Genomic DNA, 72089 nt, shown 5'->3' with positions numbered 1-72089 from the left:
GAATCAAAAACGCTTCAACTCTGTGAGATAAGCACTTTTTGAACGAATGGCTATAACTTTTAAACTTGTGGCTGGATGACACTGAATTTGACATATATTGTGGAGAATCATGTCCTAAACAAAATATTTCAACAGCAGAAACCAGTTTGATGAAATTCATTAGTTATTTCCACTCCGAATCAAAAACGCTTCAACTCGGTTTGATAAGCAGTTTTTGAACGAATGGCTATATCTTTTGAACTTATGGCCGGATTACACTGAATTTGACATATATTGTGCAGAATCATGTCCTAAACAACATATTTGAAGAGCAGAAACCGGTTTGATGAAAATCATTAGTTATTTCCACTCCGAATCAAAAACGCTTCAACTTGGTGGGATAAGTACTTTTTGATCAAATGGCTATGACTTTCAAATTTGTAGCTGGATTCTACTGAATTTGACATATATTGTGAAGAATCATGTCCTAAACAGCATATTTAAACAGCAGAAATCTGCATGATAAAATTAATCAGTTATTTCCACTCCGAATCAAAAACGCTTCAACCCACTGAGATAAGCACTTTATGAACGCATTGCTATATCTTTTCAACTTGAGGCTGGATTAAACTGAATTTGACATATATTGTGCAGAATCATGTCCTAAACAACATATTTGAAGAGCAGAAACCAGCTTGATGAAATTCATTAGTTGTTTCCGCTCCGAATCAAAAACGCTTCAACTCGGTGAGAGAAGCAATGTTTGAACGAATGGCTATAACTTTTAAACTTGTTGCTGGATTACACTGAATTTGACATATATTGTGCAGAATCATGTCCTAAACAACATATTTCAACAGCAGAAACCTGCTTGATTAAATTCATTAGTTATTACCACTTGAATCAAAAACGCTTCAATTCGGTGATTTAAGCACATTTTGAACGAATAGCTATATCTTTTGAACTTGTGGCTGGATTACACTGAATTTGATATATATTGTGCAGAATCATGTCCTACACAACATATTTGAAGAGCAGCAACCAGCTTGATGAAATTCATTAGTTATTTCCACTCCGAATCAAAAACGCTTCAACTCTGTGAGATAAGCACTTTTTGAACGAATGGCTATAACTTTCAAAGTTGTTGCTGGATTACACTGAATTTGATATATATTGTGCAGAATATTGTCCAGAACAACATATTTCAACAGTTGAAACCTGCTTGATGAAATTCATTAGTTATTACCACTCGAATCAAAAACGCTTCAACTCGGTGAGTTAAGCACATTTTGAGCGAATGGCTATGTCTTTTGAACTTGTGGCTGGATTACACTGAATTTGATATATATTGTGCAGAATCATGTCCTAAACAACATATTTCAACAGCAGAAACTTGCTTGATGACATTCATTAGTTATTTTCACTCCGATTCAAAAACGCTTCAACTCGGTGAGCGCAGCAATGGTTGAACGAATGGCTATAACTTTTAAACTTGTGGCTGGATGACACTGAATTTGACATATATTGTGGAGAATCATGTCCTGAACAACATATTTCAACAGCAGAAACCTGCTTGATGAAATTCATTAGTTATTTCCACTCCGAATCAAAGACGCTTCAACTTGGTGGGATAAGCACTTTTTGAACGAATGGCTATAACTTTTAAATTTGTACCTGGATTCTACTGAATTTCACATATATTGTGCAGAATCATGTCCTAAACAACATATTTCAACAGCAGAAACCTGCTTGATGAAATTAATCAGTTATTTCCACTCCAAATCAAAAACGCTTCAACTCGGTGAGTTAAGCACATTTTGAACGAATGGCTATATCTTTTGAACTTGTGGCTGGATTACACTGAATTTGATATATATTGTGCAGAATCATGTCCTAAACAACATATTTCAACAGCAGAAACCTGCTTGATGAAATTCATTAGTTATTACCACTCGAATCAAAAACGCTTCAACTCGGTGAGTTCAGCACATTTTGAACGAATGGCTATATCTTTTGAACTTGTGGCTGGATTACACTGAATTTGATATATATTGTGCAGAATCATGTCCCAAACAACATATTTCAACAGCAGAAACCTGCTTGATGAAATTCATTAGTTATTTCCACTCCGAATCAAAAACGCTTCAACTCTGTGAGATAAGCACTTTTTGAACGAATGGCTATAACTTTTAAACTTGTGGCTGGATGACACTGAATTTGACATATATTGTGGAGAATCATGTCCTGAACAACATATTTCAACAGCAGAAACCAGTTTGATGAAATTCATTAGTTATTTCCACTCCGAATCAAAAACGCTTCAACTCGGTTTGATAAGCAGTTTTTGAACGAATGGCTATATCTTTTGAACTTATGGCCGGATTACACTGAATTTGACATATATTGTGCAGAATCATGTTCTAAACAACATATTTGAAGAGCAGAACCCGGTTTGATGAAAATCATTAGTTATTTCCACTCCGAATCAAAAACGCTTCAACTTGGTGGGATAAGTACTTTTTGATCAAATGGCTATGACTTTCAAATTTGTAGCTGGATTCTACTGAATTTGACATATATTGTGAAGAATCATGTCCTAAACAGCATATTTAAACAGCAGAAATCTGCATGATAAAATTAATCAGTTATTTCCACTCCGAATCAAAAACGCTTCAACCCACTGAGATAAGCACTTTATGAACGCATTGCTATATCTTTTCAACTTGAGGCTGGATTAAACTGAATTTGACATATATTGTGCAGAATCATGTCCTAAACAACATATTTGAAGAGCAGAAACCAGCTTGATGAAATTCATTAGTTGTTTCCGCTCCGAATCAAAAACGCTTCAACTCGGTGAGAGAAGCAATGTTTGAACGAATGGCTATAACTTTTAAACTTGTTGCTGGATTACACTGAATTTGACATATATTGTGCAGAATCATGTCCTAAACAACATATTTCAACAGCAGAAACCTGCTTGATTAAATTCATTAGTTATTACCACTTGAATCAAAAACGCTTCAATTCGGTGATTTAAGCACATTTTGAACGAATAGCTATATCTTTTGAACTTGTGGCTGGATTACACTGAATTTGATATATATTGTGCAGAATCATGTCCTACACAACATATTTGAAGAGCAGCAACCAGCTTGATGAAATTCATTAGTTATTTCCACTCCGAATCAAAAACGCTTCAACTCTGTGAGATAAGCACTTTTTGAACGAATGGCTATAACTTTCAAAGTTGTTGCTGGATTACACTGAATTTGATATATATTGTGCAGAATATTGTCCAGAACAACATATTTCAACAGTTGAAACCTGCTTGATGAAATTCATTAGTTATTACCACTCGAATCAAAAACGCTTCAACTCGGTGAGTTAAGCACATTTTGAGCGAATGGCTATGTCTTTTGAACTTGTGGCTGGATTACACTGAATTTGATATATATTGTGCAGAATCATGTCCTAAACAACATATTTCAACAGCAGAAACCTGCTTGATGACATTCATTAGTTATTTCCACTCCGATTCAAAAACGCTTCAACTCGGTGAGCGCAGCAATGGTTGAACGAATGGCTATAACTTTTAAACTTGTTGCTGGATGACACTGAATTTGACATATATTGTGGAGAATCATGTCCTAAACAACATATTTCAACAGCAGAAACCTGCTTGATGAAATTCATTAGTTATTTCCACTCCGAATCAAAAACGCTTCAACTCGGTTTGATAAGCAGTTTTTGAACGAATGGCTATATCTTTTGAACTTATGGCCGGATTACACTGAATTTGACATATATTGTGCAGAATCATGTCCTAAACAACATATTTGAAGAGCAGAAACCGGTTTGATGAAAATCATTAGTTATTTCCACTCCGAATCAAAAACGCTTCAACTTGGTGGGATAAGTACTTTTTGATCAAATGGCTATGACTTTCAAATTTGTAGCTGGATTCTACTGAATTTGACATATATTGTGAAGAATCATGTCCTAAACAGCATATTTAAACAGCACAAATCTGCATGATAAAATTAATCAGTTATTTCCACTCCGAATCAAAAACGCTTCAACCCACTGAGATAAGCACTTTATGAACGCATTGCTATATCTTTTCAACTTGAGGCTGGATTAAACTGAATTTGACATATATTGTGCGGAATCATGTCCTAAACAACATATTTGAAGAGCAGAAACCAGCTTGATGAAATTCATTAGTTGTTTCCGCTCCGAATCAAAAACGCTTCAACTCGGTGAGAGAAGCAATGTTTGAACGAATGGCTATAACTTTTAAACTTGTTGCTGGATTACACTGAATTTGACATATATTGTGCAGAATCATGTCCTAAACAACATATTTCAACAGCAGAAACCTGCTTGATTAAATTCATTAGTTATTACCACTTGAATCAAAAACGCTTCAATTCGGTGATTTAAGCACATTTTGAACGAATAGCTATATCTTTTGAACTTGTGGCTGGATTACACTGAATTTGATATATATTGTGCAGAATCATGTCCTACACAACATATTTGAAGAGCAGCAACCAGCTTGATGAAATTCATTAGTTATTTCCACTCCGAATCAAAAACGCTTCAACTCTGTGAGATAAGCACTTTTTGAACGAATGGCTATAACTTTCAAAGTTGTTGCTGGATTACACTGAATTTGATATATATTGTGCAGAATATTGTCCAGAACAACATATTTCAACAGTTGAAACCTGCTTGATGAAATTCATTAGTTATTACCACTCGAATCAAAAACGCTTCAACTCGGTGAGTTAAGCACATTTTGAGCGAATGGCTATGTCTTTTGAACTTGTGGCTGGATTACACTGAATTTGATATATATTGTGCAGAATCATGTCCTAAACAACATATTTCAACAGCAGAAACCTGCTTGATGACATTCATTAGTTATTTCCACTCCGATTCAAAAACGCTTCAACTCGGTGAGCGCAGCAATGGTTGAACGAATGGCTATAACTTTTAAACTTGTTGCTGGATGACACTGAATTTGACATATATTGTGGAGAATCATGTCCTAAACAACATATTTCAACAGCAGAAACCTGCTTGATGAAATTCATTAGTTATTTCCACTCCGAATCAAAGACGCTTCAACTTGGTGGGATAAGCACTTTTTGAACGAATGGCTATAACTTTTAAATTTGTACCTGGATTCTACTGAATTTCACATATATTGTGCAGAATCATGTCCTAAACAACATATTTCAACAGCAGAAACCTGCTTGATGAAATTAATCAGTTATTTCCACTCCAAATCAAAAACGCTTCAACTCGGTGAGTTAAGCACATTTTGAACGAATGGCTATATCTTTTGAACTTGTGGCTGGATTACACTGAATTTGATATATATTGTGCAGAATCATGTCCTAAACAACATATTTCAACAGCAGAAACCTGCTTGATGACATTCATTAGTTATTTCCACTCCGAATCAAAAACGCTTCAACTTGGTGAGAGAAGCAATGGTTGAACGAATGGCTATAACTTTTAAACTTTTGGCTGAATGACACTGAATTTGATATATATTGTGGAGAGTCATGTCCTAAACAACATATTTCAACAGCAGAAACCAGCTTGATGAAATTCATTAGTTATTTCCACTCCGAATCAAAAACGCTTCAACTCGGTTTAAATAAGCAGTTTTTGAACGAATGGCTATATCTTTTGAACTTATGGCTGGATTACACTGAATTTGACATATATTGTGCAGAATCATGTCCTAAACAACATATTTGAAGAGCAGAAACCAGTTTGATGAAAATCATTAGTTATTTCCACTCCGAATAAAAAACGCTTCAACTTGGTGGGATAAGTACTTTTTGATCAAATGGCTATGACTTTCAAATTTGAAGCTGGATTCTACTGAATTTGACATATATTGTGAAGAATCATGTCCTAAACAGCATATTTAAACAGCAGAAATCTGTATGATAAAATTAATCAGTTATTTCCACTCCGAATCAAAAACGCTTCAACCCACTGAGATAAGCACTTTATGAACGCATTGCTATATCTTTTCAACTTGAGGCTGGATTAAACTGAATTTGACATATATTTTGCAGAATCATGTCCTAAACAACATATTTGAAGAGCAGAAACCAGCTTGATGAAATTCATTAGTTGTTTCCACTCCGAATCAAAAACGCTTCAACTTGGTGAGAGAAGCAATGTTTGAACGAATGGCTATAACTTTTAAACTTGTTGCTGGATTACACTTAATTTGACATATATTATGCAGAAACATGTCCTAAACAACATATTTCAACAGCAGAAACCTGCTTGATGAAATCCATTAGTTATTTCCACTCGAATCATAAAAGCTTCAACTCGGTGAGTTAAGCACATTTTGAACGAATAGCTATATCTTTTGAACTTGTGGCTTGATTACACTGAATAGGATATATATTGTGCAGAATCATGTCCTAAACAACATATTTCAACAGCAGAAACCAGCTTGATGAAATTCATTAGTTATTTCCACTCCGAATCAAAAACGCTTCAACTCGGTGAGAGAAGCAATGGTTGAACGAATGGGTATAACTTTTAACCTGTGGCTGGATTACACTGAATTTGACATATCTTGTGGAGAATCATGTCCTAAACAACATATTTCAACAGCAGAAACCAGCTTGATGAAATTCATTATTTATTTCGCACTCCGAATCAAAAACGCTTCAACTCGGTGAGATAAGCAATGTTTGAACGAATGGCTATATCTTTTAAACTTATGGCTGGATTACACTGAATTTGATATATATTGTGCAGAATCATGTCCTAAACAACATATTTCAACAGCAGAAATCTGCTTGATGATATTCATTAGTTATTTCCACTCCGAATCAAAAACACTTTAACTCGGTGAGATAAGCACTTTATCAACGAATGGCTATATCTTTTGAACTTGAGGCTGGATTACACTGAATTTGACATATATTGTGCAGAATCATGTCCTAAACAACATATTTCTACATCAGAAACCAGCTTGATGAAATTCATTAGTTATTTCCACTCCGAATAAAAAACGCTTCAACTCGGTGCGATACGTACTTTTTGATCAAATGGCTATGACTTTCAAATTTGTAGCTGGATTCTACTGAATTTGACATATATTGTGCAGATTCATGTCCTTAACAGCATATTTAAACAGCAGAAATCTGCATGATAAAATTTATCAGTTATTTCCACTCCGAATCAAAAACGCTTCAACCCAGTGAGATAAGCACTTTATGAACGCATGGCTATATCTTTTCAACTTGAGGCTGGATTAAACTGAATTTGACATATATTGTGCAGAATCATGTCCTAAACAACATATTTGAAGAGCAGCAACCAGCTTGATGACATTCATTAGTTGTTTCCACTCCGAATCAAAAATGCTTCAACTCGGTGAGAGAAGCAATGTTTTAACGAATGGCTATAACTTTTAAACTTGTTGCTGGATTACACTGAATTTGACATATATTGTGCAGAATCATGTCCTAAACAACATATTTCAACAGCAGAAACCTGCTTGATGAAATCCATTAGTTATTTCCACTCGAATCAAAAACGCTTCAACTCGGTGAGTTAAGCACATTTTGAACGAATAGCTATATCTTTTGAACATGTTGCTGGATTACACTGAATTTGATATATATTGTGCAGAATCATGTCCTAAACAACATATTTCAACAGCAGAAACCAGCTTGATGAAATTCATTAGTTATTTCCACTCCGAATCAAAAACGCTTCAACTCGGTGAGAGAAGCAATGGTTGAACGAATGGCTATAACTTTTAACTTGTGGCTGGATTACACTGAATTTGACATATCTTGTGGAGAATCATGTCCTAAACAACATATTTCAACAGCAGAAACCAGCTTGATGAAATTCATTAGTTATTTCGCACTCCGAATCAAAAACGCTTCAACTCGGTGAGATAAGCAATGTTTGAACGAATGGCTATATCTTTTAAACTTATGGCTGGATTACACTGAATTTGATATATATTGTGCAGAATCATGTCCTAAACAACATATTTCAACAGCAGTAATCTGCTTGATCCCTCCGTGAGCTTCCACCTTACCGTGGTGGAGGGTTTGCGTGCCCCAGTGATCCTGGGAGCTGTGTTGTCGGGGGCTTCATGCCGCTGGAAGGGTCACCCAAGGCAAACAGGTCCCAGATGAGGGACCAGACAAAGTGTGGCTTAGTCCCACTGCCTTGTGGGTTAGTCTGGGAAGACAAAAGGCTAGGGGAGCAGACCCTGAGAGAAAAGCACGTGTTGGGGGCACACGCAGGCGGGTCACAACAAACCGTGAACCCGCCAGCCTCCAGCAGCATGTCAGTGTGCTGTGAGGTGGCAGCCCCACCAGCTGAATAGCCATCGCAGGGCCAACTACCCGGCATGGTGAAATAAACCAGTTACGAAACCAACCAAAGCAACCAGAATAAATCGGACGGATCTTCTCGGTAACAGACCCCTGCCTGCCCCCGGACTACGCCAACTGGATCTCCGTCACAAAACCCGCATTGCCTGCTGGAATGTCCAGACACTCCTGCGCCCCGGCTATGCCACATTGCTATCCCGTGAACTCTCAAGGTATAACATCACCCTTGCTGGCCTGTGTGAATCACGCTGGCGCGGAACTGGAGAGACCACTGCTGGCGACCATCTTTTCCTCTGGAGCGGCCCAAATGATGGCAGAGGCCTTTATGGAGTAGCCCTAGCCATCCCGCTATACCGGAGGAACACCGTCATCAGTTGGAAACCAGTTAGCGATCGACTGCTGTCTGCTCGCCTCCAACACCAACATGGGAAGCTGACAGTCATTGTCGCCTACAGCCCAACTGACGTCACCCCAGACCATGCCAAGGACACATTCTATGACCAACTGCAAGATGCCATCCAGGCCGCACCCCCCCATGACATTGTCATCGTCCTCACCGACGCCAATGCCACAATCTCGATTCAGGATCCGACCCTCCCGGCTGTAACTGGCCCAGTCTCCGTTGATACCACCACCAACGACAACGGCCAACGGTTACTTAACCTCTGCAGAGCCACCAACCTCTGCATCGCTGACTCTTGGTTTCCCCGAAAGAGAATCCACCACTGGACCTGGTACAGCCCGGACGGGAAGACAAAAAAAGCCATAGACCACATCCTCATCTCCCGCCGCTGGAAGACATCGGTTACCAACTGCCGTGTCTTCAGAGGTGCACAGCTTGGCAACACCGACCATCGCATGCTGATAGCCGACCTGCGGCTAAAGCTCAAGGCGGGGGCCTCAGCCAATGCCTCCCCCAAGCTGGACTCCTCCCGCCTCTTAGACCCTGCCATTATGGAGCGCTACAGCTGCTCCATCGCAAACCGTTTTAGCGTCCTCACCAGCGGGATGTCCCAGGACTGGCCTCACTTTAAAAGCGAGGTGACCATGGCTTCGAAGGGAGCCGCCGGGCGAACAAGACCAGCCCCCAAGAAGCCCTGGATTTCCCAAGCCACGTTGGACATCGTCAACAGCCGACGAGCTGCTCGACTACGTGGGGACATGGTCCTGTACCGGCGCCTCAACGGCCAACGGAACATTTCCATCCGTCAAGACAGGGAAACATAATGGAGAAACCAGGCGACAGCCATGGAGTCAGCCTCCAAAAACAACAACCTGCGGCAGCTTTTCAATCTGCTCCGCCAAGGGAAAGCAGGCCCCCGCAAGCGCTGCTTCCTGGTTAAGGATACGGCCGGAAACGTCCTATCCACTGAAGCTGACTGCCTCAGTCGCTGGAAGGAGCACTTCAGTGAGCTCCTAAACCATCCTCCCCTACCAGAAACCCCCGCCTCCACCACCCACCCCAACAATAACCCGGACTGTCTCATCTCCCCGGTCACCCCAGCCGAAGTGAAGGCAGCCCTGTCAAAGCTCAAAAACGGCAAAGCCCCTGGCCTATGTTCCATCACAGCTGAGATGCTGAAGGCCGGAGGTAACAACATCATCCTTTGGCTCACACAAATCATCAACCATGTGTGGGTCACTGAGTCGCTGCCTGATGACTGGAGGCGGGGCATTATACTTCCCTTCTGGAAGCACAAGGGCGACCAGCTGACCTGCAGCAACCACAGAGGAATCACCCTCCTCTCCATCCCCGGAAAACTATTCACCCGCGTCCTACAAACCCGTGCTCTACCTGCAACCCAAAGCAGACGCCGCCAACAGCAAGCCGGTTTCATGACCAATCGGTCTACCACAGATCACATCTCTGCCCTCCGGCTCATAATTGAAAAGGCCCGGGAGTTCAGGAAGGATCGGCACCTTTACATCGCCTTCATCGACCTGAAAGCAGCCTTCGACACGGTGGACCTCGGCTCTCTCTGGAACATCCTGACATCCCTCGGAGTCCCGGCCAAAATAACCACACTGTTTAGGCAGCTCTACCAAGGAGCCGAAAGCTGTGTGCGTGTGAATGGCCGGAACTCTGAGTGGTTCCCCATCAACAGCGGGGTGAGGCAGGGCTGCGTCGCTGCGCCAGAACTTTTTAATTGTGTCATCGACCATCTGATGACAAAAGTCTCTGAGCGGATCCCTGGGGTCCCCATAGGCAGCTACACCCTCAGGGATCTCGAGTACGCAGACGACACCACGCTGTTCAGCGAGACCGCTGACCAGCTTCGCGAAGCCCTCCATGTTTTTGATGAGGAGTCCAGGAAACTCGGCCTGAAGATAAGCTGGCCAAAAACCAAGCTTATGCATATAGGAGAGGGACCTGATCCACCACCACTCCTCTTCGACGGCACCCCTGTCCACTTTGTCGCCTCCTTCAAGTACCTCGGCTCAACCCTATCAAACACCGGAGATCTCAAAGTTGAGATTGACCGGCGCCGTGCCCTTGCGGCGTCAGTCATGCAGTCCCTGTGGAGACCATTGTGGCGACACCGGTACATATCCCGGGTGACAAAGCTCCAGGTCTACAATGCCTCAGTCATCTCTGTCCTCCTCTATGGCTCCAAAACCTGGCCGCTGAACAACATGCTGGCAGCCAGGCTTGATGGATTTGACTCCAGGGCCCTGAGGACATTAGAAGGCATCAGCTGGACCCAGCATGTCACAAACAAGACCCTAGGGGATCGAACCCAGCAGCCCCCAGCATCTCGCCTCGCAGCAATGCGGCGAGTTCGTTGGTATGGCCACATCATCCGCTTGCCTGCCGAACACCCCACAAGCTCCATCTTGGCCTTTAATCCCCAGCAAGCCGGATGGAGAAGACCCAGAGGTGCCCCCCCAAACCCGCTGGCTTGATGTTGTGGCCCAAGACCTCAGGGCCTGCGGTGTGAGCCTGGCACAGGCACGGCAACTTGCCAACGACAGACCCCAATGGAGAAACCTGGTAGCCACGGATTGCTCTATGCATTTCCTGCAAGAGGACTAACTAACTAACTAATCTGCTTGATGAAATTCATTAGTTATTTCCACTCCGAATCAAAAACGCTTCAACTCTGTGAGATAAGCACTTTATGAACGAATGGCTATATCTTTTGAAATTGAGGCTGGATTACACTGAATTTGACATATATTGTGAAGAATTATGTCCTAAACAACATTTTTCTACATCAGAAACCTGCTTGATGAAATTCATTAGTTATTTCCACTCCGAATCAAAAACGCTTCAACTCGGTGAGTTCAGCAGATTTTGAACGAATGGCTATATCTTTTGAACTTGTGGCTGAATTAAACTGAATTTGATACATATTGTGCAGAATCATGTCCTAAACAACACATTTCAACAGCTGAAACCAGCTTGATGAAATTCATTAGTTATTTCCACTCTGAATCAAAAACGCTTCAACTCGGTGAGATAAGCAATGTTTGAACGAATGGTTATAAATTTTAAACTTGTGGCTGTATTACACTGAATTTGACATATATTGTGTAGAATCATGTCCTAAACAACATATTTCAACAGCAGAAACCTGCTTGATGAAATTCATTAGTTATTTCCACTCCGAATCAAAAACGCTTCAACTATGTGAGATAAGCACTTTTTGAACGAATGGCTATAACTTTTAAACTTGTTGCTGGATTACACTGAATTTGACATATATAGTGCAGAATCATGACCTTAACAACATATTTGAAGAGCAGAAACCAGTTTGATGAAATTCATTAGTTATTTCCACTCCGAATCAAAAACGCTTCAACTCGGTGAGTTAAGGACTTTATGAACGCATTCTAATATCTTTTGAACTTGAGTCTGAATTACACTGAATTTGACATATATTGTGCAGAATCATGTCCTAAAGAACATATTTCAACAGCAGAAACCTGCTTGATGAAATTCATTAGTTATTTCCACTCCGAATCAAAAACGCTTCAACTCGGTGAGAGAAGGATTGTTTGAACGAATGGCTATAACTTTTAAACTTGTTGCTGGATTACACTGAATTTGACATATATTGTGCAGAATCATGTCCTAAAAAACATATTTCTACAGCAGAAACCTGCTTGATGAAATTCATTAGTTATTTCCACTCCGAATCAAAAACGCTTCAACTCGGTGAGTTCAGCAGATTTTGAACAAATGGCTATATCTTTTGAACTTGTGGCTGAATTAAACTGAATTTGATACATATTGTGCAGAATCATGTCCTAAACAACACATTTCAACAGCTGAAACTAGCTTGATGAAATTCATTAGTTATTTCCACTCTGAATCAAAAACGCTTCAACTCGGTGAGATAAGCAATGTTTGAACGAATGGTTATAAATTTTAAACTTGTGGCTGGATTACACTGAATTTGACATATATTGTGTAGAATCATGTCCTAAACAACATATTTCTACAGCAGAAACCTGCTTGATGAAATTCATTAGTTATTTCCACTCCGAATCAAAAACGCTTCAACTATGTGAGATAAGCACTTTTTGAACGAATGGCTATAACTTTTAAACATGTTGCTGGATTACACTGAATTTGACATATATAGTGCAGAATCATGACCTTAATAACATATTTGAAGAGCAGAAACCAGTTTGATGAAATTCATTAGTTATTTCCACTCCGAATCAAAAACGCTTCAACTCGGTGAGTTAAGGACTTTATGAACGCATTCTAATATCTTTTGAACTTGAGGCTGGATTACACTGAATTTGACATATATTGTGCAGAATCATGTCCTAAACAACATATTTCAACAGCAGAAACCTGCTTGATGAAATTCATTAGTTATTTCCACTCCGAATCAAAAACGCTTCAACTCGGTGAGAGAAGGATTGTTTGAACGAATGGCTATAACTTTTAAACTTGTTGCTGAATTACACTGAATTTGACATATATTGTGCAGAATCATGTCCTAAAAAACATATTTCTACAGCAGAAACCTGCTTGATGAAATTCATTAGTTATTTCCACTCGTATCAAAAACGCTTCAACTCGGTGAGTTAAGCACATTTTGAACGAATGGCCATATCTTTTAAACTTGTGGCTGGATTACACTGAATTTGATATATATTGTGCAGAATCATGTCCTAAACAAGATATTTCAACAGCAGAAACCTGCTGGATGAAATTCATTAGTTATTTCCACTCGATTCAAAAACCCTTCAACTCGGTGAGTTAAGCACATTTTGAACGAATGGCTATATCTTTTAAACTTGTGGCTGGATTCTCCTGAATTTGACATATATTGTGCAGAATCATGTCCTAAACAGCATATTTAAACAGAAGAAACTGGCTTGATAAAATTAATCAGTTATTTCCACTCGATTCAAAAACGCTTCAACTAGGTGAGATAAGCACTTTATGAACGCATGGCTATATCTTTTGAACTTGAGGCTGGATTACACTGAATTTGACATATATTGTGCAGAATCATGTCCTAAACAACATATTTCAACAGCAGAAACCTGCTTGATGAAATTCATTAGTTATTTACACTCCGAATCAAAAACGCTTCAACTCGGTGCGACAACCAATGTTTGAACGAATGGCCACAACTTTTAAACATGTTGCTGGATTACACTGAATTTGACATATATTGTGTAGAATCATGTCCTAAACAACATATTTCAAAAGCAGAAACCTGCTTGATGAAATTCATTAGTTATTTCGACTCGATTCAAAAACGCTTCAACTCGGTGAGTTAAGCACATTTATAACGAATGACTATATCTTTTGAACTTGTGGCTGGATTACACTGAATTTGATATATTATGTGGAGAATCATGTCCTAAACAACATATTTCAACAGCAGCAACCAGCTTGATGAAATTCATTAGTTATTTCCACTCGAATCAAAAACGCTTCAACTCGGTGAGAGAAGTAATGTTTGAACGAATGGCTATAACTTTTAAACTTGTGGCTGGATTACACTGAATTTCACATATGTTGTGGAGAATCATATCCTAAACAACATATTTCAACAGCAGAGGCCAGCTTAATGAAATTCAATAGTTATTTCCACTCCGAATCAAAAACACTTCAACTCGATGAGACAAGCACTTTATGAGCGAATGGCTATATCTTTTGAACTTGAGGCTGGATTACACTGAATTTGACATATATTGTGCAGAATCATGTCCTAAACAACATATTTCAATAGCAGAAACCTGCTTGATGAAATTCATTAGTTATTTCCACTCCGAATCAAAAACGCTTCAACTCGGTGAGAAAAGCAATGTTTGAACGAATGGCTATAACTTGCAAACTTGTTGCTGGATTACACTGAATTTGATATATATTGTGAAGAATCATGTCCTAAACAACATATTTCAACAGCAGAAACCAGCTTGATGAAATTCATTAGTTATTTCCACTCGAATAAAAAACGCTTCAACTCTGTGAGAGAAGTAATATTTGAACGAATGGCTATAACTTTTAAACTTGTGGCTGGATTACACTGAATTTGACATATATTGTGCAGAATCATGTCCTAAACAACATATTTCAACAGCAGAAACCTGCTTGATGAAATTCATTAGTTATTTCCACTCAATTCATAAACGCTTCAACTCGGTGAGTTAAGCACATTATGAACGAATGGCTATATCTTTTGAACTTGTGGCTGGATTACACTGAATTTGATATATATTGGGCAGAATCATGTCCTAAACAACATATTTCAACAGCAAAAACCTGCTTCATGAAATTCATTAGTTATTTCCACTCCGAATCAAAAACGCTTCAACTCGGTGAGATAAGCAGTTTTTGAACGAATGGCTATATCTTTTGAACTTATGGCCGGATTACACTGAATTTGACATATTTGTGCAGAATCATGTCCTAAGCAACATATTTCAACAGCAGAAACCTGCTTGATGAAATTCATTAGTTATATCCTTACCGAATAAAAAACGCTTCAACTCGGTGGGATAAGCACTTTTTGAACGGATGGCTAGAACTTTTAAATTTGTAGCTGGATTCTACTGAATTTGAAGTATATTGTGCAGAATCATGTCCTAAACAACATATTTCAACAGCAGAAACCTGCTTGATGAAATTAATCAGTTATTTCCACTCCGAATCAAAAACGCTTCAACTCGGTAAGTTAAGCACTTTATGAACTCATTGCTATATCATTTGAACTTGAGGCTGGATTACACTGAATTTGATATATATTGTGCAGTATCATGTTCTAAACAACATATTTCTACAGTAGAAACCTGCTTGATGAAATTCATTAGTTATTTCCACTCCGAATAAAAAACGCTTCAACTCGGTGGGATAAGCACTTTTTGAACAAATGGCTATGACTTTCAAATTTGTTGCTGGATTCTACTGAATTTGACATATATTGTGCAGAATCATGTCCTAAACAGCATATTTAAACAGCAGAAACCTGCTTGATAAAATTAATCAGTTATTTCCACTCCGAATCAAAAACGCTTCAACCCAGTGAGATAAGCACTTTATGAACGCATTGCTATATCTTTTGAACTTGAGTCTGGATTACACTGAATTTGACATATATTGTGCAGAATCATGTCCTAAACAACATATTTGAAGAGCAGCAACCAGCTTGATGAAATTCATTAGTTGTTTCCACTCCAAATCAAAAACGCTTCAACTCGGTGAGAGAAGCAATGTTTGAACGAATGGCTATAACTTTTAAACTTGTTGCTGGATTACACTGAAGTTGACATATATTTTTCAGAATCATGTCCTAAACAACTTATTTCTACAGCAGAAACCAGCTTGATGAAATTCATTAGTGATTTCCACTCCGAATCAAAAACGCTTCAACTCTGAGAGATAAGCACTTTTTGAACGAATGGCTATAACTTTTAAACTTGTTCCTGGATTATACTGAATTTGACATATATAGTGCAGAATCATGACCTAAACAACATATTTCAACAGAAGAAACCTGCTTGATGAAATTCATTAGTTATTTCCACTCCGAATCAAAAACGCTTCAACTCGGTGAGATAAGAAGTTTTTGAACGAATGGCTATATCTTTTGAACTCATGGCCGGATTACACTGAATTTGACATATTTGTGCAGAATCATGTCCTAAGCAACATATTTCCACAGCAGAAACCTGCTTGATGAAATTCATTAGTTATATCCTTACCAAATAAAAAACGCTTCAACTCGGTGGGATAAGCACTTTTTGAACGGATGGCTATAACTTTTAAATTTGTAGCTGGATTCTACTGAATTTGAAGTATATTGTGCAGAATCATGTCCTAAACGAATTATTTCAACAGCAGAAACCTGCTTGATGAAATTAATCAATTTGTTTCCACTCCGAATCAAAAACGCTTCAACTCGTTGAGTTAAGCACTTCATGAACTCATTGCTATATCATTTGAACTTGAGGCTGGATTACACTGAATATGACATATATTGTGCAGAATCATGTTCTAAACAACATATTTCTACAGCAGAAACCTGCTTGATGAAATTCATTAGTTATTTCCACTCCGAATAAAAAACGCTTCAACTCGGTGGGATAAGCACTTTTTGAACAAATGGCTATGACTTTCAAATTTGTTGCTGGATTCTACTGAATTTGACATATATTGTGCAGAATCATGTCCTAAACAGCATATTTAAACAGCAGAAACCTGCTTGATAAAATTAATCAGTTATTTCCACTCCGAATCAAAAACGCTTCAACCCAGTGAGATAAGCACTTTATGAACGCATTGCTATATCTTTTGAACTTGAGGCTGGATTACACTGAATTTGACATATATTGTGCAAAATCATGTCCTAAACCACATATTTGAAGAGCAGCAACCAGCTTGATGAAATTCATTAGTTGTTTCCACTTTGAATCAAAAACGCTTGAACTCGGTGAGAGAAGCAATGTTTGAACGAATGGCTATAACTTTTAAACTTGTTGCTGGATTACACTGAATTTGACATATATTGTGCAAAATCATGTCCTAAACAACATATTTCAACAGCAGAAAGCTGCTTGATGAAATTCATTAGTTATTTCCACTCGAATCAAAAACGCTTCAACTCGGTGAGTTAAGCACATTTTGAACGAATGGCTATATCTTTTGAACTTGTGGCTGGATTACACGGAATTTGATATATATTTTGCAGAATCATGTCCTAAACAACATATTTCAACAACAAAAACCAGCTTGATGAAATTCATTAGTTATTTCCACTCCGAATCAAAAACGCTTCAACTCGGTGAGTTAAGCACTTTATGAACGCTTTGCTATATCATTTGAACTTGAGGCTGGATTACACTGAATTTGACATATATTGTGAAGAATCATGTCCTAAACAACATATTTCTACAGCAGAAACCTGCTTGATGAAATTCACTAATTATTTCCACTCCGAATCAAAAACGCTTCAACTCTGTGAGATAAGCACTTTTTGAACGAATGGCTATAACTTTCAAAATTGTTGCTGGATTACACTGAATTTGACATATATTGTGCAAAATCATGTCCTAAACAACATATTTCAACAGCAAAAACCAGCTTGATGACATTCATTAGTTATTGTCACTCTATATCAAAAATAATTCAAAAGGTGAGATAAGCACTTTTTGAATGAATGGCTATATCTTTTGAACTTGAGGCTTGATTACACTGAATTTGACATATATTGTGCAGAATCATGTCCTAAACAACATATTTCAACAGCAGAAACCTGCTTGATGAAATTCATTAGTTATTTCCACTCAAAAACACTTCAACTCGGTGAGATAAGCAATGTTTGAACGAATGGCTTTAACTTTTAAACATGTTGCTGGATTACACTGAATTTGACATATATAGTGCAGAATCATGACCTAAACAACATATTTTAACAGCAGAAACCTGCTTGATTAAATTCAATAGTTATTTCCACTCCGAATCAAAAAACGCTTCAACTCGGTGAGATAAGCAGTTTTTGAACGAATGGCTATATCTTTTGAACTTGTGACCGGATTACACTGAATGTGCCATATTTGTGCAGAATCATGTCCTAAACAACATATTTCAACAGCAGAAACCAGTTTGATGAAATTCATTAGTTATTTCCACTCTGAATAAAAAAACGCTTCAACTTGGTGGGATAAGCACTTTTTGAACGAATGGCTATAACTTTTAAATTTGTAGCTGGATTCTACTGAATTTGACATATCTTGTGCAGAATCATGTCCTGAACAACATATTTCAACAGCAGAAACCTGCTTGATGAAATTAATCAGTTATTTCCACTCCGAATCAAAAACGCTTCAACTCGGTGAGTTAAGCACTTTATGAACGCATTGCTATATCTTTTGAACTTGGGATTGGATTACACTGAATTTGACATATATTGTGTAGAATCATGTCCTAAACAACATATTTCAACAGCAGAAACCGGCTTGATGAAATTCATTAGTTATTTTCACTCCGAATCAAAAACGCTTCAACTCGGTGAGATAAGCAATGTTTGAACGAATGGCTATAACTTTTAAACATGTTGCTGGATTACACTGAATTAGACATATATTGTGTAGAATCATATCCTAAACAACATATTTCAACAGCAGAAACCAGCTTGATGACATTCATTAGTTATTTTCACTCTTTATCAAAAACGCTTCAACTAGGTGAGTTAAGCACTTTTTGAATGAATGGCTATATCTTTTAAACTTGTGGCTGGATAACACTGAGTTTGACATATATTGTGCAGAATCATGTCCTAAACAACATATTTGAAGAGCAGCAACCAGCTTGATGAAATTCATTAGTTATTTCCACTCCGAATAAAAAACGCTTCAACTGGGAGGGATAAGCACTTTTTGAACAAATGGCTATGACTTTCAAATTTGTAGCTGGATTCTACTGAATTTGACATATATATGTGCAGAATCATGTCCTAAACAGCATATTTGAAGAGCAGAAACCTGCTTGATAAAATTAATCGGTTATTTCAACTCTATTCAAAAACGCTTCAACTAGGTGAGATAAGCACTTTATGAACGCATGGCTATATCTTTTGAACTTGAGGCTGGATTACACTGAATTTGACATATATTGTGCAGAATCATGTCCTAAACAACATATTTGAATAGTAGCAACCAGCTTGATGATATTCATTAGTTATTTCCACTCGATTCAAAAACGCTTCAACTCGGTGAGTTAAGCACATTTTTAACGAATAGCTTTAACTTTTGAACTTGTGGCTGGATTACACTGAATTTGATATATATTGTGGAGAATCATGTCCTAAACAACATATTTCAACAGCAGAAACCAGCTTGATGAAATTCATTAGTTATTTCCACTCGAATCAAAAACGCTTCAACTCGTTGAGAGAAGTAATGTTTGAACGAATGGCTATAACTTTTAAACTTGTGGCTGGATTACACTGAATTTGACATATATTGTGGAGAATCATATCCTAAACAACATATTTCAACAGCAGAAACCAGCTTGATGAAATTCATTAGTTATTTCCACTCCGAATCAAAAACGCTTCAACTCGGTGAGATAAGCACATTTTGAACGAATGGCTATATCTTTTGAACTTGTGGCTGGATTACACTGAATTTATATATATTGTGCAGAATCATGTCCTAAACAACATATTTCAACAGCAGAAACCTGCTTGATGAAATTCATTAGTTATTTCCACTCCAAATCAAAAACGCTTCAACTCGGTGAGAGAAGCAATGGTTGAACGAATGGCTATAACTTTTAAACTTGTGGCTGGATGACACTGAATTTGACATATATTGTGCAAAATCATGTCCTAAACAACATATTTCAACAGCAGAAATCTGCTTGATGAAATTCATTAGTTATTTCCACTCCGAATCAAAAACGCTTCAACTCGGTGAGATAAGCACTTTATGAACGAATGGCTATATCTTTTGAACTTGAGGCTGGATTACACTGAATTTGACATATATTGTGCAAAATCATGTCCTAAAGAACATATTTCAACAGCAGAAACCAGCTTGATGAAATTCATTAGTTATTTCCACTCCGAATAAAAAACGCTTCAACTTGGTGGGATAAGCACTTTTTGAACGAATGGCTATAACTTTTAAATTTGTAGCTGGATTCTACTGAATTTTACATATATTGTGCAAAATCATGTCCTAAACAACATATTTCAACAGCACAAACCTGCTTGATGAAATTAATCAGTTATTTCCAACGCCGAATCAAAAACGCTTCAACTCGGTGAGTTAAGCACTTTATGAACGCATTGCTATATCATATGAACTTGAGGCTGGATTACACTGAATTTGACATATATTGTGCAGAATCATGTCCTAAACAACCTATTTCAACAGCAGAAACCTGCTTGATGAAATCCATTAGTCATTTCCACTCCGAATCAAAAACGCTTCAACTCTGTGAGATAAGCACTTTTTGAACGAATGGCTATAACTTTCAAAATTGTTGCTGGATTACACTGAATTTGATATATATTGTGCAAAATCATGTCCTAAACAACATATTTCAACAGCAGAAACCAGCTTGATGACATTCATTAGTTAATTTCACTCTATATCAAAAACGCTTCAAAAGGTGAGATAAGCACTTTTTGAATGAATGGCTATATCTTTTAAATTTGTGGCTGGATAACACTGAATTTGACATATTTTGTGCAGAATCATGTCCTAAACAACATATTTGAAGAGCAGCAACCAGCTTGATGAAATTCATTAGTTATTTCCACTCCGAATCAAAAAATTTACAGCTAGGTGAGATAAGCACTTTATGAACGCATGGCTATATCTTTTGAAATTGAGGCTGGATTACACTGAATTTGACATATATTGTGCAGAATCATGTCCTAAACAACATATTTCAAAAGCAGAAACCTGCTTGATGAAATTCATTAGTTATTTCCACTCCGAATCAAAAACGCTTCAACTCGGTGAGATAAGCAATGTTTGAACGAATGGCTATAACTTTTAAACATGTTGCTGGATTACACTGAATTTGACATATATTGTGTATAATCATGTCATAAACAACATATTTCAAAAGCAGAAACCTGCATGATGAGATTCATTAGTTGTTTCCACTCGATTCATAAACGCTTCAACTCGGTGAGTTAAGCACATTTCGAACGAATGGCTATATCTTTTGAACTAGTGGCTGGATTCTACTGAATTTTATATTGATCGTGCAGAATCATATCCTAAACAACATATTTCAACAGCAGAAACCAGCTTGATGAAATTCATTAGTTATTTCCACTCCGAATCAAAAACGCATCAACTCTGTGAGATAAGCACTTTTTGAACGAATGGCTATAACTTTTAAACTTGTTTCCTGATTACACTGAATTTGACATATATAGTGCAAAATCATAGACTAAACAACATATTTCAACAGCAGAAACCTGCTTGATGAAATTCATTAGTTATTTCCACTCCGAATAAAAAAGCGCTTCAACTTAGTGGGATAAGCACTTTTTGAACGAATGGCTATAACTTTTAAATTTGTAGCTGGATTCTACTGAATTTGAAACATCTTGTGCAGAATCATGTCCTGAACAACATATTTCAACAGCAGAAACCTGCTTGATGAAATTAATCAGTTATTTCCACTCCGAATCAAAAACGCTTCAACTCAGTGAGTTAAGTATTTTATGAACGCATTGCTATATCTTTTGAACTTGGGATTGGATTACACTGAATTTGACATTTATTGTGCAGAATCATGTCCCAAACAGCATATTTCAACAGCAGAAACCTGCTTGATGAAATTCATTAGTTATTTCCACTCCGAATCAAAAACGCTTCAACTCGGTGAAAGAAGCAATGTTTGAACGAATGGCTATAACTTTTAAACTTTTTGCCTGATTACACTGAATTTGACATATGTTGTTCAGAATCATGTCCTAAACAAGATATTTCTACAGTAGAAACCTGCTTGATGAAATTCATTAGTTATTTCCACTCGAATCAAAAACGCTTCAACTCGGTCAGTTAAGCACATTTTGAACGAATGGCTATAACTTTTAAACTTGTGGCTGGATTACACGGAATTTGATATATATTGTACAGAATCATGTCCTAAACAACATATTTCAACAGCAGAAACCAGCTTGAAGAAATTCATTAGTTATTTTCACTCTGAATCAAAAACGCTTCAACTCGGTGAGAGAAGCAATGTTTGAACCAAAGGCTATAACTTTTAAACTTGTGGCTGGATTACACTGAATTTGATATATATTGTGCAGAATCATGTCCTAAACAACATATTTCAACAGCAGAAACCGGCTTGATGAAATTCATTAGTTATTTTCATTCCGAATCAAAAACGCTTCAACTCGGTGAGTTAAGCACATTTTGAACGAATGGCTATATCTTTTGAACTTGTGGCTGGATTACACGGAATTTGATATATATTGTGCAGAATCATGTCCTAAACAACATATTTCAACAGCAGAAACCAGCTTGATGAAATTCATTAGTTATTTCCACTCCAAATCAAAAACGCTTCAACTCGGTGAGAGAAACAGTGGTTGAACGAATGGCTATAACTTTTAAACTTGTTGCTGGATTACACTGAATTTGACATATATAGTGCAGAATCATAGACTAAACAACATATTTCAACAGCAGAAACCTGCTTGATGAAATTCATTAGTTATTTCCACTCCGAATCAAAAACGCTTTAACTCGGTGAGATAAGCAGTTTTTGAACAAATGGCTATATCTTTTGAACTTGTGACTGGATTACAATGAATTTGACATATTTGTGCAGAATCATGTCCTAAACAACATATTTCAACAGCAGAAACCAGTTTCATGAAATTCATTAGTTATTTCCACTCGAATCAAAAACGCTTCAACTCGGTGAGTTAAGCACATTTTGAACAAATGGCTATATCTTTTGAACTTGTGGCTGGATTACACTGAATTTTATATATATTGTGCAGAATCATGTCCTGAATTACATATTTCAACAGCAGAAACCTGCTTGATGAAATTCATTAGTTATTTCCACTCCGAATCAAAAACGCTTCAACTCGGTGAGTTAAGCACTTTATGAACGCATTGCTATATCTTTTGAACTTGGAAATGGATTACACTGAATTTGACATTTATTGTGCAGAATCATGTCCTGAACAACATATTTCAACAGCAGAAACCTGCTTGATGAAATTCATTAGTTATTTCCACTCCTAATCAAAAACGCTTCAACTCGGTGAAAGAAGCAATGTTTGAACGAATGGCTATAACTTTTAAAGTTTTTGCCTGATTACACTGAATTTGACATATATTGTTCAGAATCATGTCCTAAACAAGATATTTCAAAAGCAGAAACCTGCTTGATGAAATTCATTAGTTATTTCCACTCGAATCATAAACGCTTCAACTCGGTGAGTTATGCACATTTTGAACGAATGGCTATAACTTTTAAACTTGTGGCTGGATTACACTGAATTTGATCTATATTGTGCAGAATCATGTCCTAAACAACATATTTCAACAGCAGAAACCAGTTGGATGAAATTCATTAGTTATTTCCACTCCGAATAAAAAAACGCTTCAACTTGGTGGGATAAGCACTTTTTGAACGAATTGCTATAACTTTTAAATTTGTAGCTGGATTCTACTGAATTTGACATATCTTGTGCAGAATCATGTCATAAAAACAACATATTTCAACAGCAGAAACCTGCTTGATGAAATTCATTAGTTATTTCCACTCCGAATCAAAAACGCTTCAACTCGGTGAAAGAAGCAATGTTTGAACGAATGGCTATAACTTTTAAACTTTTTGCCTGATTACACTGAATTTGACATATATTGTTCAGAATCATGTCCTAAACAAGATATTTCAACAGCAGAAACGTGCTTGATGAAATTCATTAGTTATTTCCACTCCGAATCAAAAACGCTTCAACTCGGTGAGATAAGCACTTTATGAACGAATGGCTATATCTTTTGAACTTGAGTCTGGATTATACTGAATTTGACATATATTGTGCAGAATCATGTCCTAAAGAACATATTTCTACAGCAGAAACCTGCTTGATGAAATTCATTAGTTATTTCCACTCCGAATCAAAAACGCTTCAACTCGGTGAGTTAAGCACATTTTGAACGAATGGCTATATCTTTTGAACTTGTGGCTGGATTACACTGAATTTTATATATATTGTGCAGAATCATGTCCTGAACAACATATTTCAACAGCAGAAACCTGCTTGATGAAATTCATTAGTTATTTCCACTCCGAATCAAAAACGCTTCAACTCGGTTAGATAAGCAGTTTTTGAACGAATGGCTATATCTTTTGAACTTCTGACCGGATTACACTGAATTTGACATATTTGTGCAGAATCATGTCCTAAACAACATATTTCAACAGCAGAAACCTGCTTGATGAAATTCATTAGTTATTTCCACTCCGAATAAAAAAACGCTTCAACTTGGTGGGATAAGCACTATATGAACGCATTGCTATATCTTTTGAACTTGGAAATGGATTACACTGAATTTGACATTTATTGTGCAGAATCATGTCCTAAACAACCTATTTCAACAGCAGAAACCTGCTTGATGAAATTCATTAGTTATTTCCACTCCTAATCAAAAACGCTTCAACTCGGTGAAAGAAGCAATGTTTGAACGAATGGCTATAACTTTTAAAGTTTTTGCCTGATTACACTGAATTTGACATATATTGTTCAGAATCATGTCCTAAACAAGATATTTCTACAGCAGAAACCTGCTTGATGAAATTCATTAGTTATTTCCACTCGAATCATAAACGCTTCAACTCGGTGAGTTAAGCACATTTTGAACGAATGGCTATAACTTTTAAACTTGTGGCTGGATTACACTGAATTTGATATATATTGTGCAGAATCATGTCCTAAACAACATTTTTCAACAGCAGAAACGTGCTTGATGAAATTCATTAGTTATTTCCACTCCGAATCAAAAACGCTTCAACTCTGTGAGATAAGCACTTTTTGAACGAATGGCTATAACTTTTAAACTTGTTGCTGGATTACACTGAATTTGACATATATAGTGCAGAATCATAGACTAAACAACATATTTCAACAGCAGAAACCTGCTTGATGAAATTCATTAGTTATTTCCACTCCGAATCAAAAACGCTTCAACTCGGTGAGATAAGCAGTTTTTGAACGAATGGATATAACTTTTAAACTTTTTGCCTGATTACACTGAATTTGACATATATTGTTCAGAATCATGTCCTAAACAAGATATTTCAACAGCAGAAACGTGCTTGATGACATTCATTAGTTATTTCCACTCCGAATCAAAAACGCTTCAACTCGGTGAGATAAGCACTTTATGAACGAATGGCTATATCTTTTGAACTTGAGTCTGGATTATACTGAATTTGACATATATTGTGCAGAATCATGTCCTAAAGAACATATTTCTACAGCAGAAACCTGCTTGATGAAATTCATTAGTTATTTCCACTCCGAATCAAAAACGCTTCAACTCGGTGAGTTAAGCACATTTTGAACGAATGGCTATATCTTTTGAACATGTGGCTGGATTACACTGAATTTGATACATATTGTGCAGAATCATGTCCTAAACAACACATTTCAACAGCTGAAACCAGCTTGATGAAATTCATTAGTTATTTCCACTCTGAATCAAAAACGCTTCAACTCGGTGAAATAAGCACTGTTTGAACGAATGGATATAACTTTTAAACTTGTGGCTGGATTACACTGAATTTGACATATATTGTGCAAAATCATGTCCTAAACAACATATTTCAACAGCAGAAACCAGCTTGATGAAATTCATTCGTTCTTTCCACTCCGAATAAAAACGCTTCAACTTGGTGGGATAAGCACTTTTTGAACGAATGGCTTTAACTTTTAAATTTGTAGCTGGATTCTACTGAATTTTACATATATTGTGCAGAATCATGTCCTAAACAACATATTTGAAGAGCAGCAACCAGCTTGATGAAATTCATTAGTATATCCACTCCGAATCAAAAAATTTACAACTAGGTGAGATAAGCACTTTATGAAAGCATGGCTATATCTTTTGAACTTGAGGCTGGATTACACTGAATTTGATATATACTGTGCAGAATCATGTCCTAAACAACATATTTCAACAGCAGAAACCTGCTTGATGAAATTCATTCGTTATTTCCACTCCGAATCAAAAACGCTTCAACTCGGTGCTACAAGCAATGTTTGAACGAATGGATATAACTTTTAAACATGTTGCTGGATTACACTGAATTTGACATATACTGTGTAGAATCATGTCCAAAACAACATATTTCAAAAGCAGAAACCATCTTGATGAGATTCATTAGTTATTTTCACTCGATTCATAAACGCTTCAACTCGGTCAGTTAAGCAAATTTTGATCGAATGGCTATATCTTTTGAACTTGTGGCTGGATTACACTGAATTTGATATATATTGTGCAGAATCATGTCCTAAACAACATTTTTCAACAGCAGAAACGTGCTTGATGAAATTCATTAGTTATTTCCACTCCGAATCAAAAACGCTTCAACTCTGTGAGATAAGCAATGTTTGAGCGAATGGCTATAACTTTTAAACTTGTTGCTGGATTACACTGAATTTGACATATATAGTGCAGAATCATAGACTAAACAACATATTTCAACAGCAGAAACCTGCTTGATGAAATTCATTAGTTATTTCCACTCTGAATCAAAAACGCTTCAACTCGGTGAGATAAGCAGTTTTTGAACGAATGGCTATATCTTTTGAACTTGTGACCGGATTACACTGAATTTGAAATATTTGTGCAGAATCATGTCCTAAACAACATATTTCAACAGCAGAAACCAGTTGGATGAAATTCATTAGTTATTTCCACTCCGAATAAAAAAACGCTTCAACTTGGTGGGATAAGCACTTTTTGAACGAATGGCTATAACTTTTAAATTTGTAGCTGGATTCTACTGAATTTGACATATCTTGTGCAGAATCATGTCCTGAACAACATATTTCAACAGCAGAAACCTGCTTGATGAAATTAATCAGTTATTTCCACTCCGAATCAAAAACGCTTCAACTCGGTGAGTTAAGCACTTTATGAACGCATTGCTATATCTTTTGAACTTGGGGTTGGATTACACTGAATTTGACATTCATTGTGCAGAATCATGTCCTAAACAACATATTTCAACAGCAGAAACCTGCTCGATGAAATTCATTAGTTATTTCCACTCCGAATCAAAAACGCTTCAACTCGGTGAGATAAGCAATTTTTTAACGAATGGCTCTAACTTTTAAACATGTTGCTGGATTACACTGAATTTGACATATACTGTGTAGAATCATGTCCAAAACAACATATTTCAAAAGCAGAAACCATCTTGATGAGATTCATTAGTTATTTCCACTCGATTCATAAACGCTTCAACTCGGTCAGTTAAGCATATTTTGATCGAATGGCTATATCTTTTGAACTTGTGGCTGGATTACACTGAATTTGATATATATTGTGCAGAATCATGTCCTAAACAACATATTTCAACAGCAGAAACGTGCTTGATGAAATTCATTAGTTATTTCCACTCCGAATCAAAAACGCTTCAACTCGGTGAGAGAAGCAATGTTTGAACCAATGGCTATAACTTTTAAATTTGTAGCTGGATTCTACTTAATTTGACATATCTTGTGCAGAATCATGTCCTGAACAACATATTTCAACAGCAGAAACCTGCTTGATGAAATTAATCAGTTATTTCCACTCCGAATCAAAAACGCTTCAACTCGGTGAGTTAAGCACTTTATGAACGCATTGCTATATCTTTTGAACTTGGGTTTGGATTACACTGAATTTGACATTCATTGTGCAGAATCATGTCCTAAACAACACATTTCAACAGCAGAAACCTGCTCGATGAAATTCATTAGTTATTTCCACTCCGAATCAAAAACGCTTCAACTCGGTGAGATAAGCAATTTTTGAACGAATGGCTCTAACTTTTAAACATGTTGCTGGATTACACTGAATTTGACATATACTGTGTAGAATCATGTCCAAAACAACATTTTTCAAAAGCAGAAACCATCTTGATGAGATTCATTAGTTATTTCCACTCGATTCATAAACGCTTCGACTCGGTCAGTTAAGCATATTTTGATCGAATGGCTATATCTTTTGAACTTGTGGCTGGATTACACTGAATTTGATATATATTGTGCAGAATCATGTCCTAAACAACATATTTCAACAGCAGAAACGTGCTTGATGAAATTCATTAGTTATTTCCACTCCGAATCAAAAACGCTTCAACTCGGTGAGATAAGCAATGTTTGAACGAATGGCTATAACTTTTAAACATGTTGCTGGATTACACTGAATTAGACATATATTGTGTAGAATCATGTCCTAAACAACATATTTCAACAGCAGAAACCAGTTTGATGAAATTCATTAGTTATTTCCACTCGAATCAAAAACGCTTCAACTCGGTGAGTTAAGCACATTTTGAACAAATGGCTATATCTTTTGAACTTGTGGCTGGATAACACTGAGTTTGACATATATAGTGCAGAATCATGTCCTAAACAACATATTTGAAGAGCAGCAACCAGCTTGATGAAATTCATTAGTTATTTCCACTCCGAATAAAAAACGCTTCAACTGGGTGGGATAAGCACTTTTTGAACAAATGGCTATGACTTTCAAATTTGTAGCTGGATTCTACTGAATTTGACATATATATGTGCAGAATCATGTCCTAAACAGCATATTTGAAGAGCAGAAACCTGCTTGATAAAATTAATCGGTTATTTCCACTCGATTCAAAAACGCTTCAACTAGGTGAGATAAGCACTTTATGAACGCATGGCTATATCTTTTGAACTTGAGGCTGGATTACACTGAATTTGACATATATTGTGCAGAATCATGTCCTAAACAACATATTTGAATAGCAGCAACCAGCTTGATGACATTCATTAGTTAATTCCACTCCGAATCAAAAACGCTTCAACTCGGTGAGTTAAGCACATTTTTAACGAATGGCTTTAACTTTTGAACTTGTGGCTGGATTACACTGAATTTGATATATATTGTGGAGAATCATGTCCTAAACAACATATTTCAACAGCAGAAACCAGCTTGATGAAATTCATTAGTTATTTCCACCCGAATCAAAAACGCTTCAACTCGTTGAGAGAAGTAATGTTTGAACGAAGGGCTATAACTTTTAAACTTGTGGCTGGATTACACTGAATTTGACATATATTGTGGAGAATCATATCCTAAACAACATATTTCAACAGCAGAAACCTGCTTGATGAAATTCATTAGTTATTTACACTCCGAATCAAAAACACTTCAACTCGGAGAGACAAGCACTTTATGAGCGAATGGCTATATCTTTTGAACTTGAGGCTGGATTACACTGAATTTGACATATATTGTGCAGAATCATGTCCTAAACAACATATTTCAACAGCAGAAACCTGCTTGATGAAATTCATTAGTTATTTCCACTCCGAATCAAAAACGCTTCAACTCGGTGAGATAAGCACATTTTGAACGAATGGCTATATCTTTTGAACTTGTGGCTGGATTACACTGAATTTATATATATTGTGCAGAATCATGTCCTAAACAACATATTTCAACAGCAGAAACCTGCTTGATGAAATTCATTAGTTATTTCCACTCCAAATCAAAAACGCTTCAACTCGGTGAGAGAAGCAATGGTTGAACGAATGGCTATAACTTGTAAACTTGTGGCTGGATGACACTGAATTTGACATATATTGTGCAGAATCATGTCCTAAACAACATATTTCAACAGCAGAAATCTGCTTGAAGAAATTCATTAGTTATTTTCACTCCGAATCAAAAACGCTTCAACTCGGTGAGAGAAGCAATGTTTGAACCAAAGGCTATAACTTTTAAACTTGTGGCTGGATTACACTGAATTTGATATATATTGTGCAGAATCATGTCCTAAACAACATATTTCAACAGCAGAAACCGGCTTGATGAAATTCATTAGTTATTTTCATTCCGAATCAAAAACGCTTCAACTCGGTGAGATAAGCATTGTTGGAACGAATGGTTATAACTTTTAAACATGTGGCTGGATTACACTGAATTTTATATATATTGTGCAGAATCATGTCCTAAACAACATATTTCAACAGCAGAAACTTGCCTGATGAAATTCATTAGTTATTTCCACTCGAATCAAAAACGCTTCAACTCGGTGAGTTAAGCACATTTTGAACGAATGGCTATATCTTTTGAACTTGGTGCTGGATTACACTGAATTTTATATATATTGTGCAGAATCATGTCCTAAACAACATATTTCAACAGCAGAAACCAGCTTGATGAAATTCATTAGTTATTTCCACTCCAAATCAAAAACGCTTCAACTCGGTGAGAGAAACAGTGGTTGAACGAATGGCTATAACTTTTAAACTTGTTGCTGGATTACACTGAATTTGACATATATAGTGCAGAATCATAGACTAAACAACATATTTCAACAGCAGAAACCTGCTTGATGAAATTCATTAGTCATTTCCACTCCGAATCAAAAACGCTTTAACTCGGTGAGATAAGCAGTTTTTGAACAAATGGCTATATCTTTTGAACTTGTGACTGGATTACAATGAATTTGACATATTTGTGCAGAATCATGTCCTAAACAACATATTTCAACAGCAGAAACCAGTTTGATGAAATTCATTAGTTATTTCCACTCGAATCAAAAACGCTTCAACTCGGTGAGTTAAGCACATTTTGAACAAATGGCTATATCTTTTGAACTTGTGGCTGGATTACACTGAATTTTATATATATTGTGCAGAATCATGTCCTGAACAACATATTTCAACAGCAGAAACCTGCTTGATGAAATTCATTAGTTATTTCCACTCCGAATCAAAAACGCTTCAACTCGGTGAGATAAGCAGTTTTTGAACGAATGGCTATATCTTTTGAACTTGTGACCGGATTACACTGAATTTGACATATTTGTGCAGAATCATGTCCTAAACAACATATTTCAACAGCAGAAACCAGTTTGATGAAATTCATTTGTTATTTCCACTCCGAATAAAAAAACGCTTCAACTTGGTGGGATAAGCACTTTTTGAACGAATGGCTATAACTTTTAAATTTGTTGCTGGATTCTATTGAATTTGACATATATTGTGCAGAATCATGTCCTAAACAACATATTTCAACAGCAGAAACCTGCTTGATGAAATTCATTAGTTATTTCCACTCCGAATCAAAAACGCTTCAACTCGGTGAGAGAAGCAATGTTTGAACCAAAGGCTATAACTTTTAAACTTGTGGCTGGATTACACTGAATTTGATATATATTGTGCAGAATCATGTCCTAAACAACATATTTCAACAGCAGAAACCGGCTTGATGAAATTCATTAGTTATTTTCATTCCGAATCAAAAACGCTTCAACTCGGTGAGATAAGCACATTTTGGACGAATGGCTATACCTTTTGAACTTGTGGCTGGATTACACTGAATTTATATATATTGTGCAGAATCATGTCCTAAACAACATATTTCAACAGCAGAAACCTGCTTGATGAAATTCATTAGTTAATTCCACTCCGAATCAAAAACGCTTCAACTCGGTGAGAGAAGCAATGTTTGAACCAAAGGCTATAACTTTTAAACTTGTGGCTGGATTACACTGAATTTGATATATATTGTGCAGAATCATGTCCTAAACAACATATTTCAACAGCAGAAACCGGCTTGATGAAATTCATTAGTTATTTTCATTCCGAATCAAAAACGCTTCAACTCGGTGAGATAAGCATTGTTGGAACGAATGGCTATAACTTTTAAACATGTGGCTGGATTACACTGAATTTTATATATATTGTGCAGAATCATGTCCTAAACAACATATTTCAACAGCAGAAACTTGCCTGATGAAATTCATTAGTTATTTCCACTCGAATCAAAAACGCTTCAACTCGGTGAGTTAAGCACATTTTGAACGAATGGCTATATCTTTTGAACTTGGTGCTGGATTACACTGAATTTTATATATATTGTGCAGAATCATGTCCTAAACAACATATTTCAACAGCAGAAACCAGCTTGATGAAATTCATTAGTTATTTCCACTCCAAATCAAAAACGCTTCAACTCGGTGAGAGAAACAGTGGTTGAACGAATGGCTATAACTTTTAAACTTGTTGCTGGATTACACTGAATTTGACATATATAGTGCAGAATCATAGACTAAACAACATATTTCAACAGCAGAAACCTGCTTGATGAAATTCATTAGTCATTTCCACTCCGAATCAAAAACGCTTTAACTCGGTGAGATAAGCAGTTTTTGAACAAATGGCTATATCTTTTGAACTTGTGACTGGATTACAATGAATTTGACATATTTGTGCAGAATCATGTCCTAAACAACATATTTCAACAGCAGAAACCAGTTTGATGAAATTCATTAGTTATTTCCACTCGAATCAAAAACGCTTCAACTCGGTGAGTTAAGCACATTTTGAACAAATGGCTATATCTTTTGAACTTGTGGCTGGATTACACTGAATTTTATATATATTGTGCAGAATCATGTCCTGAACAACATATTTCAACAGCAGAAACCTGCTTGATGAAATTCATTAGTTATTTCCACTCCGAATCAAAAACGCTTCAACTCGGTGAGATAAGCAGTTTTTGAACGAATGGCTATATCTTTTGAACTTGTGACCGGATTACACTGAATTTGACATATTTGTGCAGAATCATGTCCTAAACAACATATTTCAACAGCAGAAACCAGTTTGATGAAATTCATTTGTTATTTCCACTCCGAATAAAAAAACGCTTCAACTTGGTGGGATAAGCACTTTTTGAACGAATGGCTATAACTTTTAAATTTGTTGCTGGATTCTATTGAATTTGACATATATTGTGCAGAATCATGTCCTAAACAACATATTTCAACAGCAGAAACCAGCTTGATGAAATTCATTAGTTATTTCCACTCCAAATCAAAAACGCTTCAACTCGGTGAGAGAAACAGTGGTTGAACGAATGGCTATAACTTTTAAACTTGTTGCTGGATTACACTGAATTTGACATATATAGTGCAGAATCATAGACTAAACAACATATTTCAACAGCAGAAACCTGCTTGATGAAATTCATTAGTCATTTCCACTCCGAATCAAAAACGCTTTAACTCGGTGAGATAAGCAGTTTTTGAACAAATGGCTATATCTTTTGAACTTGTGACTGGATTACAATGAATTTGACATATTTGTGCAGAATCATGTCCTAAACAACATATTTCAACAGCAGAAACCAGTTTGATGAAATTCATTAGTTATTTCCACTCGAATCAAAAACGCTTCAACTCGGTGAGTTAAGCACATTTTGAACAAATGGCTATATCTTTTGAACTTGTGGCTGGATTACACTGAATTTTATATATATTGTGCAGAATCATGTCCTGAACAACATATTTCAACAGCAGAAACCTGCTTGATGAAATTCATTAGTTATTTCCACTCCGAATCAAAAACGCTTCAACTCGGTGAGATAAGCAGTTTTTGAACGAATGGCTATATCTTTTGAACTTGTGACCGGATTACACTGAATTTGACATATTTGTGCAGAATCATGTCCTAAACAACATATTTCAACAGCAGAAACCAGTTTGATGAAATTCATTTGTTATTTCCACTCCGAATAAAAAAACGCTTCAACTTGGTGGGATAAGCACTTTTTGAACGAATGGCTATAACTTTTAAATTTGTTGCTGGATTCTATTGAATTTGACATATATTGTGCAGAATCATGTCCTAAACAACATATTTCAACAGCAGAAACCTGCTTGATGAAATTCATTAGTTATTTCCACTCCGAATCAAAAACGCTTCAACTCGGTGAGAGAAGCAATGTTTGAACCAAAGGCTATAACTTTTAAACTTGTGGCTGGATTACACTGAATTTGATATATATTGTGCAGAATCATGTCCTAAACAACATATTTCAACAGCAGAAACCGGCTTGATGAAATTCATTAGTTATTTTCATTCCGAATCAAAAACGCTTCAACTCGGTGAGATAAGCACATTTTGGACGAATGGCTATACCTTTTGAACTTGTGGCTGGATTACACTGAATTTATATATATTGTGCAGAATCATGTCCTAAACAACATATTTCAACAGCAGAAACCTGCTTGATGAAATTCATTAGTTAATTCCACTCCGAATCAAAAACGCTTCAACTCGGTGAGAGAAGCAATGTTTGAACCAAAGGCTATAACTTTTAAACTTGTGGCTGGATTACACTGAATTTGATATATATTGTGCAGAATCATGTCCTAAACAACATATTTCAACAGCAGAAACCGGCTTGATGAAATTCATTAGTTATTTTCATTCCGAATCAAAAACGCTTCAACTCGGTGAGATAAGCATTGTTGGAACGAATGGCTATAACTTTTAAACATGTGGCTGGATTACACTGAATTTTATATATATTGTGCAGAATCATGTCCTAAACAACATATTTCAACAGCAGAAACTTGCCTGATGAAATTCATTAGTTATTTCCACTCGAATCAAAAACGCTTCAACTCGGTGAGTTAAGCACATTTTGAACGAATGGCTATATCTTTTGAACTTGGTGCTGGATTACACTGAATTTTATATATATTGTGCAGAATCATGTCCTAAACAACATATTTCAACAGCAGAAACCAGCTTGATGAAATTCATTAGTTATTTCCACTCCAAATCAAAAACGCTTCAACTCGGTGAGAGAAACAGTGGTTGAACGAATGGCTATAACTTTTAAACTTGTTGCTGGATTACACTGAATTTGACATATATAGTGCAGAATCATAGACTAAACAACATATTTCAACAGCAGAAACCTGCTTGATGAAATTCATTAGTCATTTCCACTCCGAATCAAAAACGCTTTAACTCGGTGAGATAAGCAGTTTTTGAACAAATGGCTATATCTTTTGAACTTGTGACTGGATTACAATGAATTTGACATATTTGTGCAGAATCATGTCCTAAACAACATATTTCAACAGCAGAAACCAGTTTGATGAAATTCATTAGTTATTTCCACTCGAATCAAAAACGCTTCAACTCGGTGAGTTAAGCACATTTTGAACAAATGGCTATATCTTTTGAACTTGTGGCTGGATTACACTGAATTTTATATATATTGTGCAGAATCATGTCCTGAACAACATATTTCAACAGCAGAAACCTGCTTGATGAAATTCATTAGTTATTTCCACTCCGAATCAAAAACGCTTCAACTCGGTGAGATAAGCAGTTTTTGAACGAATGGCTATATCTTTTGAACTTGTGACCGGATTACACTGAATTTGACATATTTGTGCAGAATCATGTCCTAAACAACATATTTCAACAGCAGAAACCAGTTTGATGAAATTCATTTGTTATTTCCACTCCGAATAAAAAAACGCTTCAACTTGGTGGGATAAGCACTTTTTGAACGAATGGCTATAACTTTTAAATTTGTTGCTGGATTCTATTGAATTTGACATATATTGTGCAGAATCATGTCCTAAACAACATATTTCAACAGCAGAAACCTGCTTGATGAAATTCATTAGTTATTTCCACTCCGAATCAAAAACGCTTCAACTCGGTGAGAGAAGCAATGTTTGAACCAAAGGCTATAACTTTTAAACTTGTGGCTGGATTACACTGAATTTGATATATATTGTGCAGAATCATGTCCTAAACAACATATTTCAACAGCAGAAACCGGCTTGATGAAATTCATTAGTTATTTTCATTCCGAATCAAAAACGCTTCAACTCGGTGAGATAAGCACATTTTGGACGAATGGCTATACCTTTTGAACTTGTGGCTGGATTACACTGAATTTATATATATTGTGCAGAATCATGTCCTAAACAACATATTTCAACAGCAGAAACCTGCTTGATGAAATTCATTAGTTAATTCCACTCCGAATCAAAAACGCTTCAACTCGGTGAGAGAAGCAATGTTTGAACCAAAGGCTATAACTTTTAAACTTGTGGCTGGATTACACTGAATTTGATATATATTGTGCAGAATCATGTCCTAAACAACATATTTCAACAGCAGAAACCGGCTTGATGAAATTCATTAGTTATTTTCATTCCGAATCAAAAACGCTTCAACTCGGTGAGATAAGCATTGTTGGAACGAATGGCTATAACTTTTAAACATGTGGCTGGATTACACTGAATTTTATATATATTGTGCAGAATCATGTCCTAAACAACATATTTCAACAGCAGAAACTTGCCTGATGAAATTCATTAGTTATTTCCACTCGAATCAAAAACGCTTCAACTCGGTGAGTTAAGCACATTTTGAACGAATGGCTATATCTTTTGAACTTGGTGCTGGATTACACTGAATTTTATATATATTGTGCAGAATCATGTCCTAAACAACATATTTCAACAGCAGAAACCAGCTTGATGAAATTCATTAGTTATTTCCACTCCAAATCAAAAACGCTTCAACTCGGTGAGAGAAACAGTGGTTGAACGAATGGCTATAACTTTTAAACTTGTTGCTGGATTACACTGAATTTGACATATATAGTGCAGAATCATAGACTAAACAACATATTTCAACAGCAGAAACCTGCTTGATGAAATTCATTTGTCATTTCCACTCCGAATCAAAAACGCTTTAACTCGGTGAGATAAGCAGTTTTTGAACAAATGGCTATATCTTTTGAACTTGTGACTGGATTACAATGAATTTGACATATTTGTGCAGAATCATGTCCTAAACAACATATTTCAACAGCAGAAACCAGTTTGATGAAATTCATTAGTTATTTCCACTCGAATCAAAAACGCTTCAACTCGGTGAGTTAAGCACATTTTGAACAAATGGCTATATCTTTTGAACTTGTGGCTGGATTACACTGAATTTTATATATATTGTGCAGAATCATGTCCTGAACAACATATTTCAACAGCAGAAACCTGCTTGATGAAATTCATTAGTTATTTCCACTCCGAATCAAAAACGCTTCAACTCGGTGAGATAAGCAGTTTTTGAACGAATGGCTATATCTTTTGAACTTGTGACCGGATTACACTGAATTTGACATATTTGTGCAGAATCATGTCCTAAACAACATATTTCAACAGCAGAAACCAGTTTGATGAAATTCATTTGTTATTTCCACTCCGAATAAAAAAACGCTTCAACTTGGTGGGAAAAGCACATTTTGAACGAATGGCTATAACTTTTAAATTTGTTGCTGGATTCTATTGAATTTGACATATATTGTGCAGAATCATGTCCTAAACAACATATTTCAACAGCAGAAACCTGCTTGATGAAATTCATTAGTTATTTCCACTCCGAATCAAAAACGCTTCAACTCGGTGAGATAAGCACATTTTGGACGAATGGCTATACCTTTTGAACTTGTGGCTGGATTACACTGAATTTATATATATTGTGCAGAATCATGTCCTAAACAACATATTTCAACAGCAGAAACCTGCTTGATGAAATTCATTAGTTAATTCCACTCCAAATCAAAAACGCTTCAACTCGGTGAGAGAAGCAATGGTTGAACGAATGGCTATAACTTTTAAACTTGTGGCTGGATGACACTGAATTTGACATATCTTGTGCAGAATCATGTCCTGAACAACATATTTCAACAGCAGAAACCTGCTTGATGAAATTAATCAGTTATTTCCACTCCGAATCAAAAACGCTTCAACTCGGTGAGTTAAGCACTTTATGAACGCATTGCTATATCTTTTGAACTTGGGGTTGGATTACACTGAATTTGACATTCATTGTGCAGAATCATGTCCTAAACAACATATTTCAACAGCAGAAACCTGCTCGATGAAATTCATTAGTTATTTCCACTCCGAATCAAAAACGCTTCAACTCGGTGAGATAAGCAATTTTTTAACGAATGGCTCTAACTTTTAAACATGTTGCTGGATTACACTGAATTTGACATATACTGTGTAGAATCATGTCCAAAACAACATATTTCAAAAGCAGAAACCATCTTGATGAGATTCATTAGTTATTTCCACTCGATTCATAAACGCTTCAACTCGGTCAGTTAAGCATATTTTGATCGAATGGCTATATCTTTTGAACTTGTGGCTGGATTACACTGAATTTGATATATGTTGTGCAGAATCATGTCCTAAACAACATATTTCAACAGCAGAAACGTGCTTGATGAAATTCATTAGTTATTTCCACTCCGAATCAAAAACGCTTCAACTCGGTGAAAGAAGCAATGTTTGAACCAATGGCTATAACTTTTAAACTTGTTGCTGGATTACACTGAATTTGACATATATTGTGGAGAATCATGTCCTAAACAACATATTTCAACAGCAGAAACCGGCTTGATGAAATTCATTAGTTATTTTCACTCCGAATCAAAAACGCTTCAACTCGGTGAGATAAGCAATGTTTGAACGAATGGCTATAACTTTTAAACATGTTGCTGGATTACACTGAATTAGACATATATTGTGTAGAATCATGTCCTAAACAACATATTTCAACAGCAGAAACCAGTTTGATGAAATTCATTAGTTATTTCCACTCAAATCAAAAACGCTTCAACTCGGTGAGTTAAGCACATTTTGAACAAATGGCTATATCTTTTGAACTTGTGGCTGGATAACACTGAGTTTGACATATATAGTGCAGAATCATGTCCTAAACAACATATTTGAAGAGCAGCAACCAGCTTGATGAAATTCATTAGTTATTTCCACTCCGAATAAAAAACGCTTCAACTGGGTGGGATAAGCACTTTTTGAACAAATGGCTATGACTTTCAAATTTGTAGCTGGATTCTACTGAATTTGACATATATATGTGCAGAATCATGTCCTAAACAGCATATTTGAAGAGCAGAAACCTGCTTGATAAAATTAATCGGTTATTTCCACTCGATTCAAAAACGCTTCAACTAGGTGAGATAAGCACTTTATGAACGCATGGCTATATCTTTTGAACTTGAGGCTGGATTACACTGAATTTGACATATATTGTGCAGAATCATGTCCTAAACAACATATTTGAATAGCAGCAACCAGCTTGATGACATTCATTAGTTAATTCCACTCCGAATCAAAAACGCTTCAACTCGGTGAGTTAAGCACATTTTTAACGAATGGCTTTAACTTTTGAACTTGTGGCTGGATTACACTGAATTTGATATATATTGTGGAGAATCATGTCCTAAACAACATATTTCAACAGCAGAAACCAGCTTGATGAAATTCATTAGTTATTTCCACCCGAATCAAAAACGCTTCAACTCGTTGAGAGAAGTAATGTTTGAACGAAGGGCTATAACTTTTAAACTTGTGGCTGGATTACACTGAATTTGACATATATTGTGGAGAATCATATCCTAAACAACATATTTCAACAGCAGAAACCTGCTTGATGAAATTAATCAGTTATTTCCACTCCGAATCAAAAACGCTTCAACTCGGTGAGTTAAGCACTTTATGAACGCATTGCTATATCTTTTGAACTTGGGGTTGGATTACACTGAATTTGACATTCATTGTGCAGAATCATGTCCTAAACAACACATTTCAACAGCAGAAACCTGCTCGATGAAATTCATTAGTTATTTCCACTCCGAATCAAAAACGCTTCAACTCGGTGAGATAAGCAATTTTTGAACGAATGGCTCTAACTTTTAAACATGTTGCTGGATTACACTGAATTTGACATATACTGTGTAGAATCATGTCCAAAACAACATTTTTCAAAAGCAGAAACCATCTTGATGAGATTCATTAGTTATTTCCACTCGATTCATAAACGCTTCGACTCGGTCAGTTAAGCATATTTTGATCGAATGGCTATATCTTTTGAACTTGTGGCTGGATTACACTGAATTTGATATATATTGTGCAGAATCATGTCCTAAACAACATATTTCAACAGCAGAAACGTGCTAGATGAAATTCATTAGTTATTTCCACTCCGAATCAAAAACGCTTCAACTCGGTGAAAGAAGCAATGTTTGAACCAATGGCTATAACTTTTAAACTTGTTGCTGGATTACACTGAATTTGACATATATTGTGGAGAATCATGTCCTAAACAACATATTTCAACAGCAGAAACCGGCTTGATGAAATTCATTTGTCATTTTCACTCCGAATCAAAAACGCTTCAACTCGGTGAGATAAGCAATGTTTGAACGAATGGCTATAACTTTTAAACATGTTGCTGGATTACACTGAATTAGACATATATTGTGTAGAATCATGTCCTAAACAACATATTTCAACAGCAGAAACCAGTTTGATGAAATTCATTAGTTATTTCCACTCGAATCAAAAACGCTTCAACTCGGTGAGTTAAGCACATTTTGAACAAATGGCTATATCTTTTGAACTTGTGGCTGGATAACACTGAGTTTGACATATATAGTGCAGAATCATGTCCTAAACAACATATTTGAAGAGCAGCAACCAGCTTGATGAAATTCATTAGTTATTTCCACTCCGAATAAAAAACGCTTCAACTGGGTGGGATAAGCACTTTTTGAACAAATAGCTATGACTTTCAAATTTGTAGCTGGATTCTACTGAATTTGACATATATATGTGCAGAATCATGTCCTAAACAGCATATTTGAAGAGCAGAAACCTGCTTGATAAAATTAATCGGTTATTTCCACTCGATTCAAAAACGCTTCAACTAGGTGAGATAAGCACTTTATGAACGCATGGCTATATCTTTTGAACTTGAGGCTGGATTACACTGAATTTGACATATATTGTGCAGAATCATGTCCTAAACAACATATTTGAATAGCAGCAACCAGCTTGATGACATTCATTAGTTAATTCCACTCCGAATCAAAAACGCTTCAACTCGGTGAGTTAAGCACATTTTTAACGAATGGCTTTAACTTTTGAACTTGTGGCTGGATTACACTGAATTTGATATATATTGTGGAGAATCATGTCCTAAACAACATATTTCAACAGCAGAAACCAGCTTGATGAAATTCATTAGTTATTTCCACCCGAATCAAAAACGCTTCAACTCGTTGAGAGAAGTAATGTTTGAACGAAGGGCTATAACTTTTAAACTTGTGGCTGGATTACACTGAATTTGACATATATTGTGGAGAATCATATCCTAAACAACATATTTCAACAGCAGAAACCTGCTTGATGAAATTCATTAGTTATTTACACTCCGAATCAAAAACACTTCAACTCGGAGAGACAAGCACTTTATGAGCGAATGGCTATATCTTTTGAACTTGAGGCTGGATTACACTGAATTTGATATATATTGTGCAGAATCATGTCCTAAACAACATATTTCAACAGCAGAAACCTGCTTGATGAAATTCATTAGTTATTTCCACTCCGAATCAAAAACGCTTCAACTCGGTGAGATAAGCACATTTTGAACGAATGGCTATATCTTTTGAACTTGTGGCTGGATTACACTGAATTTATATATATTGTGCAGAATCATGTCCTAAACAACATATTTCAACAGCAGAAACCTGCTTGATGAAATTCATTAGTTATTTCCACTCCAAATCAAAAACGCTTCAACTCGGTGAGAGAAGCAATGGTTGAACGAATGGCTATAACTTTTAAACTTGTGGCTGGATGACACTGAATTTGACATATATTGTGCAGAATCATGTCCTAAACAACATATTTCAACAGCAGAAATCTGCTTGAAGAAATTCATTAGTTATTTTCACTCCGAATCAAAAACGCTTCAACTCGGTGAGAGAAGCAATGTTTGAACCAAAGGCTATAACTTTTAAACTTGTGGCTGGATTACACTGAATTTGATATATATTGTGCAGAATCATGTCCTAAACAACATATTTCAACAGCAGAAACCGGCTTGATGAAATTCATTAGTTATTTTCATTCCGAATCAAAAACGCTTCAACTCGGTGAGATAAGCATTGTTGGAACGAATGGCTATAACTTTTAAACATGTAGCTGGATTACACTGAATTTTATATATATTGTGCAGAATCATGTCCTAAACAACATATTTCAACAGCAGAAACTTGCCTGATGAAATTCATTAGTTATTTCCACTCGAATCAAAAACGCTTCAACTCGGTGAGTTAAGCACATTTTGAACGAATGGCTATATCTTTTGAACTTGGTGCTGGATTACACTGAATTTTATATATATTGTGCAGAATCATGTCCTAAACAACATATTTCAACAGCAGAAACCAGCTTGATGAAATTCATTAGTTATTTCCACTCCAAATCAAAAACGCTTCAACTCGGTGAGAGAAACAGTGGTTGAACGAATGGCTATAACTTTTAAACTTGTTGCTGGATTACACTGAATTTGACATATATAGTGCAGAATCATAGACTAAACAACATATTTCAACAGCAGAAACCTGCTTGATGAAATTCATTAGTCATTTCCACTCCGAATCAAAAACGCTTTAACTCGGTGAGATAAGCAGTTTTTGAACAAATGGCTATATCTTTTGAACTTGTGACTGGATTACAATGAATTTGACATATTTGTGCAGAATCATGTCCTAAACAACATATTTCAACAGCAGAAACCAGTTTGATGAAATTCATTAGTTATTTCCACTCGAATCAAAAACGCTTCAACTCGGTGAGTTAAGCACATTTTGAACAAATGGCTATATCTTTTGAACTTGTGGCTGGATTACACTGAATTTTATATATATTGTGCAGAATCATGTCCTGAACAACATATTTCAACAGCAGAAACCTGCTTGATGAAATTCATTAGTTATTTCCACTCCGAATCAAAAACGCTTCAACTCGGTGAGATAAGCAGTTTTTGAACGAATGGCTATATCTTTTGAACTTGTGACCGGATTACACTGAATTTGACATATTTGTGCAGAATCATGTCCTAAACAACATATTTCAACAGCAGAAACCAGTTTGATGAAATTCATTTGTTATTTCCACTCCGAATAAAAAAACGCTTCAACTTGGTGGGATAAGCACTTTTTGAACGAATGGCTATAACTTTTAAATTTGTTGCTGGATTCTATTGAATTTGACATATATTGTGCAGAATCATGTCCTAAACAACATATTTCAACAGCAGAAACCTGCTTGATGAAATTCATTAGTTATTTCCACTCCGAATCAAAAACGCTTCAACTCGGTGAGATAAGCACATTTTGGACGAATGGCTATACCTTTTGAACTTGTGGCTGGATTACACTGAATTTATATATATTGTGCAGAATCATGTCCTAAACAACATATTTCAACAGCAGAAACCTGCTTGATGAAATTCATTAGTTAATTCCACTCCAAATCAAAAACGCTTCAACTCGGTGAGAGAAGCAATGGTTGAACGAATGGCTATAACTTTTAAACTTGTGGCTGGATGACACTGAATTTGACATATATTGTGCAGAATCATGTCCTAAACAACATATTTCAACAGCAAAAACCAGTTTGATGAAATTCATTAGTTATTTCCACTCGAATCAAAAACGCTTCAACTCGGTGAGTTAAGCACATTTTGAACAAATGGCTATATCTTTTGAACTTGTGGCTGGATAACACTGAGTTTGACATATATAGTGCAGAATCATGTCCTAAACAACATATTTGAAGAGCAGCAACCAGCTTGATGAAATTCATTAGTTATTTCCACTCCGAATAAAAAACGCTTCAACTGGGTGGGATAAGCACTTTTTGAACAAATGGCTATGACTTTCAAATTTGTAGCTGGATTCTACTGAATTTGACATATATATGTGCAGAATCATGTCCTAAACAGCATATTTGAAGAGCAGAAACCTGCTTGATAAAATTAATCGGTTATTTCCACTCTATTCAAAAACGCTTCAACTAGGTGAGATAAGCACTTTATGAACGCATGGCTATATCTTTTGAACTTGAGGCTGGATTACACTGAATTTGACATATATTGTGCAGAATCATGTCCTAAACAACATATTTGAATAGCAGCAACCAGCTTGATGACATTCATTAGTTATTTCCACTCCGAATCAAAAACGCTTCAACTCGGTGAGTTAAGCACATTTTTAACGAATGGCTTTAACTTTTGAACTTGTGGCTGGATTACACTGAATTTGATATATATTGTGGAGAATCATGTCCTAAACAACATATTTCAACAGCAGAAACCAGCTTGATGAAATTCATTAGTTATTTCCACCCGAATCAAAAACGCTTCAACTCGTTGAGAGAAGTAATGTTTGAACGAAGGGCTATAACTTTTAAACTTGTGGCTGGATTACACTGAATTTGACATATATTGTGGAGAATCATATCCTAAACAACATATTTCAACAGCAGAAACCTGCTTGATGAAATTCATTAGTTATTTACACTCCGAATCAAAAACACTTCAACTCGGTGAGACAAGCACTTTATGAGCGAATGGCTATATCTTTTGAACTTGAGGCTGGATTACACTGAATTTGACATATATTGTGCAGAATCATGTCCTAAACAACATATTTCAACAGCAGAAACCTGCTTGATGAAATTCATTAGTTATTTCCACTCCGAATCAAAAACGCTTCAACTCGGTGAGATAAGCACATTTTGAACGAATGGCTATATCTTTTGAACTTGTGGCTGGATTACACTGAATTTATATATATTGTGCAGAATCATGTCCTAAACAACATATTTCAACAGCAGAAACCTGCTTGATGAAATTCATTAGTTATTTCCACTCCAAATCAAAAACGCTTCAACTCGGTGAGAGAAGCAATGGTTGAACGAATGGCTATAACTTTTAAACTTGTGGCTGGATGACACTGAATTTGACATATATTGTGCAGAATCATGTCCTAAACAACATATTTCAACAGCAGAAATCTGCTTGAAGAAATTCATTAGTTATTTTCACTCCGAATCAAAAACGCTTCAACTCGGTGAGAGAAGCAATGTTTGAACCAAAGGCTATAACTTTTAAACTTGTGGGTGGATTACACTGAATTTGATATATATTGTGCAGAATCATGTCCTAAACAACATATTTCAACAGCAGAAACCGGCTTGATGAAATTCATGAGTTATTTTCATTCCGAATCAAAAACGCTTCAACTCGGTGAGATAAGCATTGTTGGAACGAATGGCTATAACTTTTAAACATGTGGCTGGATTACACTGAATTTTATATATATTGTGCAGAATCATGTCCTAAACAACATATTTCAACAGCAGAAACTTGCCTGATGAAATTCATTAGTTATTTCCACTCGAATCAAAAACGCTTCAACTCGGTGAGTTAAGCACATTTTGAACGAATGGCTATATCTTTTGAACTTGGTGCTGGATTACACTGAATTTTATATATATTGTGCAGAATCATGTCCTAAACAACATATTTCAACAGCAGAAACCAGCTTGATGAAATTCATTAGTTATTTCCACTCCAAATCAAAAACGCTTCAACTCGGTGAGAGAAACAGTGGTTGAACGAATGGCTATAACTTTTAAACTTGTTGCTGGATTACACTGAATTTGACATATATAGTGCAGAATCATAGACTAAACAACATATTTCAACAGCAGAAACCTGCTTGATGAAATTCATTAGTCATTTCCACTCCGAATCAAAAACGCTTTAACTCGGTGAGATAAGCAGTTTTTGAACAAATGGCTATATCTTTTGAACTTGTGACTGGATTACAATGAATTTGACATATTTGTGCAGAATCATGTCCTAAACAACATATTTCAACAGCAGAAACCAGTTTGATGAAATTCATTAGTTATTTCCACTCGAATCAAAAACGCTTCAACTCGGTGAGTTAAGCACATTTTGAACAAATGGCTATATCTTTTGAACTTGTGGCTGGATTACACTGAATTTTATATATATTGTGCAGAATCATGTCCTGAACAACATATTTCAACAGCAGAAACCTGCTTGATGAAATTCATTAGTTATTTCCACTCCGAATCAAAAACGCTTCAACTCGGTGAGATAAGCAGTTTTTGAACGAATGGCTATATCTTTTGAACTTGTGACCGGATTACACTGAATTTGACATATTTGTGCAGAATCATGTCCTAAACAACATATTTCAACAGCAGAAACCAGTTTGATGAAATTCATTAGTTATTTCCACTCCGAATAAAAAAACGCTTCAACTTGGTGGGATAAGCACTTTTTGAACGAATGGCTATAACTTTTAAATTTGTTGCTGGATTCTACTGAATTTGACATATATTGTGCAGAATCATGTCCTAAACAACATATTTCAACAGCAGAAACCTGCTTGATGAAATTCATTAGTTATTTCCACTCCGAATCAAAAACGCTTCAACTCGGTGAGATAAGCACATTTTGGACGAATGGCTATACCTTTTGAACTTGTGGCTGGATTACACTGAATTTATATATATTGTGCAGAATCATGTCCTAAACAACATATTTCAACAGCAGAAACCTGCTTGATGAAATTCATTAGTTATTTCCACTCCAAATCAAAAACGCTTCAACTCGGTGAGAGAAGCAATGGTTGAACGAATGGCTATAACTTTTAAACTTGTGGCTGGATGACACTGAATTTGACATATATTGTGCAGAATCATGTCCTAAACAACATATTTCAACAGCAGAAATCTGCTTGAAGAAATTCATTAGTTATTTGCACTCCGAATCAAAAACGCTTCAACTCGGTGAGAGAAGCAATGTTTGAACCAAAGGCTATAACTTTTAAACTTGTGGCTGGATTACACTGAATTTGATATATATTGTGCAGAATCATGTCCTAAACAACATATTTCAACAGCAGAAACCGGCTTGATGAAATTCATTAGTTATTTTCATTCCGAATCAAAAACGCTTCAACTCGGTGAGATAAGCATTGTTGGAACGAATGGCTATAACTTTTAAACATGTGGCTGGATTACACTGAATTTTATATATATTGTGCAGAATCATGTCCTAAACAACATATTTCAACAGCAGAAACTTGCCTGATGAAATTCATTAGTTATTTCCACTCGAATCAAAAACGCTTCAACTCGGTGAGTTAAGCACATTTTGAACGAATGGCTATATCTTTTGAACTTGTGGCTGGATTACACGGAATTTGATATATATAGTGCAGAATCATGTCCTAAACAACATATTTCAACAGCAGAAACCAGCTTGATGAAATTCATTAGTTATTTCCACTCCAAATCAAAAACGCTTCAACTCGGTGAGAGAAACAGTGGTTGAACGAATGGCTATAACTTTTAAACTTGTTGCTGGATTACACTGAATTTGACATATATAGTGCAGAATCATAGACTAGACAACATATTTCAACAGCAGAAACCTGCTTGATGAAATTCATTAGTTATTTCCACTCCGAATCAAAAACGCTTTAACTCGGTGAGATAAGCAGTTTTTGAACAAATGGCTATATCTTTTGAACTTGTGACTGGATTACACTGAATTTGACATATTTGTGCAGAATCATGTCCTAAACAACATATTTCAACAGCAGAAACCAGTTTGATGAAATTCATTAGTTATTTCCACTCGAATCAAAAACGCTTCAACTCGGTGAGTTAAGCACATTTTGAACAAATGGCTATATCTTTTGAACTTGTGGCTGGATTACACTGAATTTTATATATATTGTGCAGAATCATGTCCTGAACAACATATTTCAACAGCAGAAACCTGCTTGATGAAATTCATTAGTTATTTCCACTCCGAATCAAAAACGCTTCAACTCGGTGAGATAAGCAGTTTTTGAACGAATGGCTATATCTTTTGAACTTGTGACCGGATTACACTGAATTTGACATATTTGTGCAGAATCATGTCCTAAACAACATATTTCAACAGCAGAAACCGGCTTGATGAAATTCATTAGTTATTTTCACTCCGAATCAAAAACGCTTCAACTCGGTGAGATAAGCAATGTTTGAACGAATGGCTATAACTTTTAAACATGTTGCTGGATTACACTGAATTAGACATATATTGTGTAGAATCATGTCCTAAACAACATATTTCAACAGCAGAAACCAGCTTGATGACATTCATTAGTTATTTTCACTCTTTATCAAAAACGCTTCAACTAGGTGAGTTAAGCACTTTTTGAATGAATGGCTATATCTTTTAAACTTGTGGCTGGATAACACTGAGTTTGACATATATAGTGCAGAATCATGTCCTAAAAAACATATTTGAAGAGCAGCAACCAGCTTGATGAAATTCATTAGTTATTTCCACTCCGAATAAAAAACGCTTCAACTGGGTGGGATAAGCACTTTTTGAACAAATGGCTATGACTTTCAAATTTGTAGCTGGATTCTACTGAATTTGACATATATATGTGCAGAATCATGTCCTAAACAGCATATTTGAAGAGCAGAAACCTGCTTGATAAAATTAATCGGTTATTTCCACTCGATTCAAAAACGCTTCAACGAGTTGAGATAAGCACTTTATGAACGCATGGCTATATCTTTTGAACTTGAGGCTGGATTACACTGAATTTGACATATATTGTGCAGAATCATGTCCTAAACAACATATTTGAATAGCAGCAACCAGCTTGATGACATTCATTAGTTATTTCCACTCGATTCAAAAACGCTTCAACTCGGTGAGTTAAGCACATTTTTAACGAATGGCTTTAACTTTTGAACTTGTGGCTGGATTACACTGAATTTGATATATATTGTGGAGAATCACGTCCTAAACAACATATTTCAACAGCAGAAACCAGCTTGATGAAATTCATTAGTTATTTCCACTCGAATCAAAAACGCTTCAACTCGTTGAGAGAAGTAATGTTTGAACGAAGGGCTATAACTTTTAAACTTGTGGCTGGATTACACTGAATTTGACATATATTGTGGAGAATCATATCCTAAACAACATATTTCAACAGCAGAAACCTGCTTGATGAAATTCATTAGTTATTTACACTCCGAATCAAAAACACTTCAACTCGGTGAGACAAGCACTTTATGAGCGAATGGCTATATCTTTTGTACTTGAGGCTGGATTACACTGAATTTGACATATATTGTGCAGAATCATGTCCTAAACAACATATTTCAACAGCAGAAATCTGCTTGAAGAAATTCATTAGTTATTTTCACTCCGAATCAAAAACGCTTCAACTCGGTGAGAGAAGCAATGTTTGAACCAAAGGCTATAACTTTTAAACTTGTGGCTGGATTACACTGAATTTGATATATATTGTGCAGAATCATGTCCTAAACAACATATTTCAACAGCAGAAACCGGCTTGATGAAATTCATTAGTTATTTTCATTCCGAATCAAAAACGCTTCAACTCGGTGAGATAAGCATTGTTGGAACGAATGGCTATAACTTTTAAACATGTGGCTGGATAACACTGAATTTTATATATATTGTGCAGAATCATGTCCTAAACAACATATTTCAACAGCAGAAACTTGCCTGATGAAATTCATTAGTTATTTCCACTCGAATCAAAAACGCTTCAACTCGGTGAGTTAAGCACATTTTGAACGAATGGCTATATCTTTTGAACTTGTGGCTGGATTACACGGAATTTGATATATATTGTGCAGAATCATGTCCTAAACAACATATTTCAACAGCAGAAACCAGCTTGATGAAATTCATTAGTTATTTCCACTCCAAATCAAAAACGCTTCAACTCGGTGAGAGAAACAGTGGTTGAACGAATGGCTATAACTTTTAAACTTGTTGCTGGATTACACTGAATTTGACATATATAGTGCAGAATCATAGACTAAACAACATATTTCAACAGCAGTCACCTGCTTGATGATATTCATTAGTTATTTCCACTCCGAATCAAAAACGCTTTAACTCGGTGAGATAAGCAGTTTTTGAACAAATGGCTATATCTTTTGAACTTGTGACTGGATTACAATGAATTTGACATATTTGTGCAGAATCATGTCCTAAAGAACATATTTCAACAGCAGAAACCAGTTTGATGAAATTCATTAGTTATTTCCACTCGAATCAAAAACGCTTCAACTCGGTGAGTTAAGCACATTTTGAACAAATGGCTATATCTTTTGAACTTGTGGCTGGATTACACTGAATTTTATATATATTGTGCAGAATCATGTCCTGAACAACATATTTCAACAGCAGAAACCTGCTTGATGAAATTCATTAGTTATTTCCACTCCGAATCAAAAACGCTTCAACTCGGTGAGATAAGCAGTTTTTGAACGAATGGCTATATCTTTTGAACTTATGACCGGATTACACTGAATTTGAAATATTTGTGCAGAATCATGTCCTAAACAACATATTTCAACAGCAGAAACCAGTTTGATGAAATTCATTAGTTATTTCCACTCCGAATAAAAAAAACGCTTCAACTTGGTGGGATAAGCACTTTTTGAACGAATGGCTATAACTTTTAAATTTGTAGCTGGATTCTACTGAATTTGACATATCTTGTGCAGAATATTGTCCTGAACAACATATTTCAACAGCAGAAACCTGCTTGATGAAATTCATTAGTTATTTCCACTCGAATCATAAACGCTTCAACTCGGTGAGTTAAGCACATTTTGAACGAATGGCTATAACTTTTAAAAATGGGGCTGGATTACACTGAATTTGATCTAAATTGTGCAGAATCATGTCCAAAACAACATATTTCAACAGAAGAAACCAGTTTGATGAAATTCATTAGTTATTTCCACTCCGAATAAAAAAAACGCTTCAACTTGGTGGGATAAGCACCTTTTGAACGAATGGCTATAACTTTTAAATTTGTAGCTGGATTCTACTGAATTTGACATATCTTGTGCAGAATCATGTCCTAAACAACATATTTCAACAGCAGAAACCTGCTTGATGAAATTCATTAGTTATTTCCACTCCGAATCAAAAACGCTTCAACTCGGTGAAAGAAGCAATGTTTGAACGAATGGCTATAACTTTTAAACTTTTTGCCTGATTACACTGAATTTGACATATATTGTTCAGAATCATGTCCTAAACAAGATATTTCAACAGCAGAAACGTGCTTGATGAAATTCATTAGTTATTTCCACTCCGAATCAAAAACGCTTCAACTCGGTGAGATAAGCACTTTATGAACAAATGGCTATATCTTTTGAACTTGAGTCTGGATTATACTGAATTTGACATATATAGTGCAGAATCATGTCCTAAAGAACATATTTCTACAGCAGAAACCTGCTTGATGAAATTCATTAGTTATTTCCACTCCGAATCAAAAACGCTTCAACTCGGTGAGATAAGCAGTTTTTGAACGAATGGCTATATCTTTTGAACTTGTGACCGGATTACACTGAATTTGACATATTTGTGCAGAATCATGTCCTAAACAACATATTTCAACAGCAGAAACCAGTTTGATGAAATTCATTAGTTATTTCCACTCCGAATAAAAAAACGCTTCAACTCTGTGAGATAAGCACTTTTTGAACGAATGGCTATAACTTTTAAACTTGTTGCTGGATTACACTGAATTTGACATATATAGTGCAGAATCATAGACTAAACAACATATTTCAACAGCAGAAACCTGCTTGATGAAATTAATCAGTTATTTCCACTCCGAATCAAAAACGCTTCAACTCGGTGAGTTAAGCACTTTATGAACGCATTGCTATATCTTTTGAACTTGGGGTTGGATTACACTGAATTTGACATTTATTGTGCAAAATCATGTCCTAAACAACATATTTCAACAGCAGAAACCTGCTCGATGAAATTCATTAGTTATTTCCACTCCGAATCAAAAACGCTTCAACTCGGTGAAAGAAGCAATGTTTGAACGAATGGCTATAACTTTTAAACTTTTTGCCTGATTACACTGAATTTGACATATATTGTTCAGAATCATGTCCTAAACAAGATATTTCTAGAGCAGAAACCTGCTTGATGAAATTCATTAGTTATTTCCACTCGAATCAAAAACGCTTCAACTAGGTGAGATAAGCAGTTTTTGAACGAATGGCTATATCTTTTGAACTTGTGACCGGATTACACTGAATTTGACATATTTGTGCAGAATCATGTCCTAAACGACATATTTCAACAGCAGAAACCTGCTTGATGAAATTCATTCGTTATTTCCACTCCGAATCAAAAACGCTTAAACTCGGTGAAAGAAGCAATGTTTGAACGAATGGCTATAACTTTTAAACTTTTTGCCGGATTACACTGAATTTGACATATATTGTTCAGAATCATGTCCTAAACAAGATATTTCAACAGCAGAAACGTGCTTGATGAAATTCATTAGTTTTTTCCACTCCGAATCAAAAACGCTTCAACTCGGTGAGATAAGCAGTTTTTGAACGAATGGCTATATCTTTTGAACTTGTGACCGGATTACACTGAATTTGACATATTTGTGCAGAATCATGTCCTAAACAACATATTTCAACAGCAGAAACCTGCTTGATGAAATTAATCAGTTATTTCCACTCCGAATCAAAAACGCTTCAACTCGGTGAGTTAAGCACTTTATGAACGCATTGCTATATCATTTGAACTTGGGGTTGGATTACACTGAATTTGACATTTATTGTGCAGAATCATGTCCTAAACAACATATTTCAACAGCAGAAATCTGCTCGATGAAATTCATTAGTTATTTCCACTCCGAATCAAAAACGCTTCAACTCGGTGAAAGAAGCAATGTTTGAACGAATGGCTATAACTTTTAAACTTTTTGCCTGATTACACTGAATTTGACATATAATATTCAGAATCATGTCCTAAACAAGATATTTCTAGAGCAGAAACCTGCTTGATGAAATTTATTAGTTATTTCCACTCGAATCAAAAACGCTTCAACTCGGTGAGTTAAGCACGTTTGAACGAATGGCTATAACTTTTAAACTTGTTGCTGGATTACACTGAATTTGATATATATTGTGCAGAATCATGTCCTAAACAACATATTTCAACAGCAGAAACCGGCTTGATGAAATTCATTAGTTATTTTCATTCCGAATCAAAAACGCTTCAACTCGGTGAGATAAGCATTGTTGGAACGAATGGCTATAACTTTTAAACATGTGGCTGGATTACACTGAATTTTATATATATTGTGCAGAATCATGTCCTAAACAACATATTTCAACAGCAGAAACTTGCCTGATGAAATTCATTAGTTATTTCCACTCGAATCAAAAACGCTTCAACTCGGTGAGTTAAGCACATTTTGAACGAATGGCTATATCTTTTGAACTTGTGGCTGGATTACACGGAATTTGATATATATTGTGCAGAATCATGTCCTAAACAACATATTTCAACAGCAGAAACCAGCTTGATGAAATTCATTAGTTATTTCCACTCCAAATCAAAAGCGCTTCAACTCGGTGAGAGAAACAGTGGTTGAACGAATGGCTATAACTTTTAAACTTGTTGCTGGATTACACTGAATTTGACATATTTGTGCAGAATCATAGACTAAACAACATATTTCAACAGCAGAAACCTGCTTGATGAAATTCATTAGTTATTTCCACTCCGAATCAAAAACGCTTTAACTCGGTGAGATAAGCAGTTTTTGAACAAATGGCTATATCTTTTGAACTTGTGACTGGATTACAATGAATTTGACATATTTGTGCAGAATCATGTCCTAAACAACATATTTCAACAGCAGAAACCAGTTTGATGAAATTCATTAGTTATTTCCACTCGAATCAAAAACGCTTCAACTCGGTGAGTTAAGCACATTTTGAACAAATGGCTATATCTTTTGAACTTGTGGCTGGATTACACTGAATTTTATATATATTGTGCAGAATCATGTCCTGAACAACATATTTCAACAGCAGAAACCTGCTTGATGAAATTCATTAGTTATTTCCACTCCGAATCAAAAACGCTTCAACTCGGTGAGATAAGCAGTTTTTGAACGAATGGCTATATCTTTTGAACTTATGACCGGATTACACTGAATTTGACATATTTGTGCAGAATCATGTCCTAAACAACATATTTCAACAGCAGAAACCAGTTTGATGAAATTCATTAGTTATTTCCACTCCGAATAAAAAAACGCTTCAACTTGGTGGGATAAGCACTTTTTGAACGAATGGCTATAACTTTTAAATTTGTAGCTGGATTCTACTGAATTTGACATATCTTGTGCAGAATATTGTCCTGAACAACATATTTCAACAGCAGAAACCTGCTTGATGAAATTCATTAGTTATTTCCACTCGAATCATAAACGCTTCAACTCGGTGAGTTAAGCACATTTTGAACGAATGGCTATAACTTTTAAAAATGGGGCTGGATTACACTGAATTTGATCTAAATTGTGCAGAATCATGTCCAAAACAACATATTTCAACAGAAGAAACCAGTTTGATGAAATTCATTAGTTATTTCCACTCCGAATAAAAAAAACGCTTCAACTTGGTGGGATAAGCACTTTTTGAACGAATGGCTATAACTTTTAAATTTGTAGCTGGATTCTACTGAATTTGACATATCTTGTGCAGAATCATGTCCTAAACAACATATTTCAACAGCAGAAACCTGCTTGATGAAATTCATTAGTTATTTCCACTCCGAATCAAAAACGCTTCAACTCGGTGAAAGAAGCAATGTTTGAACGAATGGCTATAACTTTTAAACTTTTTGCCTGATTACACAGAATTTGACATATATTGTTCAGAATCATGTCCTAAACAAGATATTTCAACAGCAGAAACGTGCTTGATGAAATTCATTAGTTATTTCCACTCCGAATCAAAAACGCTTCAACTCGGTGAGATAAGCACTTTATGAACGAATGGCTATATCTTTTGAACTTGAGTCTGGATTATACTGAATTTGACATATATAGTGCAGAATCATGTCCTAAAGAACATATTTCTACAGCAGAAACCTGCTTGATGAAATTCATTAGTTATTTCCACTCCGAATCAAAAACGCTTCAACTCGGTGAGATAAGCAGTTTTTGAACGAATGGCTATATCTTTTGAACTTGTGACCGGATTACACTGAATTTGACATATTTGTGCAGAATCATGTCCTAAACAACATATTTCAACAGCAGAAACCAGTTTGATGAAATTCATTAGTTATTTCCACTCCGAATAAAAAAACGCTTCAACTCTGTGAGATAAGCACTTTTTGAACGAATGGCTATAACTTTTAAACTTGTTGCTGGATTACACTGAATTTGACATATATAGTGCAGAATCATAGACTAAACAACATATTTCAACAGCAGAAACCTGCTTGATGAAATTAATCAGTTATTTCCACTCCGAATCAAAAACGCTTCAACTCGGTGAGTTAAGCACTTTATGAACGCATTGCTATATCTTTTGAACTTGGGGTTGGATTACACTGAATTTGACATTTATTGTGCAAAATCATGTCCTAAACAACATATTTCAACAGCAGAAACCTGCTCGATGAAATTCATTAGTTATTTCCACTCCGAATCAAAAACGCTTCAACTCGGTGAAAGAAGCAATGTTTGAACGAATGGCTATAACTTTTAAACTTTTTGCCTGATTACACTGAATTTGACATATATTGTTCAGAATCATGTCCTAAACAAGATATTTCTAGAGCAGAAACCTGCTTGATGAAATTCATTAGTTATTTCCACTCGAATCAAAAACGCTTCAACTAGGTGAGATAAGCAGTTTTTGAACGAATGGCTATATCTTTTGAACTTGTGACCGAATTACACTGAATTTGACATATTTGTGCAGAATCATGTCCTAAACAACATATTTCAACAGCAGAAACCTGCTTGATGAAATTAATCAGTTATTTCCACTCCGAATCAAAAACGCTTCAACTCGGTGAGAGAAGCAATGTTTGAACCAATGGCTTTAACTTTTAAACTTGTGGCTGGATTACACTGAATTTGACATATATTGTGGAGAATCATGTCCTAAACAACATATTTCAACAGCAGAAACCGGCTTGATGAAATTCATTAGTTATTTCCACTCTGAATCTAAAACGCTTCAACTCGGTGAGTTAAGCACTTTATGAACGCATATCTATATCATTTGAACTTGAGGCTGGATTACAATGAATTTGACATATATTGTGCAGAATCATGTCCTAAACAACATATTTCTACAGCAGAAACCTGCTTGATGAAATTCATTAGTTATTTCCACTCCGAATCAAAAACGCTTCAACTCGGTGAGTTAAGCACATTTTGAACGAATGGCTATATCTTTTGAACTTGTGGTTGGATTACACTGAATTTGATACATATTATTCAGAATCATGTCCTAAACAACATATTTCAACAGCAGAAACCTGCTTGATGAAATTCATTAGTTATTTCCACTCCGAATCAAAAACGCTTCAACTCGGTGAGATAAGCGATGTTTGAACGAATGGTTATAACTTTTAAACGTCGCTGGATTACACTGAATTTGACATATATTGTGCAGAATCATGTCCTAAACAACATATTTCAACAGCAGAAACCTGCTTGATGAAATTCATTAGTTATTTCCACTCCAAATCAAAAACGCTTCAACTCTGTGAGATAAGCACTTTTTGAACGAATGGCTATAACTTTCAAACTTGTTGCTGGATTACACTGAATTTTATATATATTGTGCAGAATCATGTCCTAAACAACATATTTCAACAGCAGAAACCAGCTTGATAAAATTCTTGAGTTATTTCCACTCCGAATCAAAAACGCTTCAACTCTGTGAGATAAGCAGTTTTTGAACGAATGGCTATATCTTTTGAACTTGTGACCGGATTACACTGAATTTGACATATTTGTGCAGAATCATGTCCTAAACAACATATTTTAAGAGCAGCAACCAGCTTGATGAAATTCATTAGTTATTTCCACTCCGAATCAAAAAATTTTAGACTAGGTGAGATAAGCATTTTATGAACGCATGGCTATATCTTTTGAACTTGAGGCTGGATTACACTGAATTTGACATATATTGTGCAGATTCATGTCCTAAACAACATATTTCAACAGCAGAAACCTGCTTGATGAAATTCATTAGTTATTTCCACTCCGAATCAAAAACGCTTCAACTCTGTGAGATAAGCACTTTTTGAACGAATGGCTATAACTTTTAAACCTGTTGCTGGATTACACTGAATTTGACATATATAGTGGGGAATCATAGACTAAACAACATATTTCAACAGCAGAAACCTGCTTGATGAAATTCATTAGTTATTTCCACTCCGAATCAAAAACGCTTCAACTCGGTGAGAGAAGCAATGGTTGAACGAATGGCTATAACTTTTAAACTTGTGGCTGGATGAAACTGAATTTGACATATATTGTGCAGAATCATGTCCTAAACAACATATTTCAAAAGCAGAAACCAGCTTGATGAAATTCATTAGTTATTTCCACTCTGAATCAAAAACGCTTTAACTCGGTGAGAGAAGCAATGTTTGAACGAATGGCTATATTTTTTAAATTTATTGCTGGATTACACTGAATTTGATATATATTGTGCAGAATCATGTCCTAAACAACATATTTCAACAGCAGAAATCTGCTTGATGAAATTCATTAGTTATTTCCACTCCGAATCAAAAACGCTTCAACTCGGTGAGATAAGCACTTTATGAACGAATGGCTATATCTTTTGAACTTGAGGCTGGATTACACTGAATTTGACATATATTGTGCAGAATCATGTCCTAAAGAACATATTTCTACAGCAGAAACCTGCTTGATGAAATTCATTAGTTATTTCCACTCCGAATCAAAAACGCTTCAACTCGGTGAGTTAAACACATTTTGAACGAATGGATATATCTTTTGAACTTGAGGCTGGATTACACTGAATTTGATACATATTGTGCAGAATCATGTCCTAAACAACACATTTCAACAGCTGAAACCAGCTTGATGAAATTCATTAGTTATTTCCACTCCGAATAAAAAAAAGCTTCAACTTGGTGGGATAAGCACTTTTTGAACGAATGGCTATAACTTTTAAATTTGTAGCTGGATTCTACTGAATTTGACATATTTTGTGCTGAATCATGTCCTGAACAACATATTTCAACAGCAGAAACCTGCTTGATGAAATTATTTAATTATTTCCACTCCGAATCAAAAACGCTTCAACTCGGTGAGTTTAGCACTTTATGAACGCATTGCTATATCTTTTGAACTTGGGATTGGATTACACTGAATTTGACATTTATTGTGCAAAATCATGTCCTAAACAACATATTTCAACAGCAGAAACCAGTTTGATGAAATTCATTAGTTATTTCCACTCGAATCAAAAACGCTCCAACTCGGTGAGTTAAGCACATTTTGAACGAATGGCTATAACTTTTAAACTTGTGGCTGGATTACACTGAATTTGACATATTTTGTGCAGAATCATGTCCTAAACAACATATTTCAACAGCAGAAACCAGCTTGATGAAATTCACTAGTTATTTTCACTCCGAATCAAAAACGCTTCAACTCGGTGAGAGAAGCAATGTTTGAACCAATGGCTTTAACTTTTAAACTTGTGGCTGGATTACACTGAATTTGACATATATTGTGGAGAATCATGTCCTAAACAACATATTTCAACAGCAGAAACCGGCTTGATGAAATTCATTAGTTATTTCCACTCTGAATCTAAAACGCTTCAACTCGGTGAGTTAAGCACTTTATGAACGCATATCTATATCATTTGAACTTGAGGCTGGATTACACTGAATTTGACATATATTGTGCAGAATCATGTCCTAAACAACATATTTCTACAGCAGAAACCTGCTTGATGAAATTCATTAGTTATTTCCACTCGAATCAAAAACGCTTCAACTCGGTGAGTTAAGCACATTTTGAACAAATGGCTATATCTTTTGAACTTGTGGCTGGATTACACTGAATTTTATATATATTGTGCAGAATCATGTCCTGAACAACATATTTCAACAGCAGAAACCTGCTTGATGAAATTCATTAGTTATTTCCACTCCGAATCAAAAACGCTTCAACTCGGTGAGATAAGCAGTTTTTGAACGAATGGCTATATCTTTTGAACTTATGACCGGATTACACTGAATTTGAAATATTTGTGCAGAATCATGTCCTAAACAACATATTTCAACAGCAGAAACCAGTTTGATGAAATTCATTAGTTATTTCCACTCCGAATAAAAAAACGCTTCAACTTGGTGGGATAAGCACTTTTTGAACGAATGGCTATAACTTTTAAATTTGTAGCTGGATTCTACTGAATTTGACATATTTTGTGCTGAATCATGTCCTGAACAACATATTTCAACAGCAGAAACCTGCTTGATGAAATTATTTAATTATTTCCACTCCGAATCAAAAACGCTTCAACTCGGTGAGTTTAGCACTTTATGAACGCATTGCTATATCTTTTGAACTTGGGATTGGATTACACTGAATTTGACATTTATTGTGCAAAATCATGTCCTAAACAACATATTTCAACAGCAGAAACCAGTTTGATGAAATTCATTAGTTATTTCCACTCGAATCAAAAACGCTCCAACTCGGTGAGTTAAGCACATTTTGAACGAATGGCTATAACTTTTAAACTTGTGGCTGGATTACACTGAATTTGACATATTTTGTGCAGAATCATGTCCTAAACAACATATTTCAACAGCAGAAACCAGCTTGATGAAATTCACTAGTTATTTTCACTCCGAATCAAAAACGCTTCAACTCGGTGAGAGAAGCAATGTTTGAACCAATGGCTTTAACTTTTAAACTTGTGGCTGGATTACACTGAATTTGACATATATTGTGGAGAATCATGTCCTAAACAACATATTTCAACAGCAGAAACCGGCTTGATGAAATTCATTAGTTATTTCCACTCTGAATCTAAAACGCTTCAACTCGGTGAGTTAAGCACTTTATGAACGCATATCTATATCATTTGAACTTGAGGCTGGATTACACTGAATTTGACATATATTGTGCAGAATCATGTCCTAAACAACATATTTCTACAGCAGAAACCTGCTTGATGAAATTCATTAGTTATTTCCACTCGAATCAAAAACGCTTCAACTCGGTGAGTTAAGCACATTTTGAACAAATGGCTATATCTTTTGAACTTGTGGCTGGATTACACTGAATTTTATATATATTGTGCAGAATCATGTCCTGAACAACATATTTCAACAGCAGAAACCTGCTTGATGAAATTCATTAGTTATTTCCACTCCGAATCAAAAACGCTTCAACTCGGTGAGATAAGCAGTTTTTGAACGAATGGCTATATCTTTTGAACTTATGACCGGATTACACTGAATTTGAAATATTTGTGCAGAATCATGTCCTAAACAACATATTTCAACAGCAGAAACCAGTTTGATGAAATTCATTAGTTATTTCCACTCCGAATAAAAAAACGCTTCAACTTGGTGGGATAAGCACTTTTTGAACGAATGGCTATAACTTTTAAATTTGTAGCTGGATTCTACTGAATTTGACATATCTTGTGCAGAATATTGTCCTGAACAACATATTTCAACAGCAGAAACCTGCTTGATGAAATTCATTAGTTATTTCCACTCGAATCATAAACGCTTCAACTCGGTGAGTTAAGCACATTTTGAACGAATGGCTATAACTTTTAAAAATGGGGCTGGATTACACTGAATTTGATCTAAATTGTGCAAAATCATGTCCAAAACAACATATTTCAACAGAAGAAACCAGTTTGATGAAATTCATTAGTTATTTCCACTCCGAATAAAAAAAACGCTTAAACTTGGTGGGATAAGCACTTTTTGAACGAATGGCTATAACTTTTAAATTTGTAGCTGGATTCTACTGAATTTGACATATCTTGTGCAGAATCATGTCCTAAACAACATATTTCAACAGCAGAAACCTGCTTGATGAAATTCATTAGTTATTTCCACTCCGAATCAAAAACGCTTCAACTCGGTGAAAGAAGCAATGTTTGAACGAATGGCTATAACTTTTAAACTTTTTGCCTGATTACACTGAATTTGACATATATTGTTCAGAATCATGTCCTAAACAAGATATTTCAACAGCAGAAACGTGCTTGATGAAATTCATTAGTTATTTCCACTCCGAATCAAAAACGCTTCAACTCGGTGAGATAAGCACTTTATGAACAAATGGCTATATCTTTTGAACTTGAGTCTGGATTATACTGAATTTGACATATATAGTGCAGAATCATGTCCTAAAGAACATATTTCTACAGCAGAAACCTGCTTGATGAAATTCATTAGTTATTTCCACTCCGAATCAAAAACGCTTCAACTCGGTGAGATAAGCAGTTTTTGAACGAATGGCTATATCTTTTGAACTTGTGACCGGATTACACTGAATTTGACATATTTGTGCAGAATCATGTCCTAAACAACATATTTCAACAGCAGAAACCAGTTTGATGAAATTCATTAGTTATTTCCACTCCGAATAAAAAAACGCTTCAACTCTGTGAGATAAGCACTTTTTGAACGAATGGCTATAACTTTTAAACTTGTTGCTGGATTACACTGAATTTGACATATATAGTGCAGAATCATAGACTAAACAACATATTTCAACAGCAGAAACCTGCTTGATGAAATTAATCAGTTATTTCCACTCCGAATCAAAAACGCTTCAACTCGGTGAGTTAAGCACTTTATGAACGCATTGCTATATCTTTTGAACTTGGGGTTGGATTACACTGAATTTGACATTTATTGTGCAAAATCATGTCCTAAACAACATATTTCAACAGCAGAAACCTGCTCGATGAAATTCATTAGTTATTTCCACTCCGAATCAAAAACGCTTCAACTCGGTGAAAGAAGCAATGTTTGAACGAATGGCTATAACTTTTAAACTTTTTGCCTGATTACACTGAATTTGACATATATTGTTCAGAATCATGTCCTAAACAAGATATTTCTAGAGCAGAAACCTGCTTGATGAAATTCATTAGTTATTTCCACTCGAATCAAAAACGCTTCAACTAGGTGAGATAAGCAGTTTTTGAACGAATGGCTATATCTTTTGAACTTGTGACCGGATTACACTGAATTTGACATATTTGTGCAGAATCATGTCCTAAACGACATATTTCAACAGCAGAAACCTGCTTGATGAAATTCATTCGTTATTTCCACTCCGAATCAAAAACGCTTAAACTCGGTGAAAGAAGCAATGTTTGAACGAATGGCTATAACTTTTAAACTTTTTGCCGGATTACACTGAATTTGACATATATTGTTCAGAATCATGTCCTAAACAAGATATTTCAACAGCAGAAACGTGCTTGATGAAATTCATTAGTTTTTTCCACTCCGAATCAAAAACGCTTCAACTCGGTGAGATAAGCAGTTTTTGAACGAATGGCTATATCTTTTGAACTTGTGACCGGATTACACTGAATTTGACATATTTGTGCAGAATCATGTCCTAAACAACATATTTCAACAGCAGAAACCTGCTTGATGAAATTAATCAGTTATTTCCACTCCGAATCAAAAACGCTTCAACTCGGTGAGTTAAGCACTTTATGAACGCATTGCTATATCATTTGAACTTGGGGTTGGATTACACTGAATTTGACATTTATTGTGCAGAATCATGTCCTAAACAACATATTTCAACAGCAGAAATCTGCTCGATGAAATTCATTAGTTATTTCCACTCCGAATCAAAAACGCTTCAACTCGGTGAAAGAAGCAATGTTTGAACGAATGGCTATAACTTTTAAACTTTTTGCCTGATTACACTGAATTTGACATATAATATTCAGAATCATGTCCTAAACAAGATATTTCTAGAGCAGAAACCTGCTTGATGAAATTTATTAGTTATTTCCACTCGAATCAAAAACGCTTCAACTCGGTGAGTTAAGCACGTTTGAACGAATGGCTATAACTTTTAAACTTGTTGCTGGATTACACTGAATTTGATATATATTGTGCAGAATCATGTCCTAAACAACATATTTCAACAGCAGAAACCGGCTTGATGAAATTCATTAGTTATTTTCATTCCGAATCAAAAACGCTTCAACTCGGTGAGATAAGCATTGTTGGAACGAATGGCTATAACTTTTAAACATGTGGCTGGATTACACTGAATTTTATATATATTGTGCAGAATCATGTCCTAAACAACATATTTCAACAGCAGAAACTTGCCTGATGAAATTCATTAGTTATTTCCACTCGAATCAAAAACGCTTCAACTCGGTGAGTTAAGCACATTTTGAACGAATGGCTATATCTTTTGAACTTGTGGCTGGATTACACGGAATTTGATATATATTGTGCAGAATCATGTCCTAAACAACATATTTCAACAGCAGAAACCAGCTTGATGAAATTCATTAGTTATTTCCACTCCAAATCAAAAGCGCTTCAACTCGGTGAGAGAAACAGTGGTTGAACGAATGGCTATAACTTTTAAACTTGTTGCTGGATTACACTGAATTTGACATATTTGTGCAGAATCATAGACTAAACAACATATTTCAACAGCAGAAACCTGCTTGATGAAATTCATTAGTTATTTCCACTCCGAATCAAAAACGCTTTAACTCGGTGAGATAAGCAGTTTTTGAACAAATGGCTATATCTTTTGAACTTGTGACTGGATTACAATGAATTTGACATATTTGTGCAGAATCATGTCCTAAACAACATATTTCAACAGCAGAAACCAGTTTGATGAAATTCATTAGTTATTTCCACTCGAATCAAAAACGCTTCAACTCGGTGAGTTAAGCACATTTTGAACAAATGGCTATATCTTTTGAACTTGTGGCTGGATTACACTGAATTTTATATATATTGTGCAGAATCATGTCCTGAACAACATATTTCAACAGCAGAAACCTGCTTGATGAAATTCATTAGTTATTTCCACTCCGAATCAAAAACGCTTCAACTCGGTGAGATAAGCAGTTTTTGAACGAATGGCTATATCTTTTGAACTTATGACCGGATTACACTGAATTTGACATATTTGTGCAGAATCATGTCCTAAACAACATATTTCAACAGCAGAAACCAGTTTGATGAAATTCATTAGTTATTTCCACTCCGAATAAAAAAACGCTTCAACTTGGTGGGATAAGCACTTTTTGAACGAATGGCTATAACTTTTAAATTTGTAGCTGGATTCTACTGAATTTGACATATCTTGTGCAGAATATTGTCCTGAACAACATATTTCAACAGCAGAAACCTGCTTGATGAAATTCATTAGTTATTTCCACTCGAATCATAAACGCTTCAACTCGGTGAGTTAAGCACATTTTGAACGAATGGCTATAACTTTTAAAAATGGGGCTGGATTACACTGAATTTGATCTAAATTGTGCAGAATCATGTCCAAAACAACATATTTCAACAGAAGAAACCAGTTTGATGAAATTCATTAGTTATTTCCACTCCGAATAAAAAAAACGCTTCAACTTGGTGGGATAAGCACTTTTTGAACGAATGGCTATAACTTTTAAATTTGTAGCTGGATTCTACTGAATTTGACATATCTTGTGCAGAATCATGTCCTAAACAACATATTTCAACAGCAGAAACCTGCTTGATGAAATTCATTAGTTATTTCCACTCCGAATCAAAAACGCTTCAACTCGGTGAAAGAAGCAATGTTTGAACGAATGGCTATAACTTTTAAACTTTTTGCCTGATTACACTGAATTTGACATATATTGTTCAGAATCATGTCCTAAACAAGATATTTCAACAGCAGAAACGTGCTTGATGAAATTCATTAGTTATTTCCACTCCGAATCAAAAACGCTTCAACTCGGTGAGATAAGCACTTTATGAACGAATGGCTATATCTTTTGAACTTGAGTCTGGATTATACTGAATTTGACATATATAGTGCAGAATCATGTCCTAAAGAACATATTTCTACAGCAGAAACCTGCTTGATGAAATTCATTAGTTATTTCCACTCCGAATCAAAAACGCTTCAACTCGGTGAGATAAGCAGTTTTTGAACGAATGGCTATATCTTTTGAACTTGTGACCGGATTACACTGAATTTGACATATTTGTGCAGAATCATGTCCTAAACAACATATTTCAACAGCAGAAACCAGTTTGATGAAATTCATTAGTTATTTCCACTCCGAATAAAAAAACGCTTCAACTCTGTGAGATAAGCACTTTTTGAACGAATGGCTATAACTTTTAAACTTGTTGCTGGATTACACTGAATTTGACATATATAGTGCAGAATCATAGACTAAACAACATATTTCAACAGCAGAAACCTGCTTGATGAAATTAATCAGTTATTTCCACTCCGAATCAAAAACGCTTCAACTCGGTGAGTTAAGCACTTTATGAACGCATTGCTATATCTTTTGAACTTGGGGTTGGATTACACTGAATTTGACATTTATTGTGCAAAATCATGTCCTAAACAACATATTTCAACAGCAGAAACCTGCTCGATGAAATTCATTAGTTATTTCCACTCCGAATCAAAAACGCTTCAACTCGGTGAAAGAAGCAATGTTTGAACGAATGGCTATAACTTTTAAACTTTTTGCCTGATTACACTGAATTTGACATATATTGTTCAGAATCATGTCCTAAACAAGATATTTCTAGAGCAGAAACCTGCTTGATGAAATTCATTAGTTATTTCCACTCGAATCAAAAACGCTTCAACTAGGTGAGATAAGCAGTTTTTGAACGAATGGCTATATCTTTTGAACTTGTGACCGAATTACACTGAATTTGACATATTTGTGCAGAATCATGTCCTAAACAACATATTTCAACAGCAGAAACCTGCTTGATGAAATTAATCAGTTATTTCCACTCCGAATCAAAAACGCTTCAACTCGGTGAGAGAAGCAATGTTTGAACCAATGGCTTTAACTTTTAAACTTGTGGCTGGATTACACTGAATTTGACATATATTGTGGAGAATCATGTCCTAAACAACATATTTCAACAGCAGAAACCGGCTTGATGAAATTCATTAGTTATTTCCACTCTGAATCTAAAACGCTTCAACTCGGTGAGTTAAGCACTTTATGAACGCATATCTATATCATTTGAACTTGAGGCTGGATTACAATGAATTTGACATATATTGTGCAGAATCATGTCCTAAACAACATATTTCTACAGCAGAAACCTGCTTGATGAAATTCATTAGTTATTTCCACTCCGAATCAAAAACGCTTCAACTCGGTGAGTTAAGCACATTTTGAACGAATGGCTATATCTTTTGAACTTGTGGCTGGATTACACTGAATTTGATACATATTATTCAGAATCATGTCCTAAACAACATATTTCAACAGCAGAAACCTGCTTGATGAAATTCATTAGTTATTTCCACTCCGAATCAAAAACGCTTCAACTCGGTGAGATAAGCAATGTTTGAACGAATGGTTATAACTTTTAAACGTCGCTGGATTACACTGAATTTGACATATATTGTGCAGAATCATGTCCTAAACAACATATTTCAACAGCAGAAACCTGCTTGATGAAATTCATTAGTTATTTCCACTCCAAATCAAAAACGCTTCAACTCTGTGAGATAAGCACTTTTTGAACGAATGGCTATAACTTTCAAACTTGTTGCTGGATTACACTGAATTTTATATATATTGTGCAGAATCATGTCCTAAACAACATATTTCAACAGCAGAAACCAGCTTGATAAAATTCTTGAGTTATTTCCACTCCGAATCAAAAACGCTTCAACTCTGTGAGATAAGCAGTTTTTGAACGAATGGCTATATCTTTTGAACTTGTGACCGGATTACACTGAATTTGACATATTTGTGCAGAATCATGTCCTAAACAACATATTTTAAGAGCAGCAACCAGCTTGATGAAATTCATTAGTTATTTCCACTCCGAATCAAAAAATTTTAGACTAGGTGAGATAAGCATTTTATGAACGCATGGCTATATCTTTTGAACTTGAGGCTGGATTACACTGAATTTGACATATATTGTGCAGATTCATGTCCTAAACAACATATTTCAACAGCAGAAACCTGCTTGATGAAATTCATTAGTTATTTCCACTCCGAATCAAAAACGCTTCAACTCTGTGAGATAAGCACTTTTTGAACGAATGGCTATAACTTTTAAACCTGTTGCTGGATTACACTGAATTTGACATATATAGTGGGGAATCATAGACTAAACAACATATTTCAACAGCAGAAACCTGCTTGATGAAATTCATTAGTTATTTCCACTCCGAATCAAAAACGCTTCAACTCGGTGAGAGAAGCAATGGTTGAACGAATGGCTATAACTTTTAAACTTGTGGCTGGATGAAACTGAATTTGACATATATTGTGCAGAATCATGTCCTAAACAACATATTTCAAAAGCAGAAACCAGCTTGATGAAATTCATTAGTTATTTCCACTCTGAATCAAAAACGCTTTAACTCGGTGAGAGAAGCAATGTTTGAACGAATGGCTATATTTTTTAAATTTATTGCTGGATTACACTGAATTTGATATATATTGTGCAGAATCATGTCCTAAACAACATATTTCAACAGCAGAAATCTGCTTGATGAAATTCATTAGTTATTTCCACTCCGAATCAAAAACGCTTCAACTCGGTGAGATAAGCACTTTATGAACGAATGGCTATATCTTTTGAACTTGAGGCTGGATTACACTGAATTTGACATATATTGTGCAGAATCATGTCCTAAAGAACATATTTCTACAGCAGAAACCTGCTTGATGAAATTCATTAGTTATTTCCACTCCGAATCAAAAACGCTTCAACTCGGTGAGTTAAACACATTTTGAACGAATGGATATATCTTTTGAACTTGAGGCTGGATTACACTGAATTTGATACATATTGTGCAGAATCATGTCCTAAACAACACATTTCAACAGCTGAAACCAGCTTGATGAAATTCATTAGTTATTTCCACTCCGAATAAAAAAAAGCTTCAACTTGGTGGGATAAGCACTTTTTGAACGAATGGCTATAACTTTTAAATTTGTAGCTGGATTCTACTGAATTTGACATATTTTGTGCTGAATCATGTCCTGAACAACATATTTCAACAGCAGAAACCTGCTTGATGAAATTATTTAATTATTTCCACTCCGAATCAAAAACGCTTCAACTCGGTGAGTTTAGCACTTTATGAACGCATTGCTATATCTTTTGAACTTGGGATTGGATTACACTGAATTTGACATTTATTGTGCAAAATCATGTCCTAAACAACATATTTCAACAGCAGAAACCAGTTTGATGAAATTCATTAGTTATTTCCACTCGAATCAATAACGCTCCAACTCGGTGAGTTAAGCACATTTTGAACGAATGGCTATAACTTTTAAACTTGTGGCTGGATTACACTGAATTTGACATATTTTGTGCAGAATCATGTCCTAAACAACATATTTCAACAGCAGAAACCAGCTTGATGAAATTCACTAGTTATTTTCACTCCGAATCAAAAACGCTTCAACTCGGTGAGAGAAGCAATGTTTGAACCAATGGCTTTAACTTTTAAACTTGTGGCTGGATTACACTGAATTTGACATATATTGTGGAGAATCATGTCCTAAACAACATATTTCAACAGCAGAAACCGGCTTGATGAAATTCATTAGTTATTTCCACTCTGAATCTAAAACGCTTCAACTCGGTGAGTTAAGCACTTTATGAACGCATATCTATATCATTTGAACTTGAGGCTGGATTACACTGAATTTGACATATATTGTGCAGAATCATGTCCTAAACAACATATTTCTACAGCAGAAACCTGCTTGATGAAATTCATTAGTTATTTCCACTCCGAATCAAAAACGCTTCAACTCGGTGAGTTAAGCACATTTTGAACGAATGGCTATATCTTTTGAACTTGTGGCTTGATTACTCTGAATTTGATACATATTATGCAGAATCATGTCCTAAACAACACATTTCAACAGCAAAAACCTGCTTGATGAAATTCATTAGTTATTTCCACTCCGAATCAAAAACGCTTCAACTCGGTGAGATAAGCAATGTTTGAACGAATGGTAATAAGTTTTAAACGTCGCTGGATTACACTGAATTTGACATATATTGTGCAGAATCATGTCCTAAACAACATATTTCAACAGCAAAAACCTGCTTGATGAAATTCATTAGTTATTTCCACTCCGAATCAAAAACGCTTCAACTCTGTGAGATAAGCACTTTTTGAACGAATGACTATAACTTTCAAACTTGTTGCTGGATTACACTGAATTTTATATATATTGTGCAGAATCATGTCCTAAACAACATATTTCAACAGCAGAAACCAGCTTGATAAAATTCATGAGTTATTTCCACTCCGAATCAAAAACGCTTCAACTCTGTGAGATAAGCAGTTTTTGAACGAATGGCTATATCTTTTGAACTTGTGACCGGATTACACTGAATTTGACATATTTGTGCAGAATCATGTCCTAAACAACATATTTGAAGAGCAGCAACCAGCTTGATGAAATTCATTAGTTATTTCCACTCCGAATCAAAAAATTTACAACTAGGTGAGATAAGCATTTTATGAACGCATGGCTATATCTTTTGAACTTGAGGCTTGATTACACTGAATTTGACATATATTGTGCAGATTCATGTCCTAAACAACATATATCAACAGCAGAAACCTGCTTGATGAAATTCATTAGTTATTTCCACTCCGAATCAAAAACGCTTCAACTCTGTGAGATAAGCACTTTTTGAACGAATGGCTATAACTTTTAAACTTGTTGCTGGATTACACTGAATTTGACATATATTGTTCAGAATCATGTCCTAAACAAGATATTTCTAGAGCAGAAACCTGCTTGATGAAATTCATTAGTTATTTCCACTCGAATAAAAAACGCTTCAACTAGGTGAGAGAAGCAGTTTTTGAACGAATGGCTATATCTTTTGAACTTGTGACCGGATTACACTGAATTTGACATATTTGTGCAGAATCATGTCCTAAACAACATATTTCAACAACAGAAACCTGCTTGATGTAATTCATTAGTTATTTCCACTCCGAATCAAAAACGCTAAAACTCGGTGAAAGAAGCAATGTTTGAACGAATGGCTATAACTTTTAAACTTTTTGCCTGATTACACTGAATTTGACATATATTGTTCAGAATCATGTCCTAAACAAGATATTTCAACAGCAGAAACATGCTTGATGAAATTCATTAGTTTTTTCCACTCCGAATCAAAAACGCTTCAACTCGGTGAGATAAGCAGTTTTTGAATGAATGGCTATATCTTTTGAACTTGTGACCGGATTACACTGAATTTGACATATTTGTGCAGAATCATGTCCTAAACAACATATTTCAACAGCAGAAACCAGTTTGATGAAATTCATTAGTTATTTCCACTCCGAATAAAAAAACGCTTCAACTCGGTGGGATAAGCACTTTTTGAACGAATGGCTTTAACTTTTAAATTTGTAGCTGGATTCTACTGAATTTGACATATCTTGTGCAGAATCATGTCCTGAACAACATATTTCAACAGCAGAAACCTGCTTGATGAAATTAATCAGTTATTTCCACTCCGAATCAAAAACGCTTCAACTCGGTGAGTTAAGCACTTTATGAACGCATTGCTATATCTTTTGAACTTGGGGTTGGATTACACTGAATTTGACATTTTTTGTGCAGAATCATGTCCTAAACAACATATTTCAACAGCAGAAACCTGCTCGATGAAATTCATTAGTTATTTCCACTCCGAATCAAAAACGCTTCAACTCGGTGAAAGAAGCAATGTTTGAACGAATGGTTATAACTTTTAAACGTCGCTGGATTACACTGAATTTGACATATATTGTGCAGAATCATGTCCTAAACAACATATTTCAACAGCAGAAACCTGCTTGATGAAATTCATTAGTTATTTCCACTCCGAATCAAAAACGCTTCAACTCTGTGAGATAAGCAGTTTTTGAACGAATGGCTATATCTTTTGAACTTGTGACCGGATTACACTGAATTTGACATATTTGTGCAGAATCATGTCCTAAACAACATATTTGAAGAGCAGCAACCAGCTTGATGAAATTCATTAGTTATTTCCACTCCGAATCAAAAAATTTTCAACTAGGTGAGATAAGCATTTTATGAACGCATGGCTATATCTTTTGAACTTGAGGCTGGATTACACTGAATTTAACATATATTGTGCAGAATCATGTCCTAAACAACATATTTCAACAGCAGAAACCTGCTTGATGAAATTCATTAGTTATTTCCACTCCGAATCAAAAACGCTTCAACTCGGTGAGATAAGCACTTTTTGAACGAATGGCTATAACTTTTAAACTTGTTGCTGGATTACACTGAATTTGACATATATAGTGCAGAATCATAGACTAAACAACATATTTCAACAGCAGAAACCTGCTTGATGAAATTCATTAGTTATTTCCACTCCGAATCAAAAACGCTTCAACTCGGTGAAAGAAGCAATGTTTGAACGAATGGCTATAACTTTTAAACTTTTTGCCTGATTACACTGAATTTGACATATATTGTTCAGAATCATGTCCTAAACAAGATATTTCTACAGCAGAAACCTGCTTGATGAAATTCATCAGTTATTTCCACTCGAATCAAAA

Source organism: Fistularia commersonii, chromosome 9 (assembly GCF_037954325.1).
Source record: "Fistularia commersonii isolate RoL2024-O1a breed Wild chromosome 9, RoL_Fcom_v1.0, whole genome shotgun sequence".
Taxonomy (NCBI): domain Eukaryota; kingdom Metazoa; phylum Chordata; class Actinopteri; order Syngnathiformes; family Fistulariidae; genus Fistularia; species Fistularia commersonii.
This window is presented reverse-complemented; position numbering follows the sequence as displayed.